Raw genomic sequence first — 72,089 nt, 5'->3', positions numbered from 1 at the left:
TTTCTTCTCTATTGAGATCATTCTTCCAAGGAAATACATCTTATGTAAGTACTACATCTTCTATTGGTATTATTGATTTTTTTCGATATACTAATTCACAAGGCATATAACCTGTTACTGAACTATGAATTGTACGATTTACCCATAGTACAAATGGTAGTAGTCTAGGTCATTCATGTGCTTTGCCATTGCATGCCTTTACTAATACCTTAACAATAAGTGAATGCCCATGCTCACTTTTACCATTACCTTCTAGATTATATGCTATTATTAAAGAAAGTTTAATTCTTATTCTACTAAAGAATTCTCGTGCTTCCTTTGTATCCAATTCACTCCTATCCATCATGATTTTTTCAGTACAACCATAATGACAAATAACCTCTTCTAATAAAAATCGACATATATCTTTATTATCTTTTGTTTTTAATGCTCGTCCTTCAATAATATTTGATAAATCTTCTTGTACAAGTATCAAATACTTCATTTGTCCAAGTTCCATAGGCATTGCTATTAAATCCACTACCCACTTATAATGTAAAGCCAAAGGTTATATTGGATGTAATCCATCTTGATGCCAAATATTTGAATACACTTGGAAAGTCTCATAAGATCCTACAAAATTTGCTACGTCTTTGTATATTTTCTTCTACCAATATTCTTCTCTTAACTTAGTAAATGTTGTCCAAATACCTCAATGCCCTGTCCATAAATTTTTATGAAATTCTTTAATAATCCTTTGTTGAGCTTCTAAACCACATATCACCCTTTGTTGTACTTTTCTTTTCTTTTTTGAATACTTCCATAAATATCCATCATGTAATAAATATCCATATGCTTTCTTACGGATTTTCTTAAATTCTTGATCTGTTCAATCTTTTTTTGGCTTTAATGTGCTCAAATACTCTCCAACATCTTTCCATTCATTTTCATATAAATCTCTTAAAAATATTTCCAATGGTATATTCAAACATACGCCTTTTTCCCTTGATAATGCAATAGTATAAAATTTTGTATTTACATTATCTTCCAAATTAATCATTTCTTCTTCATCATTATACTTTGCTCTTGTTAACATATTTGCAACTGAATTTTCTTTTCCTACAATATCTTTAAATTCTGGATTCATAGATTTGATATATGCTATCCACCTCAATATAACAATATCAGGAATTGAACAACTTGTAATCATGCCTAACAAAAGTAGACAATCTGTTTCTATAACCATTGATGCCGCAATGAAGTATTCTTTTTTATTTTTTATAGCTATTACTATACCTCATAATTCTCTTTTGATTTGTGCATATGACCTTTGCTTGAAATTCAATACCTTTGCTTGAAATTCAATACCATTGCTCCAAACCTTAGTACATATCTATTCTCTTGTTTATCATCTTGTCCAACTGCCCAACCTATTCCAATTGGACTTGCATCAACTATTAATACCACTGGCCTTCCACCTTCATAATTTACTTTCTTCAAAGTTGGAGATGAAGTAAGCAGTTCTTTCAATTTTTCCATAGCTTTTCGTTGTTCTTCTTTTCATTGAAATTTTTGATTCTTTCTTAATAACTCATACAATGGGTTTGCTATATATACAAAGTGAGGTATCTATATATGATAGAAAATACATGCAAAAATCTCCTCACAAAAAATCATAAAAATCTCCTCACTTCCATTGTATTTGCACATTCTTTCATCTTTTTAATAATATCAATCTTTTCTATACTTAGCTTGCATCTATATGAACCATACATGTGTCCTACCACCAAAACTTCTTTTACTCCAAACATTGATTTTGTCCCTGATAAGGTTAAATGAACTTCTAATCTTTTCAAAATCTTCTCACAATCTTCAATATGATCTGCCATAAACTTCCTACATCCCTTTGAATCCAAAATCTCATCTTTTCTTTCTTCTTCACATCCCTTAATTGATACATCATCTAAGAAAGGCATTGTTATTCTTGGAATAAAATCTCTTAACACCTTATGCATTCCATTCATCATATGTGCTATAGAATTTGTAGCTCCTTGTGATAATGTAAACATTCTAATCAATCTTAATAGTGTCTAAATAGTTGTCAAATCTCTACTTTGTATTGCCAATTGAAATTGATCATAACTTGAATAAAGATCACTCATTGAACGGATAGCTCTTCCAGCAAATGCTTTTGTAAATTCATCCACAATTGGACTTGAACCCATATTTCTAATAGTCACTTTATTTATGGGTTGCATGTCTTGTATAAATCTCATTGTTCCATTTTTCTTTGGTAGTGTAAACCATCGATTAGAATAAAGTGCCATAGATGGTTCCAAAATTTCCATTTTAATCTTTTCATTGAATAAATTTACTAACTTAGATAAATGTGCTCTTGGTACTCGAATTTATCGTAAATTCCACGATTCATGAGAAATAATAAAAATAACCATGGATGCTACAATACTTAGATTAACACACCAAATTTCATGTGCTTCAAATACAAAAGCCTTTCCATGACGTGAAAATATATCTCTAAAATATTTTTCTTCACATTTTGTCAAAAATCCATCGCATCCAACATTTAATCCATCCAATGTAACATCTGTAAATTTATGCCCTATCTTCCTTGAATTCCTTAAATTTAGTTGTGTCAATGCGCCACTTATCTTTTCTTCACAATCTGATGGTAGTGGCAAAGCCACCGGTTTGAAATTTCTTGCTACTGATTTATATTTAGTTTCAATACATACCTCTTAGCAACTTAAATTTTCTATAAATCCTTGAATTTTATCATAAAATTCTTTAGAACATACATTAACAACTCTATTCTCTACTTATAATTCATATTGTAATAGATAATTTAATTCTCTCATAGTATCTACAAAACCTACTTCTTCATATGCTCCTCAAATAAATTTATTTTCAATCAATTCTCCATTTTCTTTCAAGTTTTGCTCAATATTTTTAATATGACATTTGTCCATCTTTTTCATCTTATCAATAGTCTTAAAAGTCAATACACAATCTTGTGTCATCATAATAAGTCTGATAGATAATATTTCTTCTTCTAAATTAAGCGGGAGCATTTCTTTCTCTAATCCATTACAACCCCACCTTACAATGGTGTGCAGTAAAAATCCTCAAGGTCTTCAAATTTCTCATTTGACAATGGCTTCTGTCTCAACTTATCACGATTTTTTTTATAATTAATACAAATAATTAAAAATTGAATTGCTTTCATTCCAACTTAACTTCTTATTCTTGCATAGGCTCAACCATCATCCATTACTTTTGTTTCCATTTGTATAGCAATAATATATGGTTGTTCTAATATAATAGGATATATAGACATGTCTTGCACAAAGAAATTGTGTTCATGAATAACATCTCTTATTGTCACCTTGATATTTAGACATGCTCCATATAAATCACCTTTTGAATTATTTCTTGCTCTTATCATTTACCCATGTTCTATATGAATAGGCCATTTTTCCTTGTTATACAATTCTTTTGACATCAGATTTATTTCAAAACCATGATCAATCAATGCTACAACCGATTTTTTTAAATTTTCCAATTTTATCAAAGTTTCCATAGTAGTCCTTGTCCAATGACTTCTAGAATAATGGCTAGAAGCTTGAATGATATCTTTCTTTTCTGTAAATCTTACTCGCAAGACATTTCCAAATTTTTTTATTTCATCTTCTTCATCTTCATTGCTTTCCATTACTCTTATTTCTTGTACATTTGATGTCATAGAGACTCCTATAGATTGTTATTTTTTCTTTATTATATCAATAATAATTTCATGAAACTCACGCTTTGTAATTCTTAGAATTTCACCAATTTTAAATTCAACCTTTCCACTTAAAATCTGCTCCTCAAATATCTTCTTCAAATCTATAGCACCTTTAATATTTGATTGTAATTTATAAGCAGGAGCCTTTGCTTTTTCTTTTTCAATTTCCTTTTTTTTTGTGGAAATTTTCTCTGTTGTCTCTTCATATATAGGATTCTTTTAATACTTCATGTTAATTCTTTGCAATATGAGTATGCACAGATAATCTATTTACTGGATCATCCCACGGAGTAATTTGTCAAATGTTATTTCCAACACGTTTTAAATTGTCTTTGGTAAATTTTCTCCTTTCAGCATAACTCATTGCACTTGTCCACAAAGAACTAGATTCTCTTAAAAACTCAAGATTTATACTTAAACATTGATTTGGATTTGCTTCCACCCAATATATTGATGCTTCATTGCTTGAGATTGTATACACTTTAAAAGTGTCTCCAACAAATAACTTCATTCTTCCTTTACTAAAATTTATTTCTAATTTTTTTCCACTTTCTTTTAAGTATATCATACCATCTTTAAAAAAAACAACTCCTTTACGTAATGCCTTTGTAAAATCTTCACATTCCCTCTTTGAATGATCTATGCTATCACACCACATGCACCTATGAACTATACCTTCTATTGGCCCTAGTCTTTATTTTTTTGATACTCTTAATGATTGATCCTTCTCTTCAAGTTTTACAAATTTTATTTGCAAATCTCTCATCCCACGTATGATTTCATCAATGTCTATTTCTTCTTTTTTTGATGTAGCAATTGAAGGTTGAATCAAAGATGTTGGATGGGTATTAAATACCTTTACCTTAGATGCTTGTAATGGTCTTTGAATATCCACCCTATCTTTTCTCCTTTCTCTTTTTGTCAACAATCCTACAGCTTCCTCTACCTTTTTCCAATTTGTTGTCAATCCTTCATCTTCTTCTTTATCTTCAAGCATGATTTCTAACTTCTCTTCTAACTTTCCATCAACTGCTTGAAGAAAGAGCTCCACCTTACTTGGATCCAACAATTGTCTTTCTTTCTTTGATAAAGAAGAATATTGCTTTTCAAACTCTCTTAATAATTTTGTTGCTAGAAGATCCTTCTATGGCCTTTCAATCCATTCGAAAAAAGATTTTTTTGTAACCCTATTACTATCATCCAAGAAAAACTCATCCTTCAATGCTTGAGAAAATTTCTCCCATGAACCTCCAAAATGTTATATAAGAGACTTTACTTGATTTCTTATCTCTCGTATAGACGCTAATTCAAATAATTGAACCATCTCCCTTTCTAAAATATGCTTCAATTCCATTTTCTTTACATAATATCTTAAATATTTTGTAATATCTTTTCCTTTAAATTAATTGAACTTATCCACAACCACTTGTAATGCTTTATTAGCCATACTCTCTTTGCGATCTTTAACCTGTTGCTATTGCTATTGCATAAATAAGGCAAAAGCCTCAAATATACTTGTAGAATTACGATCAAAATACATACCTTGTCCTTCAATCGAAGTTCTTCTTTCAACTCCACTTGAAGCACCACTTCTAACTCCACTTAAAGCACCATCAAAAATTCCTCCTTCCATCTTCTTGCCTTCCTTTTCTAAAATTCAAATAATCTAAGAAAACCAAATTCTTTCTATCTCAAGCAGTTCATGTTGGGTTCACCAAATATGTCGTAATACGTGAAGTCTTGCTTACGAATACTCTGGATACCTGGCTGTAGAAAGTAGATTAAAAATTGCTAGAACAAAATTGTAATTCTAATAGAATACTAACAATGTTAAACAAGCTTTAATCAAATTCAAAGAAACCTCAAAGGAATTACAAAGAAACAATAAGAAATCTTAAAAAAATATTAGAATGATTACAAACATATCTCAAATACATCTCAATTCAATCTTAATTTAATCTTAATTTAAATTCTATTGGACTTCATTCAAATTTTAGGCCAAAAACTAACTAAATCTTAAATCCTAAACAAACTCAAATAAAATCCTAAACCTTAAATCAAATCCTAACCAAACCTTAAATCCTAAACCAAATCCTAAACTCTAAATCAAATTCTAACCAAATCTTAAATCCTAAACCAAATCCTAAAATCTAAATCAAATCTTAATCAAATTTTAAACCTTAAATAAAATCTTAACCAACCCTAAACCAAATCCTAAATCAAATCCTAGTAATTCTTACAACAGATTTAAACCTTAATTACTAATGAATGAACAGTTGATTTTAATTCAAAATTTGCATGATTTTTAAAAATTAAGTTGAAAACAAGTACAAAAAAATTTGAAAAAGATTAGAATTACCAAATAGATGATAGCCTAAAAAACGTGCTTGGATATTGGCCGGCCTCCTACTCCAACCTTGATGCTAATCTTTTAGAGCCAATATCTCTTCTTTTCACCATTCGATTGATTTCAAAATTTTCATATACATAGAAAAATAAGTTTAATATCCTTTCACATAAATTTTACTCCAATCCAAATAGTAGATTATAAGAAATCTTAAAATCCCTCTCTAGACTTAAAATTCTACTTTCAGAGACCTTGATCCACTTAAACCTCAATAACACTCAATTCAACTATTAAATCGAGCTAAGATTCACAATACATATTAAGCACAACTATAACCATTAACCTACAAAATTTCACCCATGAATCTATTATAAAACTTTTGAAATCACTAGAAATGTCAACCCTATTTTATTTCACAAAATCCAAGTTATCCAAAAACAATCTTGACTTTGTAAAGCTCTTACAAAGTCATAACAACTCTAAATTATTCAAATCCAATGCTCATAGAAACCTTATCTAGTTAACTATCAAATCCCACCCTCCGATCTACCAAAAAACCCTTGAGTTACTATAGGTGCTCGATTTTGTGCCTTAGGGTCTGATTTTGATCCAGGTTGCTAACTAGCCCTCCTCAGGTATCAATATCAAGTTTTTCTAGATAATTTTTTTTAGAATTTACTTTTAACTTCTTCCTAAAGATACTTATATCATTTATTTTTCCAATCTACCTTATTTTGCCTTATATATGGTCCGATAAAGTAAATAGAAGTTACTTTTATGAAAATGTAGTACTACTACTAAAAGTTTTATTATCTTCCTATCTTTTATCCATATTTTTCTATTTTATCTTTTAACTTGGTTCTTTTATAATAAGATCCATATTATCATCTTTTACCATATAATCGTGTTACAACATGACAATGGACATATAAAAAGCTTATCTTATAAGTTAGACATATGTCCTCTAAATTGGATATAAGTTAGAGGTTCTGTAGAAAATTGTTATGTAGTTCTAAATTAGATAGTATATATGGAGCCAAGAAAGAGGCCTTCCTCACTATTATCAATATTTTTTTGTTTTAAGTCTTATTTTAAGACTCTATAGTCGTCTTTTTTTTAGCAATAGCCATTCTAGTTTTAATATTAGACCATATTTGAGTAATTATCTATTCCTTTTTAGTGACATAAGAGTTTATTGATCCTTTGGTTCTTTGTTATTTATGTCTTTGATAGATAGTAATATTATCATGAATTTATTTATAATTATGTTAAAATCTTTAAACTATTTGATTGTGACTTTTGAATCTATTGACATTAAGTAACTTATCATGCTTATGTAAAAATAAGATCAAACTATGAAGTGATTAAGTGAAAGATAAAATTCTTATAAAAAAAAATAGACTTATTTGAATTAATAACTTTGCATTCTTAATTATTTTATTTTAAGAAAAAAAAAGTTTTTTTAATTAAAATTATAAAAAAAATTAAGAAAATTTAAAAAATTATAAAAAAATTTAAGCCTTTTTTTTAAAGAATAATTATAATCTCCATAGTTACAATGTTGATTGTTAATTTTTGATTTGAATTGAATAAAATATTGTAATTATCATTTTACTTATTCTACAAATTTTTTTCAGAATAAATCTATAGAGGGGGATTCGAACTCAGGGAAAGACTAAACGCATGAGCTTACAAGTTAGGGTCACTCAATTAACTATAATCTAAATCACTAAAATACCAAGAAATACTACAATGCTTTCTTCCAATAATAATATTCCTTCATCAACTAATAACTACAATGTGTAACCTTGCACTCTTAAAAGACTGCTCAAAACACATAAATTCCATCCAACACCAGAAATGACAGACTTCACTTCATCCAATTTGGATTCACACAATTTCTATAATCACAAATTTCTTCTGTCAAAACATACAGATAACTTTCAATCAACAACAATCATAATCTTCCATCCATAATCAACCTTCTAATAACTTCTCATATAATTCAATCACACAGTACTCCAATTACATAATCAATAACTCATAAATTAATCTTTGATTTATTCCATAGACTCATTTCTCAATATTCAGAAACTATCCATTACTCTTCAACAACAAAGAAACAAAGAGGTAGCACCAAGCTTATCTCGGCTCATGACTATCACAGTTTGGCCCTCAAACTAACTTCTATAATTCCTATATACTTACTTTTTATTCCCAGATTCTAACCGTAATCCTGTAATTAACCGCTTTTAATAACTAAATTAACCATCCGTTCTCTTGAACTGACTATTCTATGGACTATTAGTCTATTTTACTAATATCTTATAAAAACAAACTAATATCTATTCTACATAGCTCCACTCCTAATTGTGCAGTGTCCTTTCAAACATACAATTGTTACCTTCTTAAAAACTACTTAAGCAAATTCTATAAAATTATTAGTTCTTCTGGCCCAACTGTGCATTTCGAAAGTCTCTTATTCTTCTCGGCATCCAGTAAATATCTAACTTCATCAGCTCCATATTGGTAATGATTATCATAGAAAGTGATTTTGATGTACATTTAGCTTTCATATTTTGGCCACTATCTTCTTTGTTTGTAGCTCGCTTAGCACTTTCAATTGCCTTGACGCTCCCTCTATCAAGCACTTAACTGGAACTACTACTCTCAAAAATTCAAAGAACACAAGAAATGGCAATCTCAGAAAAACAACCAAAAACAACAACATAGAATGACCTCTAACTAATGCCTCATTCCTATTCTCTTACTACCGGTGATTATGACAACATGTTATCCATACTATCCATTTCTCACCTCCGTTCCATCTGGCACATTAACAACTACTAACTATCGTTTTAGCTGCCTCTACATCCTAACTCACTTATACTATAATTAGGTCTACCTAGTATCCATTCGAAGATACTTCCTTCAAAAAAATGAAAACCGGTCCCAAGTTTTATGTATTATATAACCGTAATCGATTCCCATTAATGAGGGTACTGAATTGATGGCCCATAAAATTCTCCAATTAAACAGACCCATTAGAAAAATCCTCAACTACGTGATACGCTCCATATTAGCGAACTTGAAATTTGTCTGGAAAATGATTAAATCGACTATCATATAGTATCAAATCATTGGGCATAAAACTCTTCGAACATAGTTTATTATCATAGTAACTCTTCCTCCATTTTTGAATCGCTTCCATGTTGAAAAGAGCTGTAGTGTATATTTCATCCAATTCTTCTAATTTTGCCAACCAAGAATGTAATGACTCTTTATCAGTGAGTCGTTCATCCAAGACAATCTGTAAACTTTGAACCTCCAACTCGATGGATAAAATTTTCTCTTGATTATAAACTAGTTGGAACGGAGTAATTTTGGTAGTTACTTTATATGTGGTACAATATGCCAACAAAGCCGTAAAGAGTTTGGTCTCTCAATCGGTATCCACCTCTAAAATTATCTTAGTCAAGACCTTACACAAAATTCTATTGGTCTTTTTCGTTTGTCCATTAGTGCGAAGATGATATAGAGTGGTTTTTTGATGCTTAATCTCATATGTATTAGTCAAGGGTGCTATGGTAGCATTGATAAAATGGATATCGCAATCGCTAACTAATTCCTTTGGACACCTAAATCGAGTTATAATATTCTCATATAGAAAAGTAGCCATCGTATTGACATTATTATTGCGGGTAACAATAGCTTCAGCTCATTTTGTTACATAGTCTGTGGCAACTAAAATATATCGCTTCTGGCTAGGTTTGGATGCTGGTGCGATGGGATCATCAAAATCAATATCTCATTTTTCAAACGGTGCTTGTGCCAAGATTGGTACTAACGACATGGCTGAAGTGACCGTTGGTCGACCAATTCGTTGACAGGGATCACAACGACGAACAAATTGGTACGCATTAAAAAACATTGTGGGCCACCAATATGAGCCATTAAAGCCTTGCGAGCAGTACTATCTATCGTAAAATGACCACCACAACTATCCAAATGGCAATCCTCTAGGATCGACTGTACTTCACTTGGAAAGATATAGCGTTATAAAATGCCATCTTTGCCTTGTATATACAAAGCATTACAAATCATCGTGTATGGGGTACTCTTTAAAATGAGTCGCTTCTTAAGCTTGTTGGTGAAAGATGGCAAAAAGATGTAGAAGGTCAAAAACTGAATGATTTCACTATACTTGAGGGAAATCACATCCACTACAAATAATTTGGCATTGGGAAGAACATTCGGGGCAAGCTTGTTAAGAATATTAAATAACCAGGATAAATGATCAACATTTGCATGTTTCTTCCCAGGTCGTATGATAATCATAAAATTGAACCTTTGCAGGAATAAGACTCATCATGTAATGCGCCCACTCAATTGAGGCTTATTAATTATGTACTTGAGGGCATGATGATCCATATAAAATACAAATGGATACCCAAGTAAATAGTACCACATTTTTTGAACCAAGTATATCATTCCCAATGCTTCTCGTTCAATAGTAGTGTAATTGCATTTGGTAGCTACCAATTGCCGACTGGCATAATAGATAGGATGATCCAAACTCGTGTCATCCTTCTGACTTAACACCAATTTAATAGCTGCATTGGATGCATCAACGTACACATAAAAGAGCTCCGTCTAACGAGGGGCCATCAATATTGGTACAGAGACTAATTTTGATTTCAATGCTTCAAAGGCCACGGTACACTCCATGGTTCAAATGAGACTAGTCCCATCTAACGGAGGTTTTTTCAATAAGTTTGTTAAAGGTTGACAAATAACTGTGAATGAACGAATGAATCGTCAATAATAATTGACATGGCTAACAAACCCTCGAACACCAGAGACCATTGTCGGGGTGGAGAGAGTTTGCCTCTAGAAAATGCTGGACTTTTGGCTGTCACTAATCATTCAATCAAGCTTTAAAATAAGAAAAGCCCTAAGTTTATTAATTAATTTTCCTTTTTTGAGCAATTACACCAAATACACAAGCCTCAAGTAATCAAAAACACCCAAAATATGATAAAATCCTCTAAAATCTTGTATATCCTTATGTGGAAATTTTTTCAAACTTCAACACCTCATATCTCCTAATCCGACCATCTAATGAAACTCAAATTTCACATGATGTATTAATATATTTTTATTAAGTTCTACAACAAATTTCAACTGCAATTTCATTACGGATCTTGAGTTATCTTGAAAACCCTAACAGTCGCTTCAAATCCTTATCTTTTTACACCCGCATGCAATTTTCTTTATTTCTTACAAAATATAAGCTCATATACCACGAAATTTATATGTACAGCTATTTTATACAAAATTTTACATTTTCTAAAAAGTTTGAACCAAAAATTCGTCCAAAAACTCAAGTTATGGCTCCAACCATTACTATGAATAAAATTGCTCACTTACTACCTTTGATTTGGAAGCACCGCCTTCAACTCCTTATAACTCCTTGATATGAACTCCAAAAGTAATAAGTTTTTCGTGAAAGATGTAGGCCTTAAAATTGATATTCCATTTGCACCTTTCGATCTTCAAAATCTGCTATACAACTCCTCGTATCCTCAAAAGAGTAACAATATATCTTAAATTAATACCTTAACTTCATACGGCTATAACTTCTTCACTCTAACTCCAAATTATTTCTCAAATCCTAAACTTTACAAATTAGCTTCTAATCTCCAAATGCCTTCTTTGAAACCGCCAAAATCCTTGTTTAGATCGCAGGCAGCCTCCTCAAAGCCCATTGGGCATGGTATTCGACCAATAGGGATGAAGTTCTCCATTCCTTGCCTTCATCCGACCATTTCTTGCTTTCATCCCTTTCAATTAGCCTCCTACTAGTTTAGATTTTTATCCTTAGGCTTCTACCTTCTTCTAAGGCTTCATACTAAATATTTAGGTCCTATATAAATATATATATATATATATATAAATATATATATATATATTTATATATTTTAATATCAAAATCAAAATAAGTAAAGAAAAAAAGTAAAGTTTCTTATACCAACCCCTTTTAATTTAATCTACTAGCCATTCTAACACACATCTAGATTTATTAACATATAATATGTTTTAACTAATTTTTACATATTATAAGCATTTACAGTACAACACCATCTCTGGTGTGGGCAAGTTCATGATAGGCTTCACTTTGTCAAGATCCGTAGCAATACCATGGCTAAAGACGATATGTCCCAATAATTTTTTTGACAGAACACGGAATTGATATTTATCCAAGTTCAATAATATTCCAAACTTAGCGCACTGAGCCAAATATTTGCCTAGATAATTATGATGATCATATACTAAATGCATAGAAGTCATCTAAAAAGATCTCCATAAACATCTAGAGATAGTCTTGGAAGGCGTGAGTCATCACTCTCTGAAATGTTGCTGAGGCGTTGTATAACCTAAAAGGTATCACGCCATAAAGAATTGTGCCACAATCTGTAGTAAAGGTCATCTTTAGCTAGTCTTCCATCTTAATTTGAACTTGATTACACTCAAAAAATCCATCAAAGAATGAATAACATTCGTGACCGGCTACGGTGTCTAATATACTATTTGTGAAAGGCAATGGAAAGTAATCTTTCTTAGTGGCCGCATTAAGTTTCCAATAATCCTGACAAATGCAAATTTTTCCATTCTTTTTTGACACCATCATGATTGGAGAAACCCACTCAATATTCGGTACTGAGTAAATAAAATCAACAGCAAGAAACTTGTCCAATTCCTCCTTCACCATGAGAAAATATTTAGGATTAAGATGATGTTGCTTCAACCATATTGGTTTAGCATTCTCCTCTAAAATGATACGATGCTCACAAACTTCAGTGAAAATACCTTTTAAATCAACATAAGTCCAAGCAAAAATAGACTTATGATGCAAGAAAATTTTATCCAATAAGTCAACTCCTACTTGATAATACCTTCGTAGACCTTAATTGTCTGCGGTTCTGCTTTGGTTGCCAAGTTGATAGTTTGACATAAAGGTGTAGCAGCGATGTTCTGTTTCAACTCTCGCGCTGGTTGAAAATTAGTCGGTAAGTTCGACATGTACAAAGTATTGAATCTCGTGTCTAGGGCACTAACATGATGCACATCATACTTGGTCATCCAATCAATACTAACATAATCACAGTTTTTTGAGTTCGTTGGGTATATCAAGTACTCCTCCGGACCTCCACATTGGTACACCAGTCCAAGGTATTGTGTTGCCTCTATGAGTGCCTTCGTAATTAGTGTAACTACGTCATCATTGGATCTAAGCTCATCGTCTGACATCAATTTAGATGGTGGCAATTGAAACTCCCCATGATAGTGTACTAGATACATTTGTAATATCATTTTGTCTCTACCCTTGTCAAATATCAAAGTACCTTGATCCCAATCATTCTTGGCCTTTATTTGATAAATTCAAGGTCGTCCCAATAAAATTGGATATGATAAAATTAAAAGTTGTAGCTAAAAGATGATATAATCGATTGCATATGCAATACCAGCAATTATAGTTTGAACACTCCGTAAAATATCCATTGGTTTAATCTGGCTATGATCTGCCATCTGTAATATCAATGTCGTGGATACTAAGTTTTCCAAATCTAAAGCATCTATTGTATCTGCGTTCATTAAATTGACACTGGAACCACCATCCACCTGAACACTAGAGATCATGACACCCTCAATCGAAACATTGATGGTTGGTGCACCTGGGTCAGGGTTCAAATTGACTTCAAATACTTCTTATTACGTTATTGATGGTGTGTTAACGATGAATTCAACTTAGAACGGCACTCTGGTGTGACCACAAGAAGTTACTTCATAGAAATAGAAGGCCGAATAGTATCCAGATCCTTCAAAATATCATAGGATTCCATATTTAGAATAATTCCTAATATCCTTTTTTTTTTTCATTGGTTTGAATTTAATTCCATGAGGTAAGATATTCTTCCGCCCTGGACTTGAAATTGAAATAGTAGATAGAGCTTCTTTGGAATTCATACCTCTGAGAGGATCTTTCAATGAAAAGGATGTTGTCGTATTGTAACATGTCTATATGATGAAAATATAAATGAATAAGACTTATTAATATTTAGTCACCTTGGGTGTTAGAAGCGGTGGCCAATTCCAGTGCAAATACTGAGAGGCCACGTTCAGTCACCCTATTACAGTCAGCCGGGGCATACTCACCAGTAACGAAATGCTTCATTTGATTTCAATAACGGGAGTCAGCAGAAAGAGAAAGGACCAATTCAACGACGGGTGAGCCTGGTTCGAAGAGCCGATTGGATCCAATTTTAGAAGACCTCAAATCCAGGTCCTATTATGGGCCTCTTACCCAATATGAGACCTGACTTCGTCGGGCAACCCAATGTGGTCTGATTACAGGCTTCGATTTTGTTTCAGGTTATTTCCATTCTTTGTATCGTTCCGAGAACATCCTTTCGGTAAAAGGATCTCTTAAAGGCAAAAATGGAGGAAAAAATCAGGGTTTTAAGGATCGGAGAGCTAGCTTCAGACTCGAAAAGATAAAGAGTTGGGGGTTTTTTTTCTTCATAGGATTTTGGGAAGATTAAGGCAATCGTTGCTGAAAGTCAGTGATATATTGGTGAACTCGATTTTTCGTAAGAGAGGAAAAGGCTGGTACTTTTGATTGTTGTTGAAATAGAAGATACTTCTGTGGTTGAAATTCAGAGTTATCTAGAAGGTTGACTATGCAGAGTGCATGCATGGTTGAATAATCTGACTATACGGATAGAGGGTATCTGCCAATAGTTTAAAGAGGTTTTGGGAGTTGGTAAATTAGAGTTTGTTTAGGGGTTCTATGATAACTGGGGACATATCGACAGGGATAAGAGGGATATCGGCAAGCGGCCAAGGGACATCAGTGCGAATTATAGCATAGCCTCACAATCTGTAAGCGGGGTTGAACTGGAACTTCTTGAGCATTCGAAAGGACTTGCAGAGACACTAGCGATAGATGTTTCAGAACAAGTCGGAAGGGTAGATTGAGGATCACAACTTGCCAAAGTTCACGGTCTAGGATTAAGGTAATTAATGATAAAGATAAAATAAAAAATATAAAATAAATAAAATAAAATAAAAATAATAAAAGAGATTGAAGTTGTATAGGGTCTCTAGACGTTTTATATTAGAATTAAGCTTTTACATTGTAATCCGATATAGATTGTATTTGGGTAGTCAAGAACCCAATAGACTGCTTAAGTACTAGTGAAACACCATACTACCTCCTATAGCTAGACGCTCGGTGCGTTCTTAAGCAAGTTAGCACATAATATGACAACGTTTCTCGAAATGGCATAGACAACAAAACTGCTTGGTAGAAAACCGATGCATCTGTAATCGGTACTTCATTAGGGTGTACAACTGATTCAAGTCTTATACTGAGCAAAGGACCCATGTCAGGACCTAGATTGTATGTCCTTATAATTGAGTCAAATTAACCCTTCGCTTCAGGATCATCCAAATATTGAATTGGTCCTTTTCCCTTTTGCTTTCTTGTAGTAAGAATGGCTTAGATACATTCTATCCAATTTATTGGAAAATCTTGAGGACCTTGATTTATCTCCTTGATTTTTTCTTGACTTTGGATCTTTTGATTCTGATTATTGAAATTGAAAGGAACATTATATTGTTGATATGTGTACCTCGAGTGCTTGCAATTCCCACAAATTGACACATATTCGTCACTGGCTTTGAGATTGGGACATTCACTCACATAATGACTAATTTGTATACAACAAAAATAATGAAGTAGTGTTCTTGTACCCCCATCAGGCATATTGGATGTCTCCATTGGTATATACCTACTAGGCTTGTTCCATGTAGGATTACAAAATGATCCTGATTGTCTCGTTGGAACAGAGAGAATTTGATTTGATGGCATCAATGGAGCATATTACTAATATCTCTACTACTCTTTAATATAGTTATTATGATTTGATGTAAATCGCTGATTAAAATTGGAACTTTGAAAGTTCTTGAATGCTCAATTTTATCAATTAGATCGATTTTGATTCTATCAAAATGTATTTTCCTGTTGAACTTGATTGACGTTGTTGTATTATGTGCTTTCTTGCTCAAGAATGCACTGGGCATCTGGGACTAGGAGGTAGTATGAAGATTCACTAATATTCAAGCAGTCTATCGATTTTTGACGGTTGGAATATAGACGATTGTAAGAATATACTATAAATCTATATAGATGTCCTTCGACTGCTCACCGAAATCCTTTTTTTTGTCCCAACTAATAGGTCTCTAGACGTTACAGAGAACCTCAAATAACCCAATCTGCTAATCTTCGATATCACTTTATACTCACGACCTTGTATCCACTGACTGTCTTGTTAGATTAACCCAAAATTTTTCATTCATTCCGCATACTCAATCCTATAGACATCCTTTTAATTCTTCAATCAGAGACATAACTTTGATTTTACAAAACAGTCAAGAGTAATCACACCCACTTCATTAAAACCTCGATTCACTAGTATAACACTGACTTTCAGCAACGATTGCCTTAGTCTTTCCAAAATCCTAGGAAGAAAAAAAAAAACCGCCAATTCTCTATCTTTCTCTCCCTTCCAAAGTATGAAGCTAGCTCTCCGACCTAAAACCCTTGATTCTCCCTCCCTTCATTTCTTAACCTATCCTCCCTTTTAACCCTAGCCTCTGAATTTCTTCAATATTCTATCTTGGATCCAGAATCGGCTCTCGTCGTCAGAGCTTTCTCCTCTATTTTTTGCCTTTTAAAAGGTTCTTTTTTCAGAAACAATAATCCCTGAAACGGCACAGAGAACAAAACAGCCTGAAACGGAATTGAAACCCCCATTATCTGGACCACAAAGAGTCGTTCGACCAAATCAGGTCTTATATTGGCTAAGAGGCCTATAGTAAGATCTGGATGTTCTCGTAATTAGGTCAAATTAGTCCTTCGCGTCAAGCTCGCTCGGTCATCGATTTAGTCCTTTCGATTCTGTTGACTTTCACTATTGGACTCGAATGGAGCATTTTCTTACTAGTAAGTATACCCTGACCGACTGTGATGGGGTGTCTAAACTGGCTCCTAAACATTGGCACTGGAATCGGTCGTTGCTCCCAATATTCGAGGTAACTGAACATTAATAAAAGTCTCCTTTCTTTATATTTTCAAGGTATATTCGTGTTACAACACGATATCCACCCCCTCTGAACATGTGCATCCTCCGGTATGCATCAATTTACCCAATTGCTGTTTGATTTATAATATATTCTCTTTGTCTTTGTCCAGTTCATCTTTGTCACCTTCATTATCCAAATCACTTTCAACTTCTTGCTGCGGAATCTCTATACCTTCATTAAGGTCTTCCATATTCATTTCTGTATTTTTTTGTTTAAATAATTTCACTCTCTTCCCTGCAATTGGTATTTTTAATCTTGTGCCATCGAACTCCCACAATGAATAAGTCACATTATCATAAACAGTTGTTACCACATACTGTCCAAACCGACGTTTTAAAAACTTCCATAAAGTGCTATATTGGTTGTCCAGACTACCATCATAAACAACTATCCAATCACCTTCCTCAATTGCTTTAGGTCTCAATCGATGTTGCTTATCGAATCACACCTTATTTTGTAACCTTGCTCTTTTTAACCTTCCCAATGTTATCTGGACATCTTCCGTTCTTTGCTCCAATTGTCGAATCCTAATAGCCAGAAGTTCTTTTCTTGTCAATCCATCTTCCCACGGTAGCATACTCCAAGTAAGTACCTTTTCTTCAATCGACATAATTGGTTTTTAACTTGTCATAAGTTCTACTGGCATATATCCTGTCACCGAACTATGTGTTGTTCGATCAGCCCATAATGCAAATGACAAAAGCCATGGCCACTCTCTAGCTTTTCCATTACAAGCTTTAATTAATGCTTTCACAATTGATGGGTGACCACGTTTGCTTTTTGCATTTCCTTCCGGATTGTAAGCAGTAGTCAGTGATAGTTTAACTCCACATCTTTCAAAGAACTTACGAGCTTTTTATGCATTTAATTCTCTACGATCTGCAGTGATTTTTCCTACGCATCCATAGTGGCAAATGACATCTTCAAGCAAAAACCTACAAATTCCTTCTATAGATTTTATCCTCAATGCTCTTCTTTCTACTTGATATGATAAATCTTCATGAACTAAGACCAAATATCTCATCTGCCATAACCCAACTGGCATAATAACCAAATCAACAATCCATTTAAAATGAATAGCTAGAGGATACGTAAGATGAAGACCATCTCAATGTCGGATATTAAAATACGATTGACAGATTCCACATGACTCTACAAATGAAAGCACATCTCGATACATATTTTTCCACCAATATCGTTCCTTGAGTTTAGCAAAAGTAGCCCAGATTCTTCTATGCCCTGCCTATAAACTATCATGAAACTCCTTTAATAATTTTAGTTTTTCTTTCTTTTTGCCTATCACTCGTTGTGGCATCCCAATTCCTTTCTTCCATCTCTTCTATAAGAATCTATTTCGAAGCAAAAATCCATATGCTTTTTTTCTTATTTATTTGAATTTTTTTGTAGACCAATTCCCCTGCTTAGTCAAGGTATTCAAGTAATGACCAATATCGAATAATTCTCCTTCATAAGACTCTTCAAGAAATAGCTTGTCTTCTCTGTTGAGATTTGATATTGAATAGAATTTCAATCTGACGTCATCAATGTCTTCAACTATTTCGTCCTTCCTCTCGTATCTTACTCGAGATAGCATGTCTGCTACTAAATTGTCCTTCCTTGTAGCATGCTTAAATTCCAGATTTAGTGACTTAATATAAGCAATCCATCTCAACATTGTAATATTTGGCGTTGAACAGTTAGTATTCATTCCAAGCAATGGCAAGCAATCTGTTTCAATTACTACTACTGCCTTAATCAAATAGTCCTTTTCAGCTTTCATAGCCGAAACAACTCTCTAAAGTTCTCTTTTGACTTGCGAATATGCACGCTGACAAATACTTCTTAAAACTTTAGCTCCAAATTGAACTGCAAATCTATTCCCACTTGAATTATCTTGACCCATAGACCATCAAATGGCAATTGGACTAGTGTCCACAATAAGAATCACTGGTCTATTGCACTTATAATCAACCTCCCTCAATATTGGAGGTGACATCAATAATTTCTTCAATCTTTGCATTGCCTAAATATGCCTTTCTTCCCATTTAAATTAGTAGCCCTTGCGTAATAGTTCATATAATGGATCCACAATGTGAGCATAATGAGGGATCTTGGTTCGATAAAATATACATGCACCTAAAAAACTATGAACCTCTGTTAAAGAATCACAATCCTCTTTCATCCTTCCAATTGCATCAACTTTAGTCGGATCTGGTTTTCTTCCGTTGTCGTGTTGTAACACGAGTATATAGTGAAAATAAAAAGAAAGGGGAATTTTATTAATATTCAGTTACCTCGAATATTGGGAGCATCGACCAACTCCAGTACAAATACTGAGTGGTCAAGTTCAGTGACTCCGTTGCAGTCAGCCGGGGCATACTGAAATGCCCCATTCGATTCCAATAACGGGAGTCAGCAGGAAGAGAAGGACCAATTCACACGACGGGTTTGAGGAGCCAATTGGATCCAATTTCGATAATCCAATCCGGGTCCTCTTACCCAATATGAGACCTATATTGGAGGGGCAACCCAATGCAGTCTAGTTACGAGAAATCCAGGTCTTACTATGGGTCTTAGCCAATTTGACGCGAGGACCAATTTGACCCAATTACGGGAACATCCAGGTTACTACGGGCATCTTTACCAATATAGGACCTGAATTGGTCGGGCGACTCAATGTGGTCCCGATTACGGGGTTCGATTTTGTTTCAGGCTGTCCTGTTCTCTGTGCCGTTTCAGGGAACGTTGTTTTTGGTAAATAGATTTCGTAAAGGTGAAAACAGAGGAGAAAGCTTGACGGCAAGAGTCAATTTCGGATCCAAGCTTGAGGTGGGAGCCAATTCCGGATCTAAGACGGAAGATTGAAGAAATTCAGAGGATAATGTTAGGGGGGAAATAGTTTTGAGGGGAGAGGTTTTTTTTTTTGGGGAATCGGGGGAGGAGCTAGTTTTCAAGCTTTCGTAAGGTTACCAGTTCGGTTTTTTTCATGGGAGGTTTTTGAAGATCAGGGGATTGAAGAGGAGCTTGATGCTTCGTGTCCGGGAAGAAAAGACAGAGAATTGGGTTTTTCTTCTTCATAAGGTTTCGGGAAGACTGAGGCAATCGTTGCTGAAGTCAGTGTTATAATGGTGAATCGGGATTTTTTTTAATGAAGTGGGTTTGATTACTCTTGACTGTTTTGTGAAATCAAGTTACGTCTGTGATTGAAGAATTAAAAGGATGTCTATAGGTTTGAGTATGCGGAGTGCATGAAATTTATTGGGTTAATCTAACAAGACAATCAGTGGATACAAGATCCTAAGTACAAAGCGGTATCGGAGATTAGCAGATTGGGTTGTTCGGGGTTCTCTGTAACGTCTAGAGACCTACCGGCTGGGGCAAAAAGGACTTCGACAAGCAGTCAAAGGGCATCTTTGAGATTTACAGTGTATTCTTACAGTCGTTTATATTCCAGTAGTCAAAAACTGATAGACTGCTTGACTATTGGCGAATCTCCGTACTACCTTCTACAACCAGACGCCCGGCGCGTTCTCGAGCAGGAAAGCACGTAATACGACATAAGTGGTGAACCCGACGTGAAAGCTTGAGGTAGAAGGTATTGGATTTCGGTTGATTTTATCTTTATTTTTATGGAAAACGAAAATAAAAATTTTGAAGGATTTTTGGGAGAAATTTCTGGTGGGGAGTCTTCTAAAGGACAAGATATGCACATGGATCCGTCTATTGCTAGTTTGTTTCAAGCCTTCTCATTGTCAATGCAGCAACAACAAAGCAATGATCGGAAGGAAGCTTTGGCAACCAAAGCATTACAAGAAGTGGTCAATAAAATTGATCAATTTGATGGGAGGAATATTTCAAGGTATTTAAGATGTTATGTTCGTGAAATGGAATTAAATCGGATTTCTGAGAAGAAAATGGTTGCACTATTTGGATTTGCCACGATACCGGAGATAAGGGACCACATTACATTGATTACGGATCGTTGTGGGAATTCATGGGAGGATTTTTCACATGCATTGAAAGACGAATATTTCTTGGAAGATGCTGATCGCGTTACTAAGAAGCTGTTTCTAGGATGGATTGAACGGCCCAATAAGAATTCACAAGCAACAGAGCTACTAAGGGAATTTGAGAGGCAGTACTCTCAATTATCGAAGGTAGAAAAATTGACATTGGAGCCGAACAAAGTTGATCTATTTCTTCAAGCTGCTGATGGAGAATTGCAAGAGAAATTAGAACTCCTTCTTGAAGACAAAGAAGAAGATGAAGGATTGACAACGAAGTGGAAGAACGTTGAAGATGCAGTGGGGTTGCTTACAAAAAAAGAAAGGAGGAAGGATAGGAGTAATATTCCGAAACAAGTACAAGCACCTAAAGCTCCAGTACGTACTACACCACCGACAATGCCTACAGTTCAACCTTCGACATCCTTGTCAAAGAAAGCAGATATGGGTATGGAAGAAATTATACGAGGAATGCGAGATCTTCAAATCAAATCTTCAAATCAAATTCCTCAATCGAGTGACTCTTGTTATCTGATGTAAATTTTGATTCGGGCAATGGGATTTCTCCGTGATATTGTACCGGGTACATTTGTAAAACAATCTGGTCACTGCCTTTTCCAACTGTCAATGTGCCGCGGCCCCAATCTTTCTTAGCCTTGGCTTGATACAACCAAGGTCTGCCCAATAAAATGAGATACGATAATGTAGAACTTTGTAACCGAAATACAACATAATCAATTTTGTATGTCAATCCCGCGATTACAGTGGCAATATTACGTAAGATTCCCATCGACTTAACCCGACTATGATCTGCCATTCGCAAAACTAATGTCGTAGGGAGCAATTGCTTTAGATCCAAGTCTTCCATTGTATCAGCGTTCATTAAATTCACACTGGAGCCACCATCGACTTGTACCCCTGGAATTAAAACTCCATCAATTGTTGGTGCTCCCAGATCTGGGTTTAAGCTAACTTCATGTATTTCTTTAGTACGGGATCTTTGCCGTACTAACGCTGAATTCAATGTTGATCAACATTCCAGTGCTACAGCCAAAAGTTGCTTCATTGTAATTGAAGGCTGGATAACATCCAAATCCTTCAATTTGTCGTAGGGTTGCATATTGAGAGTAACTCCCAATGCTCTTTTGCGTTTCATTGGTTTTATTTTGACTTTGTTCGGCAGCAATTCCTTCCTCTTAGTCGACTCTTCTACCACTAAAGGTTCCTTCAATAGGTACGAGCTTATATTGGGTTGTGCGGGTATTGGGACGGGGTCATTTGGAATTGATCTTGATATCCCCGAAAAATTGGCACGTGAAACTGAATTGGGTTCCTCGTCCTGTTGAGGTCCCAATATTGGAATACGGTCCAATATTGGTATTGGTTCGATTCGCCTCTTGGACGGTGCTACTGTTGTTACTTCGATTGGGTCATCCAGGTTCTGAATTGGATTCTTGCCTTTCTGTTGGCCATTGGTAAGCAGTGCGTTCACCACCTCGATGCGATGTATTAGTGAGTCCCGTTGAACAGGACCTTTGTCCTCCGTCGGTTGGCTTGTTTGCATCTGCTGGTCACGGTTATTATAATTAAATGCCGCATTGCACTGCTGATAAGTATGACCAGACTACTTACAATTTCCACATATTGGGGCATAATCATCACTTGCTCTTGGATTAGGACATTCACTCGCATAATGTCCGATTTGTCTGCACCGATAGCAACGAAGTGGTCTTCTGCCAGCTCCTTCAGGGATATTGGGTGTCTCTACTAGTATATAACAGCTCGGTCTATTCCATGTCGGTTGAGTGAAGGATCCTAGTTGACCCATTGGTACTGTAGATTCTGGCATTGGCTTCTGCATGGTTGAATATTGATGATATCCTTGCTGATTCAGCCCCAAGCCATGGGTATTGGATACACCTTCTTGGTGAAATTTAGAGTTTTGGAAATTGGAATAATTCTTGTTTTGTTTATTTGCTCGATTTCCATTCTAGCCAAAGCTATTATTCGTTTGCACTTGATTTATATCCCACGAAGTTGATTGACTCATGGTCTGTTGTCCGACTTGTTGTTGTTTCCTTAAGTTCCAACAATTGGCAGTGGTATGCTTACCCCCACAAAAGGTACATAGAACCATCATTTGTGGTGGTGAAGAACATTCGGTTACCAAATGACCTTGTCCCTTACAATTGCTACACCAAACATTGGGTCGCATATTGGTCGGTTTATGCCTTTTCTCTTTATCCTTGGCCAGATTCACAGCCAATTCATCCATTTTCTTCGTTAATGTTAACAGCAATGACTCATTGGGATCCCTTGATACTAATTCATTGGTCAATTCCTTCGTAGGTATTGGTTTTTGATATGCGGAACAAGGCACATACTGTTGTGACGATGATGGTAGTACAGCCTGCAATGGAACGGCATTCACTATTCCCTGTGGAATTGTACCATAATCACTCCTTCCCGGATAACTTTCTGATGCATCATTCCAATTTGTTATTTGATAACCGCCTTGCGATGGAATTATCGTGGCGCCAACGGTTAAGTACTGGTCGTAATGACATTCCTCCCATACTTTTACTCGCTCAAGAGATGCTGCAATGGTAGCTGATTGGGCCTCCTTTACAAACATCTTCAATTCTGGTGGGTGTAATCCTTTAACCAATATGGACAACACAAATGATTCCGGCATTTGGTTATTTGGCCATTTTCGAAGTATATCTGCTATACGACCATAATATGACTATACTGCTTCCCCTGGTACCATTCTCCTGTTCATTAATCTTTCTCGAAGAAGTTCTTCAAAACCAATTGGTCGGAAATGGGCTAAAAATGCCGTTTTCAATGCCTCCCAATTGATAAATTGACCTACAGGTTGACGGTTATACCACTGGAACGTTGTGTCTTTTAGTGTCGTTGGCAACAATCTCAGCCAAATGTCTTCTGTCCTTTCATTATTGGCTACACACGCAGTCAAGAATTGAGACAAATGTTGATCTAGGTCTGCACCGGGCAAACCACGAAAAGTAGGTAATGGTGCGACGCTAGTCGTACGATCGCCCAAGGTACCCATTTGAACTGCAATCGAAACGGCTAGTCTTTCTGTCACCATTGAATTTTTTGTTCCTCTGAAATTTGTTTTAAAATAATCTCTGCTTTCTCTTACTCTAATTACCAAGCTCTCAGCGGTCCTTGCTTTACTGTTATTCTCCGCAAATAGTTTTGTTGGTTGACTTGCAGGTGAAAAAGTCGGATTTTGAAATACAATATAGTTGCCTTTATTGGCGACCAATTCATGCCAATCTGTAGAGCCCCTATTGCTCGTTTCAGCGGTACCCCCTACTAAAAAATTATCCAATGGAGTACCAAATACTTCTATGCCTCCTTCTCTTTCAGTTAACAGCCTCAAGATTTCCACTGGAATATTAACAAAATTTCCCGCGAGTATTTTTGGCAGTTTTTCTAATGGTACATCTGACTGCAGAATTAACAGTCTGTTCAGTTCTTGATATGTTCGGATGCGCCGATAAGCTTGCAACCATGGTTTAATCCAATTCTGTCGATGCTTCTTTTTAAGATTACGTTCTTGCTCCTCTCTACGCAAGTTCCTTCCTTGCGCTCTTCCCTGCCTTTCTCTCAACTGATTTAATTTCCTCGATGCAATGCTCTCGTTCTTATTAACCATAATCTTTCTTCAAACACTATTGAAATCGTCTTCCATTGCCCATTTTCTCACAAGTTTGTAATTAATTCCTAACACTCAAAGCTATTATCACTCCCCGGCAGCGGTGCCAAAATGTGGTTGCTCCTTTTACTTATTCCAAAAGGAACCTCCTAGAATAAACCTGTATAGGGGAATTCGAACACAGGGAGTGACTAGTTGCTTAAGCGTTCACGTTAGGGTCACACAATTAATTACCTCCAATGTATCGTCTCTATTTCTATTGTCTAAGCACACAAGGAAACTATAATCTCTCCTTTCACCTTATCAATCTCTTCCTTACAACAATTCAGTCATACCAATAACTGTTATTTCTACCAATATATCTTCATTCTTATAATCTCCAACTGTAATACCGCAACATCACAGCTTCAGCACACAATTACCCTCATTCCAATTACTGGAATTCTTTACACAGAACTACCATTCACATTACAGTGTTTCACACAACCACAGATTCACTCTTTCTGCTGAACTACATTCAGATTTCAGCATTCAATCTCTCTTCTTCTCATCCAATAACATATAATTCCAATCACACTTTCATTCCATGATTCACTTCACAATATTCAGAAACTCTCAATACTCTTATTTCAAAGAATATAACAAGAAAAGAAAAGAGGTAGCACCAAGCTTACCCCAGCTCACACTATCATAGTAATGGCCGTTTCTTCCTCTCTCTCATCTTCCTTATCCTACCACGAGATACCAACTGCTACATCTCTAATGAAAATTACTTTTCTTAACTATTCATCCATTTTAACTACTGAACTACCTTTCCAACAGTCATCTATCCATGTTTACACTATAAACTAAGTATCTACAAATCAGCAAATAACTACTTATCCTACAATAAGCATAGTCCTTCTTGACAAAAAAGAGTCTTTTCTTGCTCAATAAGAGATTTAAAATATAGCCCATCAATTTGTATATCTTCTACTTTTAAATGTATGTGTTGAAGAAGCATTGGTGTTGTCATTGAATTATAGTAATATTGAAGCTTATTTGTGTGACTCTCAAATCAAAATTTGAAAAGTTGATTGTCAAACTTGACAGCAAAGTCTATTGCTTAAATCAATGTTTGAGGATCACTTAAGTTCAACATGAATTTCTTCACCTCATATTGTAATCCATAGAAAAATTGGTTGATAAATGCAAAATTATCTCACTTGATATGAATTGCAAGTTGTCAAAATTATGAAGCATATAATATTATGGATTGATTGCCTTGTCATAAAATATGAATCTTGTTGGTTGTAATATAAGTTGTATCATATTCTCTATACATAGATTGAAATTTGCTAAAAAAAGCCTCCACATTATCCAATATTGGATCTTATTATTCAAAAAAAGATAAAAAGTATAATAATCTTATTTTAAAAGAAGTGTATCAATAAATCTAAGTTGTGATCTTAGAATTGAATAGCTTTGGGATTGAAGTTCAATTACAAGTTATACTTGATTGATAAATTTTCAAAATTTGGATCTTGTGCCATCAAACTTCTTAGGCAATGCAACTCTTAGTTCTCTAATATTCAAAAGATGTTCCATTGTAGGAGAAAGGATATGATTGGATACAAATATTGAAGTAGATTCAATCATATCTATATCTTCACTTCTTGCTATTCTTGTTGCTCCTTGTAGTGGTAAACTAAGTTGATGCTTTGCAAGGATTAACTCCCTCAATTTTTCTTGTTTTTGTGCTATTGCACTCTTCATTTCAACAAGCTCTGCCATGATAATACTTAAAAAATAAATATTTAATGTTGCTCAAGACAAGCAAAAGAGTGGACTTGAGAACAAAGAAGATACTAAAAATAATATTAATTTAGAAGAGGGTAATCCGCAACTTCTAATATATTTATGTCTTATAAAAAAAAAGTGGATATTCCACTTTTAATCAAGAAAAGACAAAGCTCTAATATTGTAAGTGTACTCTTATCAATCTGTCAAAGACATGAATTGGAAGAAGATGCATAAAATTAAAAAAATCTTTATTAAAAGAAAAGTGTCAAAATAGCAATAAAGTAGTATGTATATTGAAAGGAAACTGGAATGGCTATTGCCAAAAGACAAGAAAACTAGAGACTCTTAAATCTAAACTAGAAGCAAGAAAAAAATTGATAAGAGTGAAGAAAGCTTCAATCTTGCTTCTATATATATTATCTAATTAAGAGCTACATGGCAATATTCTATAAGACCTCTAGTATGTGTTGACTTTGTAGGACACATGCTTTAGCTTACAAGACAAGTTTTCTACATGTAGGCCATATAGTTAGTTTGTTCTATAGGGTTATAACATATGTGGCACATGACCAACTTGTTGACGATGTTTTTAATCTAAAAAATTAATTATAGACACCTATAAAGTCAAAGCAATATCTTAAAAAGCTTCTATAAAAGATATTATAGAATTAATATATTTTTATTTACTTTTATCTAATCATATAGGTAATTATTGGTTTACATGTATATATTTGTAATAAATAGGAGCTCCGGCTAGAGATTTAAAATGATGTATGAAATTCTTAGCTAAATTTTCATCAATATACTTCTTGAGTGCAATCAACTCGTTTTGTAATAGACTATAGATTGGTCCAAATAGTGGTTGAGCTCCTTTATAAAGATCAATGGAACAATCATAAGGACAATGCTCTAGAAGAATATCTACATTCTTCTTTTCAAATATATCTTGGAAATCTTAATACTAGCTAAGAATATGACTTAATGTCTTCTCACCATCAAAAATGGGTGTAGCATATAAAGCAAAAGATAACCTTTCTTTTGTAACATGCATAAAAGCTCTTGTACCTATGAGTAAGAGTTTAGATATACTAAACTTATACATTTGTACTTGACTAACAAGATTTTAGATTAAAATATCAAAAAAATAAGTTTTACAAGAAATCCAATCTATGTGAAGATTTTATTTTTCTAATCAAGATAATTCTAAAATGATTGGATTAAATAAAGTTTTTATTATATTAAATATTATTATGCTATTATGATCTTTAATTACTACATCTAAAGAAACAATCTCATGCATAACATCTCCAAAAGATAACGAACGACCATCTATAACTTCTACATGTACTTGTTTAGTTTTTTCGACTAATGATATCTCTTATTTTTTGATAAAGTCTTTATCCATAAAATAGGCTGAGGCTCCTAAATCTAACAAAGCTAAGACTATGTGATTTTTTCGTCTTAAATAAACTTCTATTATAAAATAAAGTAAAAAAATATGAAAAAAAAATAAGACCTTTACTGGGAGTTATGCAAGATTCCAACCACATTGCATTATTTGTAATTGAAAAAACTTGTTTTTTGACAACTTATCTTCTATGGCAACCATGCTTCTCATTTTGTAATTGTGTTGTTTCTTTAGACAATGTTGAGCAGAATGTTTAGCTTCTTCATAATATAAGCATAAGCCCTTTTGATGTCATCGAGTCTTTTTTTCTTTTGTGAGGGATTTAAAATATCCTATATGAATTTGCATTATTTTTGGCCTCAATGAATAAGTTTTTGAAAACTTGGAAGCTACCATCATTATTTGATTTGTTCTTCTCTAGTCAAATCTTTATTTTTGACATCTTTCAAATAATTGATTGTCGCATATAATGGCGTGATCAATAAATTGTTCTAAAGATTTTACCTTTGGTATTGTCAGTAATAAATCTTTGATATTATCCTTCAATCCATATCAAAATTGATTGATAAGGACTTTGTCATTTTAGTCCATATAATAAGCGAGGTTTTGGAATTTAGCAACATATATGGAAGCTGACCGTGATCTTTGCCGTAAAGATAAGAGCTTGGTTTCTACTACTCTTTCTCGATTACTTTCTCCAAATGTGGCCATAAACACTTCTAAAAATAAATTCAAATTATAAAAGAATTACAATTTTTTTTCTATTAAAGATACAAACCAAGAAAGAATACTTTCTGATAGAAGTATGCTTATGAATCCAACTTGAGTAAATCCATTAAGATACTAAAAAGGATACAACCTTACATACAACTTGACTTGTTGCAAAAATCTTCAAAATTTTGATTTTTTTCTATCAAACTTCTTAGGCATATGAATCCTTTTTCCCATTATACTTATAAAAGTAAGACTCTCTTGATTTGGTTGTAAAGTTGATCTATTTACTTCTTTCAACTGCACAACTTCTTGCTGTAAACTCTAAACTTCTTCTATAAGCGTACATATAATACTTCTATGAACCATATTAGAAATACATGAAATTTCTAATCTTAAAGTATTAATAAGCTCATAAAGATCTGTAATAGTTGCAAATCCATTCTTACTTTTGCGGAGAGTAGTACCCATAATCTTTCCTTCCATAAACAACTTAAAAAAATACAAAAAATTAAATTAGAAGATGATAATCCGCAACCTCTAATACCAAATAAAAATTTCTACAAACAAGATTAATCTACTTTTTTTAAGAAAAAGATTAGTATTAGAAAATAAGATTTTTTTGTATAAAGGTGGATATTTTGTAACCTTCAAAATGTAGCAATAGAAGTGGGATAATCCACTTACTTCTAAAACAAGGCAAAATCAGTAAGTTAACACTCTAGTCAAATTTTCAAGAATATGAATCTTGAAGAAAGAAAATCCTTAATATACTATGTATCAATGAAAAAAACTAGAAAGTTACTCAAAGATGATATAATATTAAATTAGAATAGCAAACAAGACTAAGGACTAGAAAGGCATTGGCAAGAGTGAAGAAGGCTTCACTCTTGCTTCTATATATACTCTTAACTAGGAGCTACATGGTGATGTCTTATATGACCTCTAAAACATATTGACTTTGTAAGACACGTATCTTAACTTGTAAGATAAGTTTTCTATATGTTTCCCGCATAGTTAACTTGTTCTAGAAGCTATCAATACGTGGTTAATTTACTAACCAAGTTTCTAACCTAACAATCAACTATAAATATATATAAAGTCAAAGTAGTATTTATGAAGCTTCTAAGAAGCTCTTCTAGAAGGTATTATGAAATTAACCTACTTTTATCTACTTTTACCTATTTCTATCTAATCATATAAATATTTATTAAAATACTTATATATATTGATAACATAAATTATAAACTTTTTGAAGATTTCAAATATACCATTAGAATCAAAAGCATCACAAATAAGAAGGTAGGTTAAATCAAAACATCAGAAAGACAAAGTATAAAAAAAATCAATAAAAAATTATATCATGTCAAATGCCTTATATTTAAAAATTAAAAATATGTATAAGATTTTAAGTCTACCACTACATTCCTAGATATTAAAAATATGGAGATATGTCAAATCAAAGCTTCAAAATTCTTATTCATATACAAAGTCAATTCAAAAGTCAAAATAGTCAAATCCTTATTATTTACAAATACATGCATTTTTTAAAAACTTAAAGTAAAATTTTAGAATGGATAACCATCAAATGGACCTAATGGACTTTTTAAAAATTTCAAAAATCTTTATATGAAAAAAGTCAAAATCTTAAAGTCTGATTCAAAGTAGATGTATCTCTCAAATTATAAACTTATATAGAAAAATAATTACATCATTGAAATCCTAAATATTATAAATAGAGGATAGATCAAATAAAAATCTAAAAATATTAATATCCAAAAACCAAGATTACTCTTTTTATTCTAAATCCTAAATCCTAAACCTTAAACCTCAACCTTAAACTCTAAACCTTAAACTCTAAATCCTAAACTCTAAATCCTAATTCTAAATCCTAATTCTAAATCCTAATTCTAAATCCTGAATTTTAAATCTATATTATTTTTTATTAATTTTTTATTCAAATTAGATCCAATTTTAGCTAATTTTGATTTTAATATGACTAATTTTTTAAAGCAATTCTAATAGTATATAGTACATTAGTGGATTTTTTTTGTAAATCTCTAGATATGAGTAAAAATGTATCAAAGATTTTTGTTAAGATGTCAAATCTTTTATTTTTCAGTTTGTTTTGACTAATTTACTTAATCACTTTTTCTAATAAATTTATATATATATATATATATATATATATAAATCAATGAATATATTTTATTTTGAAAAACATTAATTTTTTAAAAAAATCTATATTAATTTTACTTTACGATTTTTATTCAATTATGTAACCTAAGAAATATTTTTTAAAAAATTAGATGTTTTTATTACAAAAAATATTTAATTCGATTTTTTAATTTAAATAAAAATAATATGGATTTTCTGATTTAATAAAATTATCTACAAAACCTCAAATCCGACTTCTAGTTTTTATTGTCCTTATCTCAAGTTTTAGAAAGAAAAAAAAAAAAAAAAAAAAAAAAAGAAGAGAAAGAAAGGAAAAGTCTAACATTTTCAGTTATGGTTTTTCAAAATACCTTGTCAATTGGACATACTTGCCTATTGTGACAATTTCATTGAAAATGATGTTATGTTATGACAACAAATGATCATATTGATATGCTTCAAAACTATTCAGCAAATTTTTTTAGTTTAGTTTAGTTTTGTTTTTTGAAGTCTATTATTATCAAATAACTGATACAAATTCTGTCTGAAACTTAAAATTTAACTTCACATCAAAAATGATTTATGTTGTAAAAAGCTATTTAAATTATGTAATTTCATGTCTTTGAAATAATTTTATGGTTTCAACTATCAACATTATAATTATTTATTGTTTGGTATCAATTTAAAAAAAGTTGCCCATAAATCAATTGAGGTTTTATAGCCTCATTATCAAACATATGCTAATGTATTTTACATACTCGACCCTTTAATGCAAAGATTAAATTTATATTGATCTTATTCATCCACATTCACACTCAATGGGATAAATGATTTATTCTATCAATATTTTGATAAATTCTTAAGTATAAAAGTTAGATAATTCACGTCTTTTCATTTCAAATAAAAAAACCCAAATTAAACAGAAAGTAACTTCAATTTTGTACTTGTCTATAAAGTTTGTGTTGTAGAAAAAATAGGAGTTTATTTTGTAAAATGGTAGAATGTGGTACAATGAATAAATAACTTACATAGAAAATGATACTTTTTGTTTAGGGTTTGTCTCTGTAGATTGTGCATTGCTAACAAGTAGGTTTCATTTTATACAGTATAAAATATTAGATATTTATTTATTTATTTTATGGTCCTACAAGCATTTCAATGTTTTTTTTTGTTGGCTTGTGTTGAAATTACAAGCACTTGCTTGCACTGAGCTAGTGATAAACAATTCCCATTGTCACAAAAGTGTATTTAAGAACCTGTTGTCTCAATATTTAAATAATAATGTTGAATGTCTTCAAATATATGTTAAGCAATATGCCTTCTATAGAAAGTCAGAGGTAATTTAGGAGCCTTCAAAGTTGATGATAGTATTTGTAGTTAGCATTCAAACATGACTTGGGTGCTGAATGAAAACAAGATTAAAAAAATTGTTTTTTTATTTTTTATTTTTATTTTTATTTGTAATGATAAGTAAATGTGGGTTATCTATAAAGGTTGGTGTATAAAGAATAATATATTATACGTATATGTATAAGAATGGGAAGGTCATAATTTCGAAGGGAGGGGTGGGGGGGGGTGTTGGAAGGCTTCAAGGCGCCAACGTGGCAAAGCAGGGCAGCCCTGGCACAGGGGGAAGCCATGACACAAGTGCCATGCCATGCCATGGGGGATGATGGGATGGGCATGGGCATGGGCATGAGATATGATGTGGGATGTGATGCGATGCGAGGAAGAGGGAGAGAGGGGAGAGGGGGACAGCGCAAACCCCCCCCCCCCTTCTCAGCACTCACTCACTCCTTCCTTGACGGGAGAGAGAAGAGACGAGAGAGCAAGTAAGCAAGTCCCATGTGGCTTTCTCGTCCTCTGTCTGTCTGTCTCTGTCTTCCTCCCTCCCTGCCCCTTCCTCCTCGCCCCCCTTCTCTCCCCCTGCCCCTCTCTCTCGTCTCTCTTCAGGGTTCTGACTCTCCTCCTCCTCCTCCTCCTCGCTCCCCCTTTCTGGATCTCGCGCCATTGTGAGGGTTATCGCCTCATCCAGGTTTGCCCCGCACTCCTTCCTGCATCGTGTCCCTGTCCTTCCTTCTCTTTTATAACATACAACGCTATTTTCCTTCCCTCCTTCCTTCTCTTTTATAACATACAACGCTATTTTCCTTCCCTCCTTCCTTCCTGGCTTCATCCTTTTCTCAACACACACACATGTACATTACCGCTATTGCGTACGATCCTTACATAGTTCCGGTTGCGATTCTTCTGTTTATCGTCGAAATTTTGTGCGCTACTGCGCAATACTGTTCTGCGAATGAACATCAGAAACTGAGGTGATGCGGATGATCTCATTATGTTTTCTGGACGTTATTCTGAATTTTGCTCACACCTTGTCTCTGATGAATATCGTTTGATCCAGCGTGTTCGTTGGAGCAAGAGTCCAAGCCATTTTGTGAGGTTTAAATAGAAGAATTAGTGGGCAAGCAACGACCCTGGAAAGATTTGACAACTGGCTCGAGAGGCAACATAGAGATAGGAAGTGTATTTGTGTCATTGGGACGTAATTGTTGGCATGGGTGACAAAGGGCTTCTCGACGGCATGGATTTGCTGCAACTTGGAAGAACAGACGCAATTCTGGATGTGGCTACAAATGATAGTACTCTTTCTGATGTTCACATGGGCGAGGCTTTGGAACCGAAGAACATGAAGGAAGAGTCAAGCGAGTGGAGAACTGAGAAAGCCATGCTCGCGGAGGATGACTCCCAGAAATTTCAGGCAGATGAAAGGATGCTCACCGACTTGCCATACGCCTGTATAAGTGTTATTGTATCGAATCTGGGTCCTAAAGATGTTGCTAGAGCTGCGTGCGTTTGTAAGGTGTTTCGAGATACGTTTGACTCTGATTCAGTTTGGGAACAACTTGTACCCAAGTCGTCCCTGAAGGTGTTAGGACTGAGTAATGATCGTATACCTGCAACTAAGAAGGAGATGTTCTCGGTTCTGAGGCCATACTTGCTGAGTGACACTCTGGTATGTAATTGTTCTTAAAATCCATCTCTAATTTGATGTGGATGGAATAGTTGAATAGGCATGTGAAGTATGCTTATTGACTGAAGTATTGTTTCGCTTCGAAAGAATTACCCGTCATCTTGTTAAGTTGCGAATGGCATGCTCTCAACATTTTCCTTTATCAGGTACTGACTGGAACTCCTGACACACCTTGCAGGCTTATTGGCTGGACAAAGACACAGGAGGAGCATGTTACAGTTTAGCAGCACGAGGCCTTGGAATTGTCTGGGGTGAAGATGAAAAGTATTGGAACTGGACTCAGCAATCAGGTGCAAGGTATGTTATTATTAAATATGGACATATCTCAAGGATCAAGGATGATGCAGGCTGTTGTAGGTGTAATTGGGCCTTCATGCACTTTTCATATTGGTTTAAGGAGTGCATTAATAATTGGACCTTCTAATTGGAATTCAGCAGGATAGACTACTCAAAACTTTCATTATTTGCATGAGTTTATTACGTTTATGTTTGGATTCGTTTTGTAATATATATATATATATATATATAATTTCACCATTTAATCGCACTTTAACTTCGTGTTAATTAAACATAAAGTTTGTTAGTTGTCCATTCAATCTAGTCTCTACATCTTGGTGTTAAGAAGAGCTGACACGGTGTTATAATGACACAGATGGCCAGAGGTGGCACGCTTGAAAGAGGTGTGCTTTTTCCACGCTTCTGGAACTATGAAGTGTATTCTTCCTCCAGGAGCATATACTTTGTCATGGCGCATCCTCTATAGAGCTTATAGTCGAACTCTCGATGGTTGGCAACAGCTGCCCGTAGAATTCCGTATGTCAACGACTGACGGATCTCAGTCATCAATCAGCCACCGCTACTTGAACAATCGATCTCAAAGTAACATCGATGACGTTACCCCTGTTCGGCTGGTTGACGACGGATGGTTGGAGTTTGACGTAGGTGAAGTAACAATTAAAGACGAGGGAAAGGAAACCTCATTGGAGTTTTCAATGGTAGAAATCGATAGTGGAACATGGAAGACGGGAGTATTTCTAGATGGTGTTGTGCTGCGGCCTACTTCTCTGGCAAGGACCATTGGACGTTATTTGAATGAGGAAGATCGTAGTGAGAGCTGGAATCAAAATATGCCGCCTTTAATTTACCGCCCTTCTAATCCACCCCCAAGGCGGGGTCCCATTGGGCGAGTAATTCCCATAAGAAGAGGGGAAATGAGACCCTCTCAGACCAATCTACCACGGTCTGATGGTGGTGAGAGTTAAATGCGGCACTGTTCAAACATAACTTTACTGTCTAAGTGATATAATATTGTAGAATGACCCATCTTTTCGGTTGTACAGATTGGAGGACAAAGACTGCGGATTTTGTACTTGTGTGCTATAGAAATTTTTGCTTTTTTCCCGCTGCACTCCACAGCTTAGGTCATTCACGAATAATTGAGAATGTGGTTAATATGGTTAATAAAACTTTACCTCGTCAATCGCCTGCTTGTCTTAATGATGGCGATTTTCTTTCCTGCCCCGCCCACCTAGGAATGTTTTGATCCTCGTTGAGCTGGCAGATGGTACTTCCAGAAATATGCGTGAAGAGTAGTAGTTCGGTTTCGTGATTAAAAGTCTACAGCACGTTTTGCTATGCATCGAATAAATTATGAATGTTCGATTTGCAAGTTTCATCTCTAAACAAACCAAATAGAAGATAATACAAGACAAAGCTCAAATTGGGTACAATTCTTCATTACTAAAGTGTATGTCTTCTTCACAAGTTGTAAATGCCTTAACGCTGTCCAGACGGTGTCTACTCCGCAGAACCTGAAATACTGAATTTTAATCCATATAACATGTTCAAAACCTTTTTCGTAGACATTTAAGGTCATCTCCTTTCCTAGAATTATCAGAGCTTCGAGATTCTAATTTGACGAATTTGCGGCTCGGGTTTCTTTTTCTTAGGAAGGGTGATAGTGAGGACTCCATCCGCCACCTGAGCCTTCAGGTCATCTGCTTTAGCATTCTCCGGAATTCGGAAGCTCCGGAAGAAAAATCCGGAAGGTCTCTCCACGTGATGCCACTCATCGCCCTCCTTGGGTTCCTCTTTCTTCCTGGTGCCGCTAATTTCCACCACTTCCCCATCTATCACCTGCACTTTGACGTCGTCACTTCGTACCCCTGGCATGTCAGTCTTCAAGATGTGCGCGTCAGCAGTTTCTCGCCAATCCATCCGCGCGTGGATTACATTGTACCGTCGAGACCCATCGAATTGCTGCAGCTCCGCTAAGGCCTCGAATGGCTCCCACAGATGCCGCGCCAGCCTAACCGACTTCTGGATCCCAGGCCTGATACCATCGCGTAAGTCTGCCGCCATCTCAATCAATCGCTTGTAACCCTCAGCACCAAGATTACTCGATCACACAAAATATGTACTCGATCACACAAAATATGTACTCGATCACACAAAATATGTACTCAATCACAGAAAATATGCACTAAACACTGCAAATCAATTGACTCACAACCTCAAACTAAGAAATCTATCATAAAACCACAACTGTTATCTAAGATGAAGCTAAGCTACAAGCAACCCGAATGAAATGAGAACAAAACAGGGATGGAATGTGAAGGTAGATGTTGGTATCATGAAATCCTTGAGGCCATCAGTTTGGTGCAGCGAAGAATCAGCCATAGAGAAAGTTCCAGAAGGCATTATCCAGGTGGACTTGGGAGCTTCTAGACGGAGCACCACGGCACCGCCAGAAGACTTGAGTGACCGAAGTAGAAACAAACTCATCCGTACCCTCCTCCTCCTCCCACATTCTCATCCTCCCTCTTGAAACGTCGTCACGTCGCCTGATGTCCTTCTGGACACCCGGTTCCTGATTGATACCCAGACCCTATTCACCGGTACCACGGTTCGCACCCATGAAATTCCGGAATTCCCCTTATCATACAAAAACTAATGAACAAATACTCATTCCTGAAAATTCGTAATTTTACAGTTTCTTTGAATTTACATATTTCTCGCCTTATAAGATAAAGAAATCAACACAAAAAGCTTGTTCTGAAAAGCTTGTTTTTCCCTGATGGTGATTAACAAGACATCTAGGTGCAAGCACAATAGATTTTATGAAATCTGTGTGAGCAATGATTAAGCTCAATCCGAACCATTAACATGAAGAGGTGTATGGGGACTCAAGCATTCAAGTATACATTTTTCCCTCACTCTTGTAAACAAGCTGAATGTATACTTGAATGCTAGTAGATGGGGTTAAATCTTGATGAAGACCAAACCAATCTTCAATGATGAACAAGATAAGTTGCAGATAAAAGCTGAATGGCAATGCTTTGTTCAGCTGGTGGACTGGAATGAGTCTAATCTTCATACATCAATTAATAGTAATAATACAAGCCATGAATGTGGAGGAAAGATGCGTTAGTTGCTGCATCAAGGCTGCCATAGCATGACCAAAATCATCTGGTTCAATGGTAGGTCAAGTGCTAGTTGTAACCATTATCTTTCATCCTTCTTTCAGCCTTCATCAAAATCCTTTCCCCGATTCTGCATATTTTGTATTGAAACATGGAAGAGAGTATGTAAAATTTGTCATGTAATCCAGTTCAGAGCCTGGACTGGCCTTGCATGAATTATTATCACTTATGATTAGTGAAGCTAAATGCTTTCTCACTCAAAAACCGTTTTGTTTCCTCCATCTTCTGCTTCAAATTCACCTGAAGCTCGTGAGCCTTGGGATCCACATATGTTGCCCATGCTTGGCAACCGGCTTCCAGAGACTGCAAGGATTGAACTTTGACTGCTTCCCACTTCTGAGCCACTACTTTGCCGATATCTGGTTGAGACATGCTGTTATCTACAAATACATGCCAGGCAAATGAATACGCTTCTTTCACTAATCGTTTAAAATGCAATACAGAAATACAGGAGCCGTGAAGCTCGTGAGCCTTGAGACCCACATCTCTCTTAACTTCACACAATCAGACGGCGTGCACGTTTCGTCTCAATCAAGAAACTAACTGCCTTAGAAGGACCAGGGTCGCTGTACGACAGCGAAAAAGAACCGATTTGATGTGAAGACGATGTGCATGGAACGAACCATTACATCAGAGCCCAATACTTGATACGATATGCACCGAAAAAAATTACATTGCTGCTACTGTCGCCCATGTGGTTTGCTACAAGCCTTCAAAAATGGCCCTCATTACTACTAAATATGTGCCGATTTCGAGAATATTCTATGAAGAATGAAGTTAGTTACTGAGGTTTCGTATTGACAGAACAGAATTCCTGGTCATGGGTAGATGATACGAAATCCGTCATATGAAAAATTTATTATTCCTACAAACGTTTACTGGGCAATGGACTTTCAGAAGTGGGCAAGTGTTTGAAAGGTTTAAGCAATTAAAAGGTTGAAATAAGGTGATACTTGCCTAAACCTTTCGCCAGGTACTGTTGAAAAACTTGTGAGCCTAAGGCCGACACTAACAATGGAATTCCGGTGATCTGGTTGGATCTGAGTCACAACAGAAGCAGTTAAGGCAGACTCGATTCGGCTAGTGTTCGCGAACTGTTGTACACATGTGAATACAGAGATATTGAAAAAGTAGGTAGGTCGCAAAAGCGAACAGAGGTTAAGATTCCTGCAACTCCGTGTTCCCTGATTTTACACGTAAACAAGACGAATTTCCCAAACTATTCCAAACAGAAAGAAAATAATTCGAAGAAGACGAACAGCTTGTACTAAGAAGGATGAACAACCGAATGCAAGATCGTAATATACGAAGTCACAGGAATTCTGGAACAGTATGAAGATGAATAGTTTATACAAGCACATCGCACAATGGGCGAGTTTGAAACTCAAGAAGCAAGCAGTGCAAGAAGAAGGGGAAAGGCGCATACCCGAGGGGCGAGAGTGGGGAAGATGTACCCCAACGAATGGTCACAGGGAATGAACGCAAAATGACGGGGATAGGGAAAGGGAAAGGAGGGATAGAAGGCAAAGAAGGCAAGGAAGGTGAAGGCGAAGTGGGGGGGGGGGGGGATTCAATAGAGCTCGGAGGATGGTTGGGGAGACCGAGGCTGGGGGATGGACCACGACGACGATGCAGCAGCAGAAACAGAATCAGGCAGCAACAGGCGGCATCAGCAACAGCAGCAGTGCCCGAACAGTGCAAGTCCCCCTCCCCATGACGTCCATGCCCTTCTCACTTGGTGGCGTGTCTCCCCCCCCCCCCCCCATTCCGTGTTCCACTCCACCCCCCATCTCTGCCTTATGTATCATCATTCTTGCCCGGAAGCAGTGCTCTGAGTTCAGACCTCTTCCCCCCTTTTTTTATAAAGTTCAATTAAGAGAAAACATTTCAACAGAAAATAAAAATGCTGAAATATTCTTCTTTTGGGTATCAACACATCATTTCGTACATCACAAATTCTCATTTATAGACCAATAATTTTAATCCATCTACCGCTTAAGGTAAAAAACATGATTTTCAAAAGCAGTATTGTTAATATCATTTTTGACAAAATGCGGGAATTGAAGTATTTTTACAGAGAAGTTGAGTTCGTCTTCAGTTACTTTTCTCGCGATATAGAAATTTAAACATAAGCATGGCACACAAGTCATACCACTCGAATAAACTAAATGGTATGCAATGGTATGAAAACCAATCTTCGAGCTTCATGGCCCAAATGTTACTCATCTTTCATGTGAATAAAGGATCTACAAAGGTCGAGATGAATCGCGATTAGAATGTGCAAGTAAATTGGAAAAAATTGCACCCACAGATATCTCATCCTGGCGCATTGACATGGCGGACAAGTAGAAGCCATTCCTGCGCTATAAAAAAATGCACACCTGATTCCTGAACTGCTGAATAAACAAGTAGACAAGTGACTCTCTCTAAAAGGAGCCCCAACAGCCCCAGGAAACGAAATCTGTGCAGAAGAAACAAAAAAGGGCATGAGGATAGAACAAGAATGAATGATAGCTGAAAGACTAGCTGGCACAGGGATTCCTGCTAAGATTTACCAATGTTTCCTGCCTCTCTACCATCCAGTGTTGCCTCATCCCCAAGCGAGGCCTGTAGCAGCTCCATTGCACTCGCCTTCGTCCCTGCAACTATCGCCTGCCTAGACTGCCCCAAAGAAGTGCCACGCGCTAGACTAGGAGTCTTTGACACAGAACTACTCGCAAGAAACCTGTCTGAGAATATTCCATCACCACTTGAACTACCCGCAGTCGGAGTAGATAAAATCCCTTTTGTTCTCATCCCTAGGCCGCTGCCACCTTCCCGGAGCAATTCAGAGCTGTCATCGTAACTGAATGAGGCTTGAAGAAGATCCATTGCGCTTGCCTCACTTCCACGCCCAGCCAACCGACCAAATGATCTGCTCTTCGGAAGTGAAATGCTGGGTGAAGATCTGCTCAAGAGAAATTTGTCTGGGGTGCCTGCTGCCTGGACTGCTGCGGCTGAGGCAGCTTTCCTGGCTGCTAGTAGGACAGCATTCTCGACTGGAGTGTCTTCCTTCTGTGTATCTGTGAGTTGTATCTCCTCCCTGTTCATCTCCTCCATTGTGCTTACTTGATTTTGTGTAAAGTTGGATCGAGTTGCTGCTGGATGAATCTCCCTGCATTAATAACCAAGGTCAGCAGGGGACGCATTGAAACATCCAAAAACTATATACTCTACACTGATGCTTTGATAGACAAAACGCCTCTTTGCTATGTAGATTCCACTTAGGTGCGCAGAAGAAAGAAAATTGCAGCAAGCTACTGCTCACCTGGTGTTCTGTAAGCTCTGAGCAGTCATGCTCGTTGATGCATTACTTCCGGTGCCTTGATGTAAAGGTTTAAGTAGACTCACGTCCCAGCCTGAAGTTTCAGTCTGTGCACTGTTCATAGTTGGCATGTACTCAGAGTATGAATCCTCTGATGTGTTGAAATCTATGGGAGCACTTGGCGCGGTCTGCTGCTCTTTAGTATCATGCTCAATGCGCTTGGCAAGATTTTGGCGCTGGTCGTTTGTTAAAGGCTACATCAAGACAGACATTTGGTAATAAGTGCATAAGCAGAAACCGAGAGATGTAAAACACATCTATAAGAAACTGGAACATAAACAATACTTAACAAAATTAGTATACGTGGGAGTAAAGAGCTGAGATGGTCAATATCATACACCAAATGACAATGAAAATGCAGGCTTATAAGTTGATCACACAAGAACGCTTACTCCATGTGAGAATCGGCAGTTACTGCCATCCAGGCAGTGACCTCGTGTGTGCCAGAATTTGCAGGGGAATGTATCCAAAGTATGTGAGAATGGGCAATCGTCTCCTTTTAAACAGCGATTGACCATAAAGAACTTGCAAGGCTGCATCAGATCCAGATATTAGTACTTACTAGACGGGTGTTTCTGAAAATACACAGAAAGTTCAAGAAACAACTGCTGATTTTTACAATTATAACTACATCCGTAAGACAACATCCAAAGCTGCTGAGGTGCACATTCACACTCTTTTTGTCCACATTACTTTTTCAAACTGTAATAAAGATCCATACACATCGTAGGTTAGTAATACTGACATCTGACTTGGTGACAGGAACCACATCATGCGAAAATGTACATTTCCCACCCTGCAAAGAACGTGGCAAAGTGATTTAGGAACAGGGCACCCACTTTGTGTTTAAGAGGAAGAATTGAACCAACAAAGAAGCAACAAACCATAACTCTATGCACTATTAACCAAACCTTTTCAAGTCTTTTGAAAATGAAAATACATGATGAAGGAAGATATGAGGTACCAATGTACAACGCCCTTTAATATAAAACTTGCAAAGGGGAACTTTGGGTTTGAACGTGTTGACTGGCAAACGTGGACGCCTGATACCTAACTCCTTCTCTTTCTCAGCTCGCTTTCTCCGAAACGCAATCTATCAGAACAAAAAGGAGGAAACAGAAAAACAAGAAAAAAGAAGGATATTCAGATAGTTGTCTTCAATAACTAAATCACAAAACACTTTACAAGGAAACAGCTTGGCTCACACTAATACCTAGTCAACTTACTATAAAGCTGACAAAATGACACATGGGTTGCAGAAGCTTGAAAGGAACTAGCGATTAAGAATTAGCTCAATAACGTCTACTTTTTACTATTCAACAAAGGTCCTTATGTACAACTGAAAAAAGATAACAGCGAAACCACCTTCTTTTTCAGTTTTCTCTCTGCAGAAATAGGAGCACGAGTTTTCTTCTTCCCATCCTCATCGCTATCAATCTATATCAAATTTACAATAATCATAAGGAAGTGCTTTAAATCAAACTGAACAATTTCTAGAAATAAACACTGCAAACAACAGAGAAGTAGGTTTTTAAAATTACAGAGGTCCACAGGACCGTACCTACTTGCAGTCATGCTCATGGTCCATCAGAAATGTCTTCGTCAATTGAAGAATAGAATTCTAGCTCACCTTGATGCGTCGAGTAATTGAAACTTGGACACTATGAAAAGCTGGAAGCGACTTGTAGGTGCTTAGACGCTGGTTGACGTTAACGAATTCCATAAAGCTGACTTACATAATGCAAAAAATATGTTTCTGATCTTACTACTTAATCAAAAAATCAAGAAGGATTAAAACCTACCTTAGAGCTTGAAATTTGCTCATCCCCAACATCGGTAGTCCACAAACCAACTTCCTCTTCAACCAGCTGTGACAACAACCCTCTATTATCCTGCCAAAAGTACACATTTAATACTGCAAATCACAAGCAGGGTTGTGATCTTTATTCACAGAATGTAACAGTAAAACACAGAGTAGAAGCAACCAGAGGACTACCAAGAACAATGCAGCAACAGTTCAGAGTGTTCACACACACGATGACCACAAATCACAGGTAAATGCATAGCAAATAACAACATGAGAGAAAATTTGGTTATTCTGGCGTCAAAATGCGACACGTAACATTGTACACGTTAACAGATATTCAAGTACAACAGTGACTCAGCAGATACCTCTTCAATGACCTCGCCTTCTTCGACACCGGCGTCAGTCTCAACCTTTTTACTCCCTTTCTGTTGCTTCTCTCCAGCTCTCCTAACAGTGTCAATCGACTCTACCTGCTTCGAAACAATGGCCAAGCGGTCTGCACAAAGATTCAAAATACAACTCCTTGATTTGGGAACACCAAGAATGAAAGAACAAATCAAATAGGAGGAGCAACGACATGCACCAAGAGTTGGCCACAATTCAAGAAAAGTGTGTGATAACAATCAGATTTAGAGCATTTAACAATGGGGCTTACCTCCTTGCTGTCCCCCATCAGCGTTGAACTCAGTAGTTGCTTCATTAGAAACCTTCAGCGCTCTCTCCAACCTCGACTTCTTCCTCTGCCTAGACAAGGCACCTTTACCCTTACGACGTTTGTTATTCTTTTTATGAACTTTACCCAACTGGCTGCCTGCTCCTCCTGCTGAGGTTTGATTCATTCTTACATCCGCAGCAAACCGCGTAACCACTGGTGTGAGTCCTTCAGTACGATAGTCAAATATGCCTTCATCTCCCTCTTCTTCCGGTTCTTCCGTTCTATCCTCGTATTTATCGTCTCTATAATCTATGGGATCGGCAGCTTCATCGTCAACTTCATCGTCTTCCCCACTTTCCCAACCCGCAGATAACTCACCATCTTCGAGCTCTCCCTCTTCGAGAATTTCATGCTCCAGTTCTTGCACTTTTACTTCTAACTTCTCATGCTCGCCAGTCGTCACAATAATTTGATCCCCTGTTGCAGCAAGCCATAAAGTTGAGTACTCCAGTACGTTTCACATTTCACAGCATTAAGAGTACGAAGCATAAAATTGAAAAGCATCGTACGCAACAAGGTCTCCAGGTTTCGAAGTAGTAGGCGCAACACTGGTATCAGAATTTAGGGTTTGGGTGAGGACTGTAGCATTAATAAATGATAACCGGGGATTCGATTGTCGACTTCAACTCAAACACGCAGAGCAATAAACCGACACAATCAAGTCCTGATTTAAACAAGTGTGATATGCAACAAAGAAAAATAAACAAATGAACAAATTTAAAGGTTAAAATATGCACCTGAAGAAGTTGCAATGTTGGTAGACGAATTCACAATCGAAACTGAGAGCTCAGAAGCAGTATTAGACTGGAACGATCTCGAAACCATCGAATCAAGCTCATCTGCAACTGGTCCATCGGAGACACCAGCAACAGTGCGGGGGGAAGACAAATCTTGACTGTTTGTTGACCCGTCCCTTCCGGCATTCAAGAAGCTACCAAGGATATCAGACGACCGAGAAGCAGCGTCCCCAGAAAGCAAACGTGATTGCAATTCCGCGGTCGTGCTAGGTTCCGACCCAGGTACATTGGCCAGGTCGGTGAAGACGGATTCCAAATGCTCGGGAAGAGGAGAAATGGATTGGGCAGGTGAGGACCGCGGACTAGAGTTTGCCACCAGATTGCAACTGCTTGAGCCTATCCCTGGCAACACGTCTGCAGATGTTGACAAGAGAATCGATGAACTCAACCCCACCATCGGATTGTTTACCGAGGAATCAGCTGCGACATCACTCTCACTTTCCAACGCGGGAGAGATCGGCGAGGGAAGCTGAGCAGGATTAGGGTCTAGAGAGGAAACCAGTGATGAGACTCGCAATTGAGAGCCTTCCGATGCATCACTACAAACTTCCCCCTTCTGGGACCCTGGGGATGACACCAGATGACCCACGTAAGAGGACACACACTCAGATCCCGCAAGATTGTTCATTGTTTCCCCTGCTCCAATCGGAGAACTTCGGCAACACGACAAGGCAGTCTCGAAACTCGAACGCGAATAGCTAAGGCCACCCATACAATAATAGGCGGGTGATAAGTGGGAATTGATAAACTATTCACTCGACGTAGGATGAATTGCAACAAATCAATTCTTCAATGTCAGAACAGAGATTTGACACAGAGTCCTCGCTCAAATTCAGCACTGAAGAGAGCGGCCATGGAGGCCCCATTATCATGCGCTCATCTTGCTTAGCACTCATATCAGCAGCGTGCACAACTGAAACCTAACTCTGAAATTTGCGGTGCGCTTGTAAAAGCTCCCCTAAACCCTCGAACAGGATCCACTGCTGCTCTTGTTGGTAAACCCCTATAAACCCCCTTCTGAGACGACATAAAGCTCGAAAACTTCACTCTGAGCAATACTGCCTCCGACGCACATCTATCTCTCCTTCCACAGGTCAGTTGTGAGATGAAGGTCTAAGACATAAACCTTCGAACAGGATCTACTTCTGCCCTTGTTCGAAAACTCTTTCGAACCCCCTTCAAAGACAACATAAAGCTCAAAAACTTCCTCCGACGCACATCTATCTTTCCTTCCACAGGTCGGTTAAAAGATGAAAGTCTGAGACAAAAGCTTGTCACGACGATTTCTGTGACCTCCTCTGCCGACTTTGATAAACCCACACCTCAGTTCTTCTGAGGTAAATTGTATCTCTTGCATACAACCATGATACAAAAATCTACGAGATAAAGCAATGGCAGTCTGGCATCGGCTAAATGTAGATTTCAACTTCTTCTAATGTAATTTTCAGATAAAACAGACAATACAACAGGATACAGCTTCTGATACTATTGCCACTATGCACTCTGACTGGTAGGATGAACGAGAATATACTGCGTAAGACTTATTATTTAAAAAAATATCTATTTGGGGTTCTGAATATTTGCTCTACGCATGATACACACTGTAGGAGCCAAGTTTCGGACGTAGGAGTTGGTATGGCTGGGCGTCACTCCCATAGGCATCAAACTTGACTATCGCAAGCATGTCATAATCGCAAATTCGCCACCTTGCGATTTATTTGGTAGTACTTAGATTCACAGAATGACTTCACGTACATGGTATTCAAACTCTTTCTAAATACAAAACAGCGTGTTCACGTTGACATAGCGTAGTTGGACTGCTCCACCGACGCCTCCAATACAATATATTCGACTTTTGCAACAAGGTTACCGAGGGTGAAAGGTACGAAGGGATTCAATAAATTCTTAAAATTTTGCAGAAAGTAGTTCGCATCACAGTTCGATTGGCACTAAAACAACACGAAGCAAACAAAGAGACAGGAAAGCAAAGTTGTCGGAGTGAGGGAAAACACCCCAGTGATCACTGCACCGGATCTTTGAGGTGCGTGATCCCCACAGCACTTACATACAATAAAACATGGTCCAATCTGAGTCGCAGTTCTAGAAGACTCTCACATCGCTTCTGACAAAAATCAAGGAGAAGCTTCAACCTCGAGACTGAAATTTCAAGTGCACTTGGGAGCATTTCAGACTCCTACAAACATTGAAGGCAGAAAAACTCATTGGGCAGGCAGACGACTGCGAACTTAAGATGGCGCGCACTAAACTAATTTAATTGTTCTCGTAGTGTCGAGTCGCTTGCAAAGGCAACACAGTCCGGAGATGATGTTCTAAAACCAAGTTCATACGCCAAGTAGAGACATGGGTCTGAAAGGTAAGCACAGTTTCATAGCTCCACTAGTAAGAGAACACTTTACAATTCGCTGTTAAGGCCATGGTGCATTTCAAATAGCTGCAGAAACAGGGACTCCAACAACCGCTTGAGAACCAAATCTTTGACATTCGAAGAACTGCAATAATCAACAGAGATCTCATAGTCGCAGGTGCACGGGCATCTTAACAAATGTTGAAACCGAGGTAAATCATGTTCGCCAACGTGCCCAACTGCTTTGTCGCTCCAGATATGGATGGTGACCTTCTCGATTTACAGATATTTGATTTTGACGGCTGTAACAATAGCATGCATAGCAGAATAGTCCAAGGATTAGTGGGAGCCAGTGTTGGTTCTGCGAATGAATTCCAGCAGTAAAAACTAATCATATGTAGATCAGCAACCTACTCTCAACGTGTAGATATTGTTGCCCGACACAGCAACAATTAAACCTGCTTCCCAACTGAGATCTCTGCAAGTCTCGCTACTAAGACAAAACAAGAGCGGAACCTGCATCATTCAAACGCAGGGAAGTGTTGCAGGAACCTTTAGCATCCTTCTTCACCTTGAGGTCACTCCATGCATGTTGACTAGTTGCAAGTATCTTCTGCGAGATCCAATGCAGATGATTGTTCTATATTCTGTGGCTATTGCGAGGAAACACTTAGATAGGATTCTGATATCACTCAAACCAATCCAAAAGCGTTTCGGTAAGGGTAGTGTGCAATAGCAATATCGAGATGAGAAGAGAACAGTTTTCCTCCCGCCAGCAAATAGGGTCTGATAAGCGCACCTGCATCCACATCAGATCACTAAATCGGTCAGAAGCTAAGCAGTGTTCACAGATCATGACATCATGATGCAATCGACCACGATTTGTTGGGCGAAGTTGACATAAAAAAGAGCACTCCTTGGATAATGATGAAAACTTCCCAAAAACCTGGTTACAACACGACCTGGTCTGTGAACTGCTCTACTTGAAGAATTCGAGCTTTATGCTACAACGCATCTCACATACCCGACGACTACCCACATTGCATACGCTTTAAACAACCGAGTAGAACGCAGCATTGCTTTCACCCGAGCAAAAAGTCACCAGGATGGGCGCACGCTCTTACTGTGTCTGGAAGAAAATGTGGATGTCTCAAATGGCGCCAGCCCTGTTAAGAACTCAGATCACATGAAAGAGGTTTTACATAATATGCTCAAGTCCTTCGCCAGTGGCAGCAATTGTATATTTGGAGAAAACGTTCTCGTAACTTGCGAGGAACATGAACTTCATGTGATTCACAAAAGTCCAAGTTACTCGCCACCAGAAGTTTCAGTTCCATAAGCTTGTTCACCATCTGCGCATTCTGCAACATGAGCGACCACAGCTGCTCGACCAGATACACGACGGCGAATAATACATGCGATAGTCCAAATTACGAAAAAGAAAATCGAGGCCCAGGCAGTGTCGGAAAGCAAATCTAAAAGCGCATTGTCGGTATGCACGGGCTCTCCAGTGGTTTGAATCCCACTGACGCTCGCTTGAAACTTGTAGAAACAGTAACGGAGGGACACTCAACTCCATCTCGAGTTGCTCCGGTCCTAGACTTCTTCCCCCCAGTGACCTCAATACTCTTGCAATTAAACACTCCAGCACAATAGTCATCTAAGGTTCCAACATACGAATCCAATATTTATTCTAACAGAATTTCGAAAAACCACCCATCTCACCAACAGTGAATTTCGTAGGAAGTTTTCTGCATAGCAACTGAGTTAGTTCAGTAACTATTTGCCGAAATTCAGAGATGCATGCCACCAAAAATGATCATAATGGAAAAAACCCCTGATATAACCACAACCTAACCCTAACCCTAACCCTAATTTATGCAGTTTCCAAATCCGAAAATTGCAACTTGAAAATGCAGAACATAAGAAACTACACTCCAAAAGTAAACACTAAGACTCAGCTCCGAAATATGGCAGGTCTGTCTACACATGCAATTCACTTCAAATGTGGTTCAATTCCCACAAATCATCATCCCATCCCAGTGTATTGCAGGTTAATTGGTAATGTAGAACTGCAACGACGAGTTCATGGCACTGACAGCGGATCAGTGAAGCGTAAAAGTGGATTACAGTAGTGCATGCAGGGGCGAGCAAGAGTGGAGAATCCGCCGTGCCCAGGCCTGCACAACCCTGGCTGGCTCCCACGCACTTACAAAGGGAGGGTCCTTTGCAGCTCTGGAATCAACTGCGTCTTGCCATGCTTCCCCTCACAAGCAGGGATACATGCCATTCAATACAACTCCATTCATACCTACCTTTTAAGCAGACTTATACAATACATTTCTGTACGAAAAAACATTGTATTTAGAGGCTATTGAAGAAGGTAACAAAGTGCATTTATTTCTTTAAACTAAACAGACTACATAACTTGAGTTATTTGGTTTAATACAATTTCACTATTAAATAACTGCACAAAAGAACTTGAGGTGCTCTTGCAGGAATATATATATATATATATATATATATAATTATATTCACAATTTATCAGGACTAAATAAAAAAAATTAAAGGAATAAAAAATGATTCATATTGTTTCTTATTCAGTAACAATAAAGTTGAATATAAATCTAGTTTAATAATATTTATGATATACCAAATGTATACACAAGACCTTTCTTTCAAAGATAATTTCTTCTAATTATCTAAATGTTATTAGTTTTCTGGCATTTCACAATTGATAAAATTGAAGAACATAAAACTAATTAAAAATAATATATCATATAAGTCAAACAGTATTTTTGGCCAAAAATTCTTGTTATTGTTTCAAATTGTTTTGATTTAAAAAAAAATAGGATTTTTAATACTTTATTTGGATTTTGTTTTTTGGATCCAATTGAATATATTAAGGTAAAGAGAAATACAAAAATCTGGAAAAAAAATATGTTCTGACTAAGAGCAAAATATTGAATCGTGTAAAGAGAGTATAATAATGTATAATGGCTTCAAAAACCTCAAAAATTTTGGTCAATTATGTACAATTAAACATTTGATATATATATATATATATATATATATATATTCTAAATTACATGACACGTGTTTTTCATTTTATGAGACCCAAAAATAAATGTTATTTAAGAATTTCAAAGCATTTTTAAGAGCTGTTTATAGGTCTTAAGTATATATTGAAATCTATAATCTATTGAAATTAATATTCATTAGTAGGTTTAAAATTTTAGTAAATTACAAAAGTTGAATGACAAGCTCTTTAATGTATCAAATGTTTAATTTTATTAAATTACAAAAGTTAATACTTGTTAGAATCAGCTTATGATTGGAACCAATTAATAATATTTTAGTAGCTGTTTTTTATTTACCGTAAATTAATATTTTATTTAAATGAAAATATGTTTTAAAACGTATATATATATATATATATATATATACATATATATATATATATATATAGATAGATAGATATATGTTTCATAATTTCTAAGATATTTTTGTTACATCTTCAAAATTGGACACTATTAATAACAATAAGCTATTACAAAAGATTAATCTAAAAATTAATAACAATTCTAATATAAAAAGATATTCCAAAATAAAAATATCATGTTAAAGTTAAAAAATAATCATATTTGATAGGTAAATATACTAGGACTAATTGCTAAGAGGGTTGATAATATTTTTTTTATGTGAGTTATAATCACTTAGTGGTAGTAGTAGAATAGAAGTGATTCTTCTAAGCCACTGTAGAATATTGCAAAATATATTTGTTCATATCTTAGAGAGCTTGTCTTTCAAAAACACTTTTTTTTCTTCATGTAAACATGTTTTTCTATTTATTTATTTATTTATTTATTCTGACTATGATACTTTAAAAGAACATTATTTTTAGAAAACATCTTTACTTCAAAAAAGCTTTCTAAATAGGAAATAGTTTTTTTTGTTTGTTTTTTTAGTATATAGTAAAAGATATTAAATTCAAAAATTTGAAAAATAATTAATTATTTATCAATGTCATTTCCATAGCTAAATTTTTAAAATTTAAGAATATTTTGTTGATTGAAATTTAAAATCAATAAAAATAAAATGATTGAAATTTTAATTTTAATTTTATTGATATGAAGTAGATAATATTTACAAATAAATTATCATTTGATTAGATATGTCAAAGGTTTTTTCAAAATATACAAAGGTATATTATTCTTTTATAACTTATATATTTAGCTTCAAAGTAATCTAAAATATTTTAAAATGATTACAATGATCACATATAAATGAATGGTAATTTTATTCAATATATATATATATACACACACACACATATATATATATATATATATATATATATATATATATATATCTAAAATAACAAAGGTTTTTATTGGAAATTCAGATTTCTAATTCTTATTATAACATAATGTACATTCAATATATGCTTGAAAATTTTCTTAAATCTTAATTGTGATTTTTTAAAATTAAAGATAGATGTCAATTTCTAATTTTATTTTATTCTTCTATTAATTGTTTTTAATGCAAATGTCCATATTACTTAAGTAAATTGAAGTAAATAGAAGCAAGTAGAATCATGTTATAAGAGTAATCCCTTCGTTTAGAATTCGTCAAGAAGTCTCTACTTTTAATGAGCTACATTCAAAGAAACCTACAACTTCTCTTTTGGACCACAAGCCTTGCCATCCTTGGAAAGCTTCTACAATATCTTATTCATTGCGAGTATTTATGTAAGCAAGACTAAGTCCATTTTATCTTATAATAAGTTATTTAATTAATTTATTTTATAATAAACTTAAATTAATTAAATAATTTATTTTATAATTAACTTATTATAAGATAAATTTTATTTATATTTATTTCAGCACATTAAAATCCTTATCTATAATAAAATTTTCCCTATTATCTATTATAATCTCAACTTAATATATATATATATATATATATATATTTTTTCTTCAAGTTTATTCAATTTTTTTAAAAACAATTATCTATTTATTTTTTAAATAAAGTAAATTATTTAGTATAATTAATTAATTGGTTGTTATATATATATATTAATATTTAGATTTATTTTGGTGCCACCTTAAATCTAAGACTTCTTCTACTTTGAGTTATTTATTGCTATTTATTGTGATAGGAAGTGGTAATTGGTTTTTTTTTTTTTTTATAGATATATTCATTGTAGTATAAGACTTAAAAAATAAAATAAAAAAATAATGAATCTTTTTTGATTGTAGTAATTTCAATTTATACACACTTAAAACAATTTATTTTTAATAAGTTAAGACTTTTACAATCTAACTTGTCACAAGTTCAATTATTTGTAGTATTAAAATAAAAAAAATTATATCTTATCAAGAAATTTGAATAGAAGTTATTTTTTCTAAGTATTTTTAAATTTTGATATTGTTGTTGTTGATGTAATAAAAATATTTAATAAAATGATAAATAAAATCCAAAATACATAAATGGCTCAAATAAATATAGTTATGTATTTAAAATTTTATAATGTTGTAATATAAATTTGAATATTTTATGTTATTCTTTTAGTAAAATAAATATTAATATATTTTATAGATTTACAAATAGAATTAGAAAAGATATTGATTTAATAGATTTATCTTTGAATTAAAGTTAAGTAAAGTTTTTTATAAGTACTACTGAAAAAAACTTTAATTAATACTTAAAGAAATTGCTTGTAAGACAAGATTGAAATTAGACATTAAAATACAAGAATAAGGACTTATAAAAAAGGAAGGATATTTTTTGGGAAATCAAAGTATAAGAATAGGAAGAAAGTTTTGAAAGCTTTTTAAGAATCTAATTATAATCATAGACCTTTAACTTTTCTTACACAGTATTCATTTCCTTAGCAACTTCAACCAATAGAGAAAGAAATGATATTACAAATGCTTGCCATCAGGGTAGGACCAAAAAACATTGTATCAAGGACATAAATCTCAAGGTACTAAATAAAAAAAAATACATTCTTGTGTCATATAATGTGAATTTTTGCTTGAGAATGCACTAGGCACCTAGATGTGGAAGGTAAATAGAAAATGAAATAACAAGATCCTATCAAGTCTAATAGAATCTTAAATAAATTTTAATTAATCCTTAAAAATATTAATCAATTTTTTATTAATTCAAAAGAAAATTTTCAAAATTTTCAAAAAAATACAAAAAATTAATAAATTAATCTAAAAAAATAAACATATAAAAAACTTTAAAATATATTAAAAATAAAAATCTGAATAAAATTTAAATGAATCTTAAACCAAATTCTAATAAAATTTTAATAAAACTTTAATCAAATCCTAATCAAATCCTAATTAAATCCTAAATCCTAATCAAACTCTAATAATAAATCCTAAATTTTAATCAAATTCTAATAAAATCCTAACTAAATTTTAATTAAATTTTAATGAAATCCTAACCAATTCTTAATAATATTCTAATAAAATTCTAAATCAAATCCTAATCAAATCTTAATTAAATCTTGATAAAATAATAATTAAATTTTAATCAAATCTAAATCTAATCTTAGACTAAATCCTAATCAAATTTTAAATCTTAATCAAATTTTATACAAATCTTAAAAAATCTCAAGAAAATCTTAAGTAAATCTCAATCAATTATTCTAGCTATTTTAAAACCTCAATAAATATTAGTTAAGCCCTTGATCTTAATTTGAAGTTCAAAAATTCAAAAAAGATCTACCTCTATTGAATGCATCTCTTTCTTTGAAAAGCCCTCAAAATATCAATATATCTTTAAATCACAAAAAATCAACCTTCATAAATCTTTTCATAAGTGTGTTCTCAAATCCTATTCTCCAATCTATCAAAGAACCTCAAAGTTATTGTAGGTACGTGGTTTTGTGCCTTAAGGTCTGATTTCAAGCTTGATTCACAACGAGTTCTTTTTAATTATCAATTATTGGTAATTTGAGGTAATTTTTTCTTAAATATTCTTATATTAATTATTTATTTTATTTATTTATATTTTTTCATTTATATATTTATAAAATAAATAGAATTTTCTTCTAAAAAAAGTAATATTTGTACTTTTTAATTTTTACTATCTCTTTGTCTATTATTTATATTTCTAAAATAAATTGATAAAATATTTTCAATAGAATTTTATAGTAAAATATTTCCTTTTTTCTTTCACATAATGGATGTGTTACTATAGAACAATGGATGCTTGCTATTAACATGGCACCAAAAAATATTGTATTAAAGACATGAATCTCAAAGAGAAAAAACTCAATACACTCTTGAGTTACTTGAAAAGATTAAAAAATCACTCAAAGATGGTAATATATTGAACTAGAATGGCTATTACCAAATCCAAGAAAACTAGAAAGTCTTGAAATATGACTAAAGATTAGAAAAGTATTAAAAAGAGTAAAGAAGGCTTCACTCTTATATATATATATATATATATAATCTAATTAGGATCTATGTTGCAATATTCTAGAAGACCTCCAACTTGTGTTGACTTTGCAAGATACATGTCTTGATTTGCAAGATAAATTTTTTATATGTGTGCTACATAGTTAGCTTATTCTACAAGCTACCAATATATGTAGCATGTGATTAACTTATTGATTAAGTTTCTAAAATATCAATCAACTACAAACACATATAAAGTCAAAATTGCATCTATGAAGCTTTTTTAAAAGATATTATAAAATTAATCTATATTTCTCTACTTCTATGTAATCATATAAGTGATTATTGGAATAAATACATATATCATTTATATTACTTCTCTTCTAAAGACAAATTCCACAAGAAGTGGTAATCATCTTTCATGGATCATATTATTCTTTATCTTAATTTTGAAAGATGTCATCATTCAAAAGCTTCAACTATCTTTGCTGTATTTCTAAGATTCTTTACTGGCTTCTATATAAATTTATGAATATTATATTTGCATCAATAAATAAGATATTTTAATCTATTTTGGTACCTTCTTGAGTTTAAAAATTCTTCTACTTTAAATTCTTGATTATTATCCACTCCTACAAGTAGAGGTGACATTTGTCTTCTTTTCAAGATATTTTTTTGTCTTATATGAATCAAGGAGAGACATGTAGAATGTGCGATGGATCTTCATAGACTCTGATAAATATAATTAAGAAGAAACATGATAGATTTGTTAATAAATAAAAAAAGGTCTAAGTCTATAACAGTTCAACTTGTCACAAAGATGAATAGTCTTGATATTGTAATAAAATAATCATACCTTCTCATCTATGTTGAATTGTCATTGTTTCTTATGAAAGGCATCTATTTTGATCTTTTGTCGTTCTTATGCTTCCTTTAACTAGGTCTTTAATTGTATAAATATTACTAGATATTGCAATCATTCATTGATCCTAAATCTCAATTTTTTAAGACTATTATCTACAAAATCCTCATATATTTTACTCTAATTATTAGATTGATCTCAAATTTTTTATATGCTTTTGCAACAAGCATAACAACAAACTATCTAATTTTTACTTATATACATGCTACAAAATTTACAAAATCCTAAAACTTGTAAATCTATTTTTATTTCTTAAAATCTAAATCCACCATATATATCATTAACTTTGAAAATTCCTCAAAATATCAATATTAATTCAAATAACTAAAAATCAATACTCATTTTTTTAAGCCTACTTTTAAATCTTAATCTCTAATTTATAAAAGACCTTGTAGTCATTGTAGGCACATGTCTCAGGTTTTGAATTTGATCCAAGTTGACAATTAATTCTCTCTAAGTATCAATTTTTGATAACTTTAATTAATTTTTGCTTTAATCTATTATTAATTTTCCTCCTAAACATATCTTTATCAATTTTTTATTTCATTTATTTTGATTTGGCTCATTTATGCCTCTATAAAGTAAATCAAGTTTTTTTTTTACAAAAGACAACATTAAGACTAAATTTTTTACTAACTTTCTATCATATATTTTAATTTTTTTACTACATATTTTTATTAGATTTTTCTTTAATAACTTCTATATTTTTATTTTTTACTATATAATCATGTTACCACACAATACCATTTGTCTATTACTTTGAGGATAAAAACTAAAAAAAAACTTTATATCAAAACTTTTAAAATCTTAAAAAGGATTTTTCAAAATCTTGATATAAATTGTATCCTTGTATCTAATATAATATCTTTGGATAATCCATGATTGTAATAAATATTGTCATGAAAATATTTAGTTGTTTTTTTCACTTATGATAGATTTTGCATATGGTACAAAACATGCCATTTTTATAAATCGATCTATTAAAAAAAATCATAGAAACCTGAAATTAGAAGATTTGTGATAAAATCCATAGAAACAAAAGGCCATGGTTGTTTTGGAATAGGTAATGGCTGAAGAAGTCCATAAGATTGATATTGAGGAGTTTTGGATCTTAAATAAATATCACATGATTGAACAAAGTCTTTGACTATCTTTCATATTTGAGGCGACCAAAAATCTCTAGATATTAGGTCCAAAGACTTATTATATCCAAAATATCTAATTATTGGAAAGTCATGAGAAACTTAAAGAATATGCAATTATATTTTATCTTTTAAAATATATAATTATCTTTCAAATTAAAATAGATTATTTTTGAATTCAAATTTAGAAGAATCATGAGACTTAGAAGAATTATTCTTAATATCATAAATAAGAAGATTAGAAGAAATATTTAATTGAATATGCTTAACAAAGGTTGAATCAATAGTCAATATTAATTTTATTGCTCAAAGGTGAAAATACTCTAGCTTCAAGAGAATTATTCTTTGTTGATCAAAAGATATATCTCTTTCTTTTGATACAAGATAAGAATGTCTGAAAAGAGTATTTGATAAACCTTATTATTTTTTGAATTGATAAGTAATCTTGAAATCAAATCTTGATAAGAACATACACTAATGGACTTAGCAATGATTCAAAACATATATTGACATGAAGTACTTGAGGTTCTTTTGATTTGTATACATAGAGATTGGGCTAAAGATGCCTTTTAGATAATGATGCCATTCTTGAAGTGAATCCATAATTGTAAGAAGCTCTTTGTTATGGATTTTATATATTGACTTTAGAAATTATAATTAATAAAAAGAGATATATTGAAGAAAAATAGGATGGAAATAAACTAATATAAAAAGAAGAAAAAAAGAAGAATAAAATTTGGAATTAAAAATCAACTTATAGAAATAAGTGTAAAAGAGATTAAAAGATAGTAGAGTGTGAAAAGGCAAAAGAATTAGCTGCCTATCTATTTAAAAGATAAGGTAGTTAAAACTACCATTAATAGTTATGGTAGTTAAAAATAAATTAATTTTATTATATTTAATTATTATTAAAAGAAATTTATTATAATAAACTATAAATAGATTCAAAAATATATTATTATAATCAAAAAAATTATGATAAAGAGATTAAAATTAACATGCTTATATGTTATTTCATATATTTTTGATTTAATATTGAGTTATAAGAGTTACAAGATGAAATGAAAATATAGATGATTTAAGACTAGGTTGAAGACAAAAAAAATAATAAAAATATAGATGGTTGAAAATTAGGTTGAAGAAGACTAAGAAAAAATTAAGTCCATAAAGATATGAATGTTTGAAGAGTGGGAAAAAGAAAATTAGATAAAATTGATAAATAAATTAAAGATAATTTTAAGATTGAATTATTTGACTATGATTTGACAAAAATAAGAACTATAAAGATTGAAGATAAGTGCAAAGATAATTCTTATGTAAAAACATAGAAGGGATACTTGAGATTCTTGAGATATGAGAATTTAGGTGTTTATTTGGCTACTATGATGAAATACATTATTATTCTTAGAAATTAAGTTCATAAAATTTATAAAATTAATAGAGGTTATTTACTAAAGATAAGTAATATTATTGAATAGAAATTACTAAATTTATCATATGTATTAAGAACCATAAATAAAGATGGTATAAAATAATTCTATGTTATGTATCAAACCAAAAAGATTGAATAAATAGAACAAAAGAAGAAAGAAATAATATCTAAGTTTGATCAAGAAAAAAAAGCATTAAAAAATGATCTATATTAAAAAATAGTGTATAAAAGAATTTTTTGGTAATTATAAAATAATTACAAAAGTTAGATACTATATTAAATAATGAACAAAAAAATTGAATTTCCTAAACGTCCAAAAACTCTAAGGGAATAAATTACTAAACAATAATATATTTATAGAATACATAAGCAAAAAAAAGAAGAAAAAAAAAAGCATAGATAGACAAAACATTGAAAGAAAGAAACAACATGATAGAAGAAAAGATTCTTTTAGGAAATTCAAGTTGAAAAACTATGTTAAAGATTTAGATTGTAGTAGTAAAGATGACACAAATTAGACAAGTAGTAAAAAATAAAGTTATTCAATTGTAAGAAAATTTACAAAAGAATTAAATTCATAAAATTCTACTATAAGTATAAAATAAAGACTATTATTAATATAATTTTTTAATTTACTTACACCATTATAACAAAGAATAAAAAATAATATGGCATTAATTGTTAGACATACTAAAGCAAGATTGCCCAAATTTAAAGGCAAAAGAGATTTAGACATTTCCAACATAGAATATAATAATATCTGCCAAGCTAATAAGAAAAAAATAGATGAAGATAAATTAGCATTTTTTTTAATTACACTTAAAAAAAAGACCCTTGATTAATACGCTTGGTATTCTACAAGAAATTTTACTTCTTAGAAAGATCTTACAGATTCATTTATTATTTATTTTAGAAAAAAAAAGAGTGATGAAAAAGTCATTGATAATATTTTGCATGTCAAGCAAAAAAAGAATAAGGTGTCAAAGACATGAACTGAAAGAAGATGGATAAACTCAAAAAAATTGTGTTAAAAGAAAAGTGACAAAATAGCAATAAAGTAGTATGTATATTAAAAAGAATTTGAAATGGCTATTGCCAAAAGTCAAGAGAACTATAAACTCTTAAATCTAGGCTAGAAGCAAAAAATGAGTTGTCAAGAGTGAATAAGGGTTCACTTTTGCCTCTATATATATTATCTAGTTAAGAGCTATGTGGTGATATTCTATAGGACCTCTAATATGTGTTAACTTTGCAAGGCACATGTTTTAGCTTACAAAACAAGTTTTCTATGTGAGGCCATATAGTTAGCTTATTCTTCAAGCTACGGATATGTGTGGTACATGGCCAACTTGTTGACTACGTTTTTAACCTAAAAAATCAATTAAGATACCTATAAAATCAAAGTATTGTCTATGAATCTTCTATAGAGGATATTATAGAATTAACATACTTTTATCTACTTTTATCTAATCATATAGGTAATTATTGGTTTACATATAATTGTATGTCCATGACAATACCATCTTTTTTAGGAACAAGTTCTATAAGGAGAAGCCATCATATATTGAAGAAATCTAAGTTTCAGCAAATTATATTTGCCACATACTCTAATCTTGGTTCTCTTCAAAGATGGTTGATAGGATCTTTCAACCATTAATAGTGTCTGATACTAGGTGTGAAGACCATCAAGTTATTTGATCGTTGTTCAAGAATTTATAACTTCCTTCAAATAAAGCATTTAGAACAACATTAAGAGTTATTTCTGTTTCTAGTAAAATGACCAAACATCAGGAGTTCTTTCCAAGATCGTGATACCAAACACATTATATCTTGCCATCTATTTGAGGAAGTACATGTTATTCTTAAGGATCTTCATTTTGATTGCATCATCTTCAAGGTCATGACAATTACAATGTGTTATTTGACAAGCCTACAAATAAAGATTCTTGAGTCGAATCTGCTTGTTATTGATTCTCCATTTCTTTTCTGTTACAAATATACAAAAATCATAAACAAACATAGAAGATAGAATGCAATCTTTCCTAGACCTTGTTTCTTTTATAGTAAAGAATTACTATTTTTCATCTTAGTTTTGATGGATATCATTGATGAAAAGCCTCTACTTTTACTATATTTATAAGATTCTTTATCGACTCCTATGTACGTTCACCAATATCATATTTATGCAAATTGATGAGATATTCTAATTTATTTTGGTATTGCCTTGAGTTTAGAATTTCTTCCACTTCAAACTCTTTATTATTGTTTACTTCTATAGGAGGAAGTGTGATTTGTCTTCTTTTTAGTATGTTCACAATTTTATATGGTTCAAGAAGAGATACATTAAATACAAGATGGATCTTCATTGAGTCTCGTAGATATAATCGATAAGCAACTGGATTGATTTAACTATAAATAGAAAAAGCTTCAAACCTACAATAGTCCAACTTATTACAAGGATGAGTTGTCTTAATATTATGTCACGGACATACTCATGTAAGCTAGTAATTACATATACAAATAAGTAGAAGTAAGTAAAAGTAGGTAAAATTAAGTTAATTCTATAGTATTTAATATAGTAGCTTCCTAGAAGCTTCATAGATGCTGCTTTGACTTCGTAGGTGTCTTTAATTGACTTTTTGGATTAGAAACGTGGTCAACAAGTTGGCCATGTGCCACACATGTTGTTAGCTTGAAGATCAAGCTAACTATGTGGCCCACACTTAGAAAAACTTGCCTTGTAAGACAAGGCATGTGTCCTACAAAGTCAACACATATTGGAGGTCCTATAGAACGTTGCCACATAGCCCCTAGTTAGATAGAATATATAGAGACAAGAGTGAAGCCTTCTTCACTCTTGCCAATTCCTTTCTTGCTTCTAGTCTAGCTTCAAGGGTCTCTAATTTTCTTGTCTTTTGGCAATAGCCATTCTAGTTTCTCTTTCAATATATATACTTATTTATTTATATTTTGTTACCTTTCTTTGAGTGAAGGCTCACTTATCTGGATTGTTTTTTCATCGAGTTCTTGTCCTTGACAGATTCACAAGAGTACACCTACAATATCAGAGCTTTGTCTAATCTTGATTAAGACTGGATTACCTCTTTTTCTTGATAAGATATAAACATATTAGAAGTTGTGGATTACCCTCTTCTAAACTGATATTGTCCTTAGTATTTTCTTTGGTCTCAAGCCCTCTCTTCTATTTGTCTTGAGCAATATTAGACATCTTTTCTTTTCTAAGTATTATCATGGCAGAACTTGTTGAAATGAAGAATGCAATGGCACAAATCCAAGAGCAATTGAAAGAGTTAATGCTTGCGATGCATCAACTCAATTTACCACGACAAGGAGCAACAAGATTGGCAGGAAGTAAAGATATAGAAATGATTGGAGCTGCTTCAATATTTGCACTAAACCATGTCTTTTCTCCTATGGTGGAACGTCCTTCCAATGTTAGAGAACCAAGAATTACCCTACCCGAGAAGTTTGATGGCACCAGATCTAAGTTTCGAGGATTTATCAATCAAGTGCAACTTGTGATTGAACTTCAACTATAAAGCTATTTAACTCCAGGATCGCAAGTTAGATTCATTGGTATGCTTCTTTCAGGCTCAGCACTATCGTGGTTTTCATCTTTTTTTGAACAACGAGATCCAATATTGGATAATCTAAAGGCTTTTCTGGCAGAGTTTCGATCTATGTATGGAGAACATGATGCAATTCGTGTTGCAACCAATAAGATCCGTATTTTACGACAAGGCAATTGATCAGTAACGTTGTATGCTTCACAATTTTGACAACTTGCAACTGATATCAAGTGGGATGATGCTGCACTTATTAGCCAATTTTTCTATAGATTACAATATGAGGTAAAAAAATTAATGCTCAATTTACTTGATCTTCAAACATTGAGTCAAGCAATTGACTTTTCTGTGAAGTGCGACAATCATCTTTTTGAATTTCGATCTGAGAACCGTATAAGTGGACCTCAACATTAGTATAATTCAATGGCAACACCAACACCTCTTCAACATATACATTCGAAAGTAGAGGATATGCAAATTGATGCAGTACGTTTCAAACCCCTTACTAAGCAAGAAAAGACTCGTCGTCGTCAAGAAGGATTATGTTTATATTGTGGAGAACCAAAGCACACTACTCAACATTGTCCAAAGAAATGACGCAATCACAAAATGAGAAGTATGGCTGTGAAAGAAGACAATATGTCGAAAAACGAGTTTGTCCAGCTACAATAGGGACCATGCGGCTGGAACCTTGAACAACATCTACTAAAGGTCCTATTCTCTCATCAGAGCCCTTTCCTTGTTTTACATTAAATGTTATTTTAGGACCTAAACATTACAAAGTCTCTGCCTTGTTAGATTAAAGAGCCTCAGCGTATTTTTTAGATGAAGAATTTACTAAAAGACATAGCATATCTTTAGTAAAGAAAACTAAACTTGTTCATGTAGAAGTCATAGATGGTCGTCCATTGTCTTTTGGAGATATTACTCACGAAACCCTTCCTTTAGAAGTAATAATCAATGGTCATAATAGATTTGTAGTATTTAATATCATGAGATCTCCCTCTAATCTAGTCATTTTAGGTTTATCGTGGTTAGAAAAATACAACCCTCAAATAGATTGGATTTTCTAAACTCTTACTTTCTCTAAAAGTATAACTAATAGTATAGTTAATCAAGTAGAGAGTCATAAGTCCAGTTCAATTAAACTCGTATTTATAGGTATAAAAGCTTTTTTGCATGCTACTATGAAAGAATCACCATATGTTATTTATGCCACATTCGTTTCTACGAATGAAAAGACTTCAAGTGGCATTCCAAGCCAATATCAAGAATTTCAAGATGTATTCGAAAAAAAGAATGTGGATACACTTCCGGAACATCATCTCTATGATTGCTCAATTAACCTTCAAGAAGGAGCACAACCGCCATTCGGACCAATCTATAATTTATCACAAAATGAGTTGACTGAACTCAAGGAGTATATTGAAGAAAATCTAGCCAAGAATTTCATACGCCATTCTAAATCTCCGGCAGGAGCTCCAATTCTATTTGTGAAGAAAAAAGATAGATCATTGCGGATGTGTATTGATTATCGAAGACTCAACAAGATTACCATCAAGAACAAGTATCTACTACCTTTAATATCTGGACTTCTTGATCGGTTGAATCAAGCTAAGATCTATACAAAAATAGATCTTCGGGGAGCATACAATCTAGTATGCATCAAAGAAAGAGATGAATGAAAGACTGCACTTTGAACTAGGTATGGACATTTTGAATACAATGTCATGCCTTTTGGACTTACAAATATACCAACAGCTTTTCAACATCTAATGAATGATGTTTTTTGAGAGTTTTTGGACGATTTTGTGGTATGTTATCTACACGACATCTTGATCTATTCTAAGAATCCAAAAGAATATGAACTTCATGTTCGTCGTGTGTTACAAAAATTAAGAGGTGCAGGATTCTATGCTAAGATAGAAAAGTGTGTATTCCACACTACTCAAGTCGATTTCTTAGGTTACATCATTTTAAATGATAGACTTATGATGGATTCTAAGAAAGTTCAAACTATTATAGATTGGAAGATCCCAAAAATGGTAAGAGATGTCCAATGTTTTTTGGGATTTGCCAACTATTATCGGATCTTCATCAAAGACTTCTCTTGAGTTACAACTCCACTTACATGTTTGACTTGTAAAGAAAAACTCCAATGGAATCAAAAAGCGAAAGTTACTTTTGAATCTTTGAAGACAGCATTTGTTTCTGCACCAATCTTGTATCGTGTTGATTTTTTCAAAGCATTCTTTATAGAAACAGATGCATCAGATTTTGCTCAGGATGCAGTTTTATCACAAATGGGAACAGATGACAAACTTCATCTAGTAGCCTTTCATTCAAAAAAATTCTCAGCAACAGAAATCAATTATGAGATCCATAACAAAGAACTTCTTGCAATTGTGGATTCTTTTTAAGAATGGCATCATTATCTAAAAGGCGCTTCTAGTCCAGTCACCGTTTATATGGATCACAAGAACCTCGAATATTTTATGTTATTATACATATTAAATCATCGTCAAGCTCATTGGAGCATGTCTTTATTAAGATTCAAGTTCATCATCACCTATCCACTAGAAAAACAACAAGGTTTATCTAATGCTTTGTCTAGACGTTCTTATCTTATACCAAAAGAAAGAGATGCAGCTTTTGAGCAATAAAGAACGGTTCTCTTGAAGCTGGAGCAATTTCATCTTCGAGCAATAAAATCAACATTGATTGTTGATTTAACTTTTCTTAAGTAAGTTCAGTTAAGTATGTCTTCAGACCCTCTTGTTCATGATATCAAGAATAATTCTTCTAAATCTCATGATCTCTTTAAATTTGAATTCAAGAACAACCTACTCTATTTCGAAGGACGCCTATATGTTCCAGAAGGAGAAGCACGTTTATGTGTTCTTCAAGCTCGTCACGACTTCCCAACAGGAGGATATTTTGGATATAATAAGACTTTGGAGCTAATATCTAGGGATTTTTGGTGGCCTCAAATGTAGAAGGTAGTCAAAGATTTTGTACAATCATGTGATGTTTGCTCAAGATCAAAAATTCCTCGTCATCGACCTTTTGGACTTTTTCAGCCATTACCCATTTCAGAACAACCATGGTTTTTTGTTTCTATGGACTTCATCACGGATCTTCTAATCTCAGATTCTTATGATTCTATATTCGTGATAGTAGATTATTTTATCAAGATGGCACATTTTGTACCATGTAGAAAATCTATTACAGGTGAAGAAATAGCTAAGCTCTTTCTTGACAATATCTATCGCTATTATGGATTATCCAAGGATATTATATCAGATAGGAGAACTCAATTTGTATCAAGATTTTGGCGGACTCTTTTCAAGGTTTTAAAAGTGGATATAAAACTATCTTCGGCATTCCATCCTCAAACTTGATAGACAAATAGAGCGTATTAATCAAGTTTTGGAGCAATATTTAAGATGTACCATTAACTACCAACTAGATGATTGGACAACTCTTTTGCCATTGGCAGAGTTTGCTTACAATAACACGATATATTCTTCTATAAAACAAATACCTTTCTTTGGTAACTATGGTTATCATCCACGACTTGATATTTTTGATTTTTCAAAAGTTGATAATCCTGCTGCGAAAGATTTGGCGATTCATTTATTAGAGCTACATACAACGATGAAGGTACAGTTAAAAGAAGCTCAAGAACATCAAAAGGTCAATGTAGATGTCTATCGAAAAGAACAACCACCATTTGTCTAGGGTGATAAGATATGGCTACTTCATCACAATATCAAGACCACTTGTCTTTGTGACAAGTTGGACTATTGAAGGTTGGGACCAATTTCTATTTTTACATAAATCAATCCATTTGCATATTGTTTACATCTACTGGAGTCAATGAAAATCCATCCAGTATTCCACGTGTCTCTTCTTGAACCATACAAGGCAGTGGACATACCAAGAAGATGACAAGCTCTACCTCCTCTTAAAGATGTGGACAATAATGAAGAGTTTGAAGTAGAAGAAGTCTTAGATTCAAGGCGGTACCAAAATAAATTGGAATATCTTATCCATTGGTGTGGATATGGTATTAGTGAACACACATGGCAGTCAATAAAGAATCTTGCAAATGCAGCAAAGGCGGTGGAGGCTTTTCATCGATGACATCCATCAAAAATAAGATAAAAACTTTCTTTATAAAAGAAACAACATCTAGGCAAGATAACATTCTTCTTTCAATCCTTGTTCGTAGCTTCTTTGTAGTTGTGACGTTTAGGAGATGGAGAACCAACAACCAGTGGTTTCGACTCAAGAGCCTTCATTTGCTGACCTACCGAATGAGACATTGCGATTGTCACAACCTTCAAGACGACACAATCGAGATGAAGATCTTCAAGAATGACATGTTCTTCCTCAAATAGATGGCGAGATACAATGCATTTGATATCACAATTTGAGAAGGGACTCCCGATGTTTGGTGATTTTACTAGACGTAGGAACAACTCCTGATGGTATTCCAAATATTTTATTTGAAGGAAGTTATGAAGGCCTCAACAATGATCCAATAACTGGATGGTCTTCTCATCCTGGTATGGGACACTACCGATGGTTGAGAGGCCCTATCAATCATCTTCAAAGAGAACAAAGATCAGAATATGTAGCGAATATAATTTGTCGCATCATAGATTTCTTCAACATATGATGATTGCTCCTCGTGGAATTCATTCCTAGAAGGGGGGTAATGTCACGAACATACTCATGTAAGCTAGTAATTACATATACAAATAAGTAGAAGTAAGTAAAAGTAGGTAGAAGTAAGTTAATTCTATAGTATTTAATATAAAAGCTTCATAGAAGCTTTATAGATGCTGCTTTGACTTTGTAGATGTCTTTAGTTGACTTTTTGGATTAGAAACGTGGTCAACAAGTTAGCCATGTACCACACATGTTGTTAGCTTGAAGATTAAGCTAACTATGTGGCCCACACTTAGAAAAACTTGCCTTGTAAGACAAGGCATGTGTCCTACAAAGTCAACACATATTGGAGGTCCTCTAGAACGTCGCCACATAGCCCTTAGTTAGATAGTATATATAGAGACAAGAGTGAAGCCTTCTTCACTCATGTCAACTCTTTTTTTGCTTCTAGTCTAGTTTCAAGGATCTCTAGTTTTCTTGTCTTTTGGCAATAGCCATACTAGTTTCTCTTTCAATATACATACTTATTTATTTATATTTTGTTACCTTTCTTTGAGTGAAGGCTCATTTGTCTGGATTATTTTGTCATCGAGTTTTTGTCCTTGAGATGTTATGACAAAGTAACTATACCTTATTACTTATATTAAATTATGGTTGTTCTTTTCGATAGGCATCTGCATTGATATTTTGTCATTCTTGAGCTTTTTTTAATTGCACCTTCATTATTGCATATAGCTCATACAAACAATTTGTCAAATCTTCCATAGTAGAATTATCAAATTTTAAAAAATCAATAGTATCAAGTCATGCTCATGATGTAATATAACTATGTAGTAAAACTATAATCAAAATTAAAATTTTAATTATTATCTAATTATTTTATTTCAATAAAAATTCAAGGTATTTAAATATTATTTTTATAAAAGCCTCTTAGGTTATTTTCTTATCTTAATACTTAGTAGATTAAAAGTTGATTAGTACTTTTACCTTCTGGGCTATAGAGATCTTTTTACTACCTTAGAAAGACTATAACTTGATAAAATCATGTTGAAAGAGGTAAATAATTAATACTAAGGTTTAAGTTGAAGGTAGGATTGGACTAAAAAATCCTTAGGATAGGTTAGATTGATACCCGAGTATTGACCATTTTTGAGATAGGGTAAAAATCAGACCTCCAGCCACTAAAATAAACACTTAGGACAAAGTAGGATTCTACTTGAAGCTCAAAGAGTGGGATTTGGGAGGAGACTTGATAAGATTTTTGTAGGCATTGATTTTGAGGGATTTGAGTGGATAATGACTTTGTAAGAGCTTTGCAAAGCCAATGTTGTTTTCAATGACTTTCATTTTTAGAAAATAAATTTGAATTATTATTTTGAGCAATTTCAAGAGTTTGGTAACAGATCTATGGGTGAAAGTTTTTGGATTTGTAGATGTAGTTGTGGTTAATGTGTAATGTGAATTTGTATTTGATCGAATGGTTAGATTGACAAGCATGAAGGTTTTGTGGGTTATGGACTTGGAAATTAGGATTTGAGTACTAGTGAGGTTTTTTTAGATATTTATCAATTGATAATTTAGATTGATTTTTTTTTTTTTTTTTTATTTATTTATTTTTTTTTTTATAGAAGTAGTGAACTTGATTTCTAACAAGTATATAAAATTTGGAAGCAAAGTAACAGTTCAATCAAGAATAATTGGCTTTGAGAGATTAGCATCAAGTTCAAAGAAGGAGGCTGGCTGACACTCGAGCACATTTTTGAGATTTTAGTCTATTTATTAATTGCAATTCTTTTCAAATTTTTTATACTTATTGTTAACTTAATTAATAAAGAATATACAAAATTTTAGTTGAAATCAATGATTCAAATATTAGTTATTGAATTTCAAAATCTCCTGTAAGGTTGTTAGAAATTTATTTGAGATTTAAAAAATTGATTAGGGTTTGCTTAGGATTAGGATTTAGTTAAGATTTAGATTTTGATTAAGGCTAGGATTTGATTAGAATTAAAATTTGACTAGAATTAGAAATTGGTTTGGATTTCTTTAAGATTTCTTTAAGATTCTTTAGATTTCTTTAGGATTTTTTTATATTTCTTTTATAATTTATTTCATAAAAAAATAAAAAATAAATAAAATAATAATAATTAGACTTAATTAATGCTTGATTATGTTTTTTAAGCTTTTTTAGCAATTTATATATAATTTTATTAGAGTGGTTAGGACTTGTTGTAAATTCTTTTTATCTTCTACAGCTAAGTGCCCAATGCATTTTCAAGCAAGACTTCACATTATGTGACATCATGGATAGTAACCATAATTGGCAAAGAAAGATGTTTGTTACATAAAAAAATTCATCATATTATTTTAAGCAAATTCTGCCAATGGCAAGAAGATTCTTCAATTGTTTTGTTGATAATTGATGGTATACCTTAAGTATTGCTCCAAAACTTGGTTTACGTGCTTTGTTTATTTATTAGTTTGGGATGAAAGGCCAAAAAAAGCTTTATGTCTACTTTTAGAATTTCAAAAAGAGTTCTACAAAATCTTGATACAAAATAAATTCTCTTATCCAATAAAATATCTTTTGGCAATCCATGATATCAATAGATATTTTTAAGGAAAAATTTAGCACTTTCTTCACTTGTGATAGATTTTGTATATGGTATAAAATGTATCATTTTGATAAAATGATCTATTATCATAAATATAAAATCACACAAATCTGAAACTAGAAGATTCTTAATAAAATCCATAGAAATAGAAGACCATGATTGTTTTCAAATACGTAATGGCTTAAGAAGTCCATAAGATTGGTGAAGAGGAATTTTTGTCTATGAACAAATGTCACATTATTGAACAAAGTCTTTTACAGCCTTTTATATTTGTGGCCACCAAAAATCTCTAGATATTAGCTCCAAAGATTTGTTGTATCCAAAATATCATACCACTAGAAAGTTATGACATGCTTGAAGAACACAAAAAATTGCTTTTATTTCTAGTAAATATAGGTGTTGTATAAATAAAGATTGTTCTTGAATTTAAGCTTAGAAATATCACAAGATTTAGAAGAAATATTCTTAATATCATGAACTAGAGGATCAAAAGACATACTTGATTGAATTTGTTTGAGAAAAGTTGAATCAACAGTCAATGTTGATTTTATTACTTGAAAATGAAATTATTTTGGTTTCAATGAAATTGCCTTTTATTGATCAAAAGCTGCATCTCTTTCTTTAGGTGTAAGATAAAAATATTTAGAAATGACATTGGACAAACCTTGTTATTTTCCTTGCCAACAAGTAATATTGAAATCAAATATTGACAAGGACATATTCTAATGAGCCTAACAATGATTCAAAAAATAAGTTGATATGAAATACTCAAGGTTCTTATGATTTGTATACATGATGATTGAATTGGAAGTGCCTTCTAAGTAATGACACCATTCTTAAAAAGAATCCATAATTATAAGCAGTTCTTTATTGTAGAATTAATAATTGATCTTGGTTGCTAAAAATTTTTTAGAATGAAAAGCTATTGGGTGAAGTTTATCATCTATTCTCATTTATAATAATGTAGCATTTAAAACAAAATCCAATGCATCTATTTTTAAAAAGAATGCCTTAAAAAAGTCAACAGGATATAAGATTGGTGTAGAAATAAAGGTTCTTTTTAAAGCTTCAAATACTGCTTCTGCTTCTTGATTCTATTGAAGTTTATTTTTATAAGTCAAATATGAAAATAGAGCTGTAATTTGAGAGAAGTCCTTTATGAAGATCTAATAGTAGTTGGCAAATCCCAAAAAAACTTAGACATCTCAAACCATTTTTGAGATCTTTCAATTCATAATAGTTTGAACTTTCTTAGAATCTATCATAATTCTATCATTTGAAATAATGTATTTAAAGAAGCCAACTCGAATAGTATGGAATATATACTTTTTTATCTTGGCATATAGTCTTGCATCTTTTAATTTTTGTAGCACATGATCAACACGAAGTTTACGTTCTTCTATATTCTTAAAATAGATTAGGATACTGTCTAGATAACAAATAATAAAATTATCTAAAAAAAATCATTCATAAGATGTTGAAAAGCTATTTAATATTTATAAGTTGAAAAGGTATGACATTATATTCAAAATTTCTGTACCTAGTTCAAAATGTAGCCTACTATTCATCTCTTTTTTTGATCCATACCAAATTATATGCTCCTTGTAGATCTATTTTATATAAAACTTAGCTTGATTCAATTGATCAAGAAGTCTAGATATTAAAAGTAGTGGATACTTGTTCTTGATGGTGATCTTATTGAGTCCTTGATAATCAACTTACATCCACAATGATCCATCTTTTTTCTTCACAAATAGAATTGTGGCTCTTGCTGGAGATTTGAAAAGGCATATGAAGTTCTTAACTAGATTCTCTTTAATATATTCCTTAAATTCAATTAACTTATTTTGTGATAAATTATAGATTGATCTAAGTAGCAATTGTATTCTTTCTTCAAGGTCAATTGAATAGTCATAGGGACTATGTTTTAAAAGAGTATCCACATTCTTTTTTTCAAATATATCATGAAATTCTTAATATTGACTTAGAATGCCACTTGAAGTCTTTGTACCAGTAGAAATAGTTGTGGCATAAATGACACAAGGTGATCTTTCTTTTGCAGCATACAAGTAAGCTCTTACACCTACAAACATAGGTTTAATTGTACTAGACTTGTGATTTTCTACTTCATTAACTACTTTCTTAGTTATAATTTTAAAAAAGTCAAGAGTACAAGAAATCCAATCTACTCAAGGATTGTATTTTTTAACCATAATAAATCTAAAATGATTGGATTAAAAGAAGATGTAATGATATTAAAGTCTATAAAGCTATTATGACTATTGGTTTTTACTTCTATAAGAAGGATTTTGTGAGTAACATTTCTAAAAGACAACAAATGACCATCTATGAATTCTATATGAACATGTTTAGTTTTCCTTACTAAAGATATGTTAAGTATTTTAGCAAATTCTTCATTTAAGAAATACAATGAGGCTCTTGAATTTAATAAAGTAGAGGCTTTGTAATTTTTAGGTCCTAAAATAATATTTAATATAAAACAAAGAGAGGATTCTTAGGAGAGAATAGGACCTTCATTAGATATTATAGAAGATTCTATCTGCACGCTCCTTATTGTAGCTAGACAAATTCATTTTTAATATATTCTCTTCTTTGATATTCATACTCCTCATTTTATTATTGTGTTGTTTCTTTGGACAATGTTGAGCACTGTGGTTAGGTTCTCTATAACATAAGTATAAACCTTCTTGACAACAATGAGTCTCTTCTTACTTACTAAAAGATTTGAAATGTACCACATCTATTTGCATACCCTCTACTTTCAAATATATGTATTGACAAGGCATTGGTATTGCCATTGAATTATAGTAACGTTGAGACCTACTTGTTCAATTCTCACATCAAAATTTGAAAAGTCAATTGTGACAATTCATAGCAAAGTTAATTGCTTGATTTAATATTTCAGAGTCAAATAAGTTGAGCATTAATTTCTTTTTTTTATATTTTAATCTATAAGAAAATTGGCTAGTAAATGCAATATCATTCCACTTAATATCAATTGCAAGTTGTCAAAGTTGTGAAGCATATAATGTTATGGATTGATTGTTTTGTTGCAAAATATAGACATTATTGATTGCATCATTTTTTTCTTATATCAATTAAAATTCTACTAAAAAAACCTCTAAATTATCTAATATTAGATCTTTTTGTTCAAAAAAAGATGAAAATCAAAACAATGATGAATCAAAAAGAAGTGTATCAATGAATCTTACTTGTAATCTTAGAGTTGAATAGCTTTGGAGTTGAAGTTAAATTACAATTTGTACTTGATTGATAAATCTTCAAAACTTGGATCTTGTGCCATTAAACTTCTCAAGCATGGCAATTCTTGGTTTTCTACTATCAGAAGGATGTTCCACCATAGAAAAAGAAATATAATTAGGTGCAGATATTGAAGCAGCTCCAATTATATCTATATCTTTACTTCTTGCTATTCTTGTTGCTCCTTGTGGTGGTAAAATGAGTTAATATATTATAAGTATTAACACCCTCAATTATTATTGTATTTGTGCCATTGCACTCTTTATTTCAATAAGCTTTGCCATGATAATACTTAAAAAATAAATATCTAATATTGTTCAAGATAAGTAGAAGAAAGAACTTGAAAACAAAGAATATACTA

At 33.5% G+C, this 72,089-nt stretch overlaps 4 protein-coding genes and 1 long non-coding RNA gene across 7 annotated transcripts; 1 reads left to right on the top strand and 4 right to left on the bottom strand.

The window, feature by feature from the left end:
- Positions 1-32,858: 32,858 nt before the first annotated feature.
- LOC112296067 (putative F-box protein PP2-B12) lies at positions 32,859-35,600 on the top strand. The gene is made up of 4 exons (XM_024548198.3): positions 32,859-33,121; positions 33,491-34,102; positions 34,299-34,417; positions 34,773-35,600. Exons 2-4 carry the CDS (start codon positions 33,644-33,646, stop codon positions 35,380-35,382), a joined length of 1,188 nt encoding a protein of 395 aa, XP_024403966.1. The 5' UTR covers positions 32,859-33,121; positions 33,491-33,643; the 3' UTR covers positions 35,383-35,600.
- A 231-nt stretch (positions 35,601-35,831) lies between these two features.
- Positions 35,832-36,901, bottom strand: LOC112296068 (16.9 kDa class I heat shock protein 1). Its single transcript, XM_024548199.3, has one exon. The coding sequence runs from the start codon at positions 36,479-36,481 to the stop codon at positions 36,014-36,016; it is 468 nt and encodes a 155-aa protein (XP_024403967.1). The 5' UTR covers positions 36,482-36,901; the 3' UTR covers positions 35,832-36,013.
- A 579-nt stretch (positions 36,902-37,480) lies between these two features.
- Positions 37,481-39,938, bottom strand: LOC141044510 (uncharacterized). Its single transcript, XM_090244727.1, has 4 exons — positions 39,912-39,938; positions 39,029-39,309; positions 38,560-38,642; positions 37,481-37,982 (listed from the first exon to the last, which is right to left on the bottom strand). The coding sequence occupies exons 1-4, from the start codon at positions 39,936-39,938 to the stop codon at positions 37,765-37,767; spliced, it is 609 nt and encodes a 202-aa protein (XP_090100853.1). The 3' UTR covers positions 37,481-37,764.
- LOC112296057 (uncharacterized) lies at positions 39,787-45,616 on the bottom strand. Its single transcript, XM_024548168.3, has 10 exons — positions 44,226-45,616; positions 43,429-43,905; positions 43,139-43,269; positions 42,769-42,858; positions 42,332-42,403; positions 41,931-42,059; positions 41,712-41,762; positions 41,359-41,499; positions 40,910-41,160; positions 39,787-40,756 (listed from the first exon to the last, which is right to left on the bottom strand). The coding sequence occupies exons 1-10, from the start codon at positions 44,995-44,997 to the stop codon at positions 40,147-40,149; spliced, it is 2,724 nt and encodes a 907-aa protein (XP_024403936.1). The 5' UTR covers positions 44,998-45,616; the 3' UTR covers positions 39,787-40,146.
- An 801-nt stretch (positions 45,617-46,417) lies between these two features.
- Positions 46,418-48,692, bottom strand: LOC141044542 (uncharacterized). Of its 3 annotated transcripts, none has more exons than XR_016498533.1 (3): positions 47,775-48,665; positions 47,167-47,449; positions 46,418-46,952 (listed from the first exon to the last, which is right to left on the bottom strand). It is a non-coding gene; the product is annotated as an uncharacterized LOC141044542 (long non-coding RNA). The 3 variants fall into 3 exon arrangements; XR_016498534.1 differs by having other exon boundaries at positions 47,203-47,449; positions 47,775-48,401; XR_012216113.2 differs by having other exon boundaries at positions 46,929-47,449; positions 47,775-48,692.
- Positions 48,693-72,089: the final 23,397 nt, after the last annotated feature.

This window comes from Physcomitrium patens, chromosome 19, assembly GCF_059467195.1.
Source record: "Physcomitrium patens ecotype Gransden chromosome 19, ASM5946719v1, whole genome shotgun sequence".
NCBI classification, from domain to species: Eukaryota; Viridiplantae; Streptophyta; class Bryopsida; order Funariales; family Funariaceae; genus Physcomitrium; species Physcomitrium patens.
Note: the sequence above shows the minus strand (reverse complement) of the source record. Positions and strands in the feature narration are given on the sequence as shown.

What these genes read in the sequence shown, in the direction of transcription:
- LOC112296068 (XM_024548199.3), bottom strand. Translation starts at nt 36,481, where the DNA reads ATGGCGGCAGACTTACGCGATGGTATCAGGCCTGGGATCCAGAAGTCG.
- LOC112296057 (XM_024548168.3), bottom strand. Translation starts at nt 44,997, where the DNA reads ATGGGTGGCCTTAGCTATTCGCGTTCGAGTTTCGAGACTGCCTTGTCG. An exon ending in ACTGCCGATTCTCACATGGA is followed by an intron (nt 41,161 to 41,358) that starts GTAAGCGTTCTT and finishes GTCTTGATGTAG; the next exon opens with CCTTTAACAAACGACCAGCG. An exon ending in CAGAGCTTACAGAACACCAG is followed by an intron (nt 40,757 to 40,909) that starts GTGAGCAGTAGC and finishes TTATTAATGCAG; the next exon opens with GGAGATTCATCCAGCAGCAA.
- LOC141044510 (XM_090244727.1), bottom strand. Translation starts at nt 39,938, where the DNA reads ATGTCAATGCGCCAGGATGAGATATCT. An exon ending in TGCGCCAGGATGAGATATCT is followed by an intron (nt 39,310 to 39,911) that starts GTGGGTGCAATT and finishes CGTCATGGGGAG; the next exon opens with GGGGACTTGCACTGTTCGGG. An exon ending in GTACCTGGCGAAAGGTTTAG is followed by an intron (nt 37,983 to 38,559) that starts GCAAGTATCACC and finishes ATGTATTTGTAG; the next exon opens with ATAACAGCATGTCTCAACCA.
- LOC112296067 (XM_024548198.3), top strand. Translation starts at nt 33,644, where the DNA reads ATGGGTGACAAAGGGCTTCTCGACGGCATGGATTTGCTGCAACTTGGA. An exon ending in ACTTGCTGAGTGACACTCTG is followed by an intron (nt 34,103 to 34,298) that starts GTATGTAATTGT and finishes CACACCTTGCAG; the next exon opens with GCTTATTGGCTGGACAAAGA. An exon ending in ACTCAGCAATCAGGTGCAAG is followed by an intron (nt 34,418 to 34,772) that starts GTATGTTATTAT and finishes ATAATGACACAG; the next exon opens with ATGGCCAGAGGTGGCACGCT.